This window comes from Phaseolus vulgaris, chromosome 7 (genome assembly GCF_000499845.2).
Source record: "Phaseolus vulgaris cultivar G19833 chromosome 7, P. vulgaris v2.0, whole genome shotgun sequence".
NCBI lineage: Eukaryota > Viridiplantae > Streptophyta > Magnoliopsida > Fabales > Fabaceae > Phaseolus > Phaseolus vulgaris.
In genome coordinates this window covers 8,770,457-8,842,545 of record NC_023753.2, presented here as the reverse complement: position 1 = coordinate 8,842,545, position 72,089 = coordinate 8,770,457, and the positions used below count along the sequence as shown (strand labels likewise).

The following is a 72,089-nucleotide window of genomic DNA, read 5'->3' as shown; positions in this document are numbered from 1 at the left end:
TTCCACCACAGAGCAACTGACTATATTTATACCAAAGCTTTAAGTCCTCAATATTTTAAGAATATTTGTTCCAAGCTGGATACCAGAGTTATAGAAGAATCCTAATATTAATTGGGTGTCTTTGTGTTTCTCTTTACAAAGGAGAATAATTGGGTATCTTTTCTAATTATCAGTTGTTTCTCTTTATAGAGGTGAATAACCTTTATTTTGTTTGCGTGTTATGATTCTAGTATTTAATTATTGATATTATTGTTGGGTTTAATAGTGTCAAAGTTCAAGTTTCTCGCGGAATCAGTATTTATCACAGTACACAGAAAATAAATCGATTTATTTGGTAATGATCAGATTTATTTTGACATTGTTTATATTTGAAACTCGTTTATATCAGCCAAGTTATTCTCAAGATTATTCAGATTGATTTGCAAGCCACACACACTGATATTTAAGTGAAAATCAGTGAATCACAAAAACAACAACCTTCAATTTTAAGCAAGTGATTAAGATTCAATTATTAGCTTGACAATCAATTGGGTAACCTATCACAATCAACCTGTTCCAGTGGTATTTAACAGATCATATATCTTCTTTTCATAATCAAACTGTTTTTCCAGAAAATAAGAACGGTATGAACAAGCCCAGAAAAAACAGATTTATTTTTAATTGAAAAGATTCAATTTCTGACATATAAGAAAGAATTAGAGTGCAGAGATTAAGGGAGAATGAACACAAAACAATTATACTGGTTCACTCCAATGAGCTACCTCCAGTCTTCACCTAACCCAAGGTGAAATTCACTAAATCACAATTCAAACAACCACAAACACCATTGTTCTTAAATGGTTCTTAAACCCTACAAGAACTTTGATACACTTGACGAAAAACACTATTTCAGCACACACACTCTTCAAGAAAATCTATCAAGAAGAGATTACAACCACACTTTTACAAGAGATGAAATGTGAGACGAATACACCTGATGGAGGATGCAGAAATTTGCCTTAAATCAGTAGAACAGATCGCTTAAACAGTAGCAACACATCTCACCAAGCTTTGGAACCAAACAAGAACAGCACACTTTTGATTTTGGAAATCTTTAAAGAACAAAGGCTAATTCTTTGTAAATCCTTAATTCTCTGATGCAAAACTTGTTTTCTCAAATGTATGATCTCATTTTAAAAGCAGGAACAAGTTTTCTTTTTATAGAAAAACAACTTATAACAGATTTTAAAAAAATAGTTAAAGTTGTTATAAAAAGAACAAATTGAAAATAAAAAGAACAGATTTATTTTCAAAAGCAGTTAGAGAATTTGTTATGTGAAGGAGACTTAGTCAACCATTCTAATGCAGGGACAAAACTAAAAACTTTTTAAGATAAGCATTGCACCAGACTAAAAAAGAATCCATTCATTTAAAGATGAACAGATTTATTTTTCAAAACAATAACATAAAAAGCTTAACTATTAAAACACAGACGTTTTGAAAGGTAGAAGACTTAGTCAAAATACTTGATGCACAAAATCTAATTTTCACAAGACTTAGCCAAAGCATCAGTTTAAAAAAGAATCTGTTTATTTAGAAAAGAACAGATTTATTTTTATGCAGTAAACGTGTTTTTGTAAAACATGTGAAAAACAGTTTAAGAAATTTTGTGCTTGCTCTTATCACATGGCCAGAGGTTAAGATGTGAGTTACTCAGCAAAAAGCCTACTCTTAAACAACCTCTAAACAATACCTAAGACATACTTAAAGCAAAAAGAAAATATACATGAATTGTACATAAATGTCTTCATCAAACACATATCTTGAAGGGGCAGCAACCATCTTCAACAATTATTTCCCTCTTTAATTAAACCTAGAATGAGTGTATTACGTGACTTTACTCCTTTATATCAATTTATATTTTATGAAAAATCAGAACCTAAATATTACTTTAACGATATAATTAAGTAATAAGTGATCGTTTGAGAGAAATGCATATATTAATAAATCACAAATTCTAAATTTAGGATTTGATATATATAAACTTTTCTCATTCTCAACTTTTTTCACCTACAATTACTTAACTCAAATATACATTTTTCTCACCTTTAAAAAAAATCCTATCCTAAAACAATAGCATTTCATCTAAAAATTATAAGAGCTTTATTTTATCTACATTAAATTATAAGAGTATAAGATGTCACTTTTAAAAGTTAAAAGACTCACCCATTTTTTAACATTATTAACAATTCAAGCCAAAACTAGGTTATTATTTAATATATATATATATATAAAAGTACAAACTTTTAATTAAAAACTTACTTTCAACTCTAAAGTCTATTAACACAACAACAATTCAACATCTTACCTTAAACACTAAATTTTATAAAGCCATTATTTCACGTTCCAAATATGTAACTATGTTCAAAATAAAAACCCACTCAAAAGTTATGAAGTAAAATCCAAGTGCATATAAACAACCATAATATTTGAAAACCAAATAATTAAACAATTACCAACTCATCATCAAATCATTACTCACGTGTAAGAGTTTTCACTAAAAGTGTGTAAGTTAAAATAATACTAGTTTTTCTTATCTTAATTTTTATGTATATACAAACGAAACAAATGAGTAAAACAAACAAACGAATAAAAAAATCCAATATAAAGTTGTCTGTGTTCATTATTTCTACCTAACTTAAAAGTTAAATTTTACAAACAAAGGGAGAAAGCGTAAAAAGGAAAAGAGAGTTTTTATTAAATATGGAGATAAATGTTTTTCTATTGAAAGAGAAATAGATAAATAACCTATTAAATAACACATTTTTAACTCATATTTTAATGCTGTTTTTCAATTATAAAATCTCATGGAAACTTCCTTAAATAAAAAGTGAGGCATATAATGAATACTTTATATTTTCAATAATTGGTAACAAGCAATAAAGAGTTTGTAAAAAGAAATATTAAAGAGAGCGAAAGCATCAAAATTCTCTTACTAATATATCTATTTTCTTCATATAATAAATATTAGTGCATTTTATATTTTTAAAATGTTAAATACATTTATTTTTTATATAATATTTTTATAAAATAAAAGAGAATTTGTGGAATGCTAAATTACACTCACAACTTTACTATCATTTCACTGTGTAAAGTGCATTATTTAGCATTTGGAAACAGAGATTTGAGAAAGTTTGGTAGGTGTTTTGTTAATGAGAAACTAATTTAATGAAACAATTGATTATATGATTTACATAATTGGTTAATCTATTTTTGTCCATATAATTGGTCAACGTTTAAAAAAGTTTGTAACATATTAACCACTGATTAAGTTTGGTATGTAAGGTAACATGAATGAGAATATAAATGAAAATGTGTTACTTGTTACATTTTCCCTTGAAGCATGTTGGACACAATTTAGATGATTAAGTCACATCTCATCATGTGATCATCTCATCATTCCTTTCTTTTAATGGAACAAATTTATTTTGTTTACACTTTTTTATTCCTCTTTATCAGACCTAGGGTAAGAGATAATTCATTATTTTTGCAAAATTTTAAATTATAATCAATACTTATATACAGAATATTTGTATATTTGAAGATATTTTTAAAACAACAAACATATTTTAATATATAATTTAAATAAAAAGTTAAATGTTTACTGTAAAGGGCACTTTCAGTTTTCAAATTAGTATCACGGCTTTAATGATATATGTAAAAAATATTTGCAAATAAATAGAATAAATATATATTTATCTGGAACATTATACTTACTATAAAATTTAATGGATATATGGATACTATAGTAATTAACTCGCCTCTCTCACACACAACATATATGTGATTCAATAATTTACTTATATAATTTAAATTTATTTTAAATTATTATATTAAAATATCGCGTTTTTAATATGTTTTTAGTTGGTACTTATATTTGAATGACTTAAGATTGTGCTTTCAATATTATATTTGAAAACTTTAACGTTATATTTGAGTGCTTAAATTTTAAAAGGGATGGTTATAAATTATGTTATATCTAGGTGGTAGAATGAAAAAAATGACAAGAAAATGTTGTGAGAAAAATGGTAAAAGATTAATGATATGTGGGTGTATATATATATAATATTCAGAATTAAAATTTAAATATAAATAAATAAATTATGGTCTCCGATAAAGATTTACATAATTTGCTTTTTTTATAACTAATAAATGTATGTTAAAGTCGCAATTTCAAAATATGATAACATGTTTATATATCTTATGGGCAATAAATAATCATATTATATAATTTAAATTAAAAAAATAAGTTTACTATATTACTTAGTTATGATTTATGTTTAAACATTTTTTATATAATGTTTAAATACTTCTAATGTTATTTTATTTAAAAATAAGAAATTTCAATTTATTAAAAGATTTTTTTTATTTTTAATGATATATTATGTCTAAATGCAAAACATAATTAAATATTAAAAATTATTGTATAATTGAACATTTGCAAGTGATCAAACAACAAATAAAAGAATTATGCGTATTCTTTTGAAATACGCGTACTGTGTTACTATACTACTATACCCGAACCCTAGTAATTGAAATCCGTATTCGGACGTTGGCATTGATAGAAAATTTAGGTAAATACGTTGAGGTGGAGGTGTCAAACTTGAATTAAAGATTATTGGGTGGTCTGAAAAAGAAATGGATTCTGGTTGTGGAAAGACGGCGTTGTCTTTTGCGTGCATTTATTAATGAGGTTTCATGTCTCTTTCTTTTTAAACCTTTTTCAATATTTAATTCTCTTTCACACCTTTTTTCTTTGCATCCAACACCTTATTCATTTCACCATAAATCGTTTGTTGGGTGGAATTAATGACTCAAAAATTAAGGCAAATCGACAGCCGTTTTGGCCAACTTTGAAGGAACATGTACACTATCTTCTCCATACATGATTAACGGGTAGGTTTTTACTTGAGAAAAACCTCAAATTTACTATAATATTTATATTTTATTTTCATCAACCTATTTATTTATAATCTAATGTAAGTTCTTTCATTTTAGGGAAAAATTTGTGCTAGACGTTGTCGTTGCAAAAAATTCAAAGATTGTGGAAGAGATTGTAAAAATGAAACAATTTTTCAAAAAAAACCAATGAATGTTTCACTGTTAGGATTTCTCTTTGACTCTTATCTTCAGGAATAGGTTTTCCATCCATGCAAACTTTCCTCCTTCTCCTACGATCCTCGCACGATCTCCTCCGATTTTCTCTAGAGTTTTGGATTAAGATGCTGAAACGGAAGCACGTGGGTGGGGAAGTTGCAACAAATTTGTTGGTTTCTCTGCCTATATAAAAAGAGTTTCATCTGCTTCAGAAACACGTCTCTCACTCACGTTTCTTCACCTTCCTCAACCCACCCACTATGCACCTTTCTTCTTCCTCTCACCTTTTTCTCATTCTCTCTCTTTATTTATTCTTTTATTTTATTATAAATATTTTTCTGAGTTTTATTGGAGTCTTACTCTTTTAAGAATAACTTGCTAATTCTGATTCTAAAAAATTGATAGGGAATTCTTGTTGCATATTGGGAGACTTGCGCAATACATCGGATAAGTCCTTACGGATAGTGATCACTCACGTTTCAAAAAATCAATTTTCTTTATGTTTTAAAGCCTTACTTACTAAAAAACATCACTTAGTTTTATCATATCCCAAGTGATATCTTACATCGACAAGTGATAAAAATATTTTATAATATATAAATGAGTGCAAAACTCATTTTATGAATTGATTTTATAATATTGAATTATACTTAAAGTTTACTTTTAATCTAGTGTATAATCATTTATCGTCCTAAAAATACAAGCAATTAAAAAAAATTGAAATCTCATTAAATAAAGATATAGACATTTTATAATATAAAATAAATACAAATCTCACTTTTTCAAGGTATAATTAGGTTTAAAAATAACTTTTTAATATCACTTCTATTTTCTTTTTACATATTTTCTTTCAATTTTTATAATGATGGGCTAAATAAATAGTAAATAAAAGCGATTCAGTTAAGATTAATTTTTTTGAGATAAATAAATAAACGATAACTTTTATTTATTTATTACTACTAATTAACCTGGACGTCTACATGAGTCTTTATGGATTATACATATTTATTGTATTTATTAATTATTAAATGATATATAATTTAATTAAAAATATTTATAATTTGGAAAGGTAGAATGACGATGCTAATTAAATATTAAAAAAATTTATGTTTATTGTCTAACTAATTAAGAATCAACAACGTATTTTCCATATTATTAATAATATAAATATATTATTCTTTATTTTTTTTCATATCAGAAATTGAATATATATTAGAATATACAAGAATAATTTTTTTGTTGTCAAATTTCGTACAATTATTTGTTTATAATATGTCATCGTATAAAAGGAGTGTTGTATTATTCAGTTAGTTATTTTAATAATTAAATATATAAAAAATAAGCAAATTTGGATATTACAAAGATGTAAGATGTGTGAGGATTTGAGGAAATAGATGTGTGAGGATTTAAGGAAATAAATGTATGAGGATGTGAAGAAAGTGAGATTGTTTGGATTGGGGTATGTTAGAGTGAATGTTGTTTGAGAAAAATTTATGAGAGTTTGTGAATGATGTGATAACTGTGAGAGAATAATTTTTTTTAAGGTGTAAAATGTTATTTTATAAATTTACTCTTATATATTAAAAAAAAATTAATAATGAAACGAGTTATTTGTCTTTAAAAATAAACAAGTATATTTAAAAATTACAATTAAAAAATAAATATATATTAAATGTAAATAGGTATAATTTAAAAATTATAATTAGAAAAAAAATATTCAATAAATGAAATAAAAACAGAACTTCAAGTAATTTATTAAAATATTAAACATATATTGTAAAATTGAAAAATAAATCAGATTTTATATAAATAAATAAAAATATTATTTTTTAATATTAAAAACAATGTAGTAATGAAAAATAAAAAATATTACAACTACAAAAGTATAATGTAATTAATAATATAAAATAATTTCATAACAAATTATTATCAAATAAATTATAAATCATAAACATAATAATTATACAAAAAAAATATATTAATATAAACACAACAACAAATTAAATAAAAATAGAACATCAAGTAATTTTTAAAAAATATTAAACATACATTATAAAATTAGAATATAAATCACATCTTATATAAATAAAATATTATTTTTTAATATTAAAAAACCTTACAGTAATGAAAAATAAAAAATACTACAAATAGTAGAATAAAATAAATGAAGGTAAATTTGAAAACAACACATGCTGATTTGATTTTTCTTCTACATATCTTCATTTTGTAGGGAAAAGATATTTATTGTTCACATGTATATAATTTCCTTCTCTTCTCTACAAAATTATAGATCCAAATGACAGATATCTTTTCATTTCTTTACTTGTGAACAGTACATTCACAAAGACAAACAAGATCTTAAGCATCAAGTAATTTTTTGTGTGAGAAAACACAAGAGAAAATGATATAATCTTTCTGCCTCATTTTTCGTTTCAACAAAAATATTTAAAAAATAACATCATGCAAAAACTCAACCAACTAGGGATCATTTGAGTAAAAAAAAAAATTCCTAGAGAGTAAAATCAAACCTCCCAATGTGTGGAGATGAACAAAACTTTATCTTTTATGTTAATAAGAAAAAATATCCCATGTTCATTCAATAATGTGTCAATCCTAAAATATGTATAAGAAAATATTATTGTTGAACTGCATGCAAGGATAAACAATAATTAGATAATAGGATATTTGATTAAGTATGTTGATAGGTCCTTTTATTTTATATGTATGAATTTTAGCCGAAGATGTGTTCGAATATGTAAAGAAAAGCCTAAGTTGGAGTAATTTTTGTTATGAAGAATTTTGTTTATAAAGTAACATAATAATAATAGTAATATAATGTTTATGAAAAAATAACTTAAAATTTGTGTTATTTTATAATTTTTTATTTGTATCTGTATGAAATGATAATAAATAAACATAGAAAACAAAAATTAGAAAGTATTTGTTTATTTGAAAATAATAAAAATCCATAAGTTGAAATTTTTTGATTGAAGGTAATGTGGTAATTAGCAGTTGATAACATGGGTGGGAATGACGTACGTGGCTGAAGTGCGTGGAGTGATATGATTGGGCCACTTGTTGGGGTGTGATTAGAAGGTGGTTAGGATATGTAAGAGACGCTGATTTGTTATGTTGGTTCAATGATTGGGATCATAGGTGGCTCACAACGTGACATCATGGATTAATGTATGATGAATTATTGCAAATAGAGTTTGTGAAGATGATGAAAATACGTTATGAGTCGGAAGAAGGTAATTGGATGTGTTGCGTTTCGTGTGTTGAATGGAAGCACGTAATTGCATCCATAATTCATATTTCTCACTCTCTTCTCTTCTCTGCCACTACAAATTTCTAACCAAAATTTTAAATTAAAATTCAAATAATACACGTTCCTCTTAAAAAATTAAAATGTCCCTATTTCAAAATAATTGAATCCAATAATCTCTATAACCTACTAAATAAATAGAAAATTTTAAATAAATAAGATGATTTCTGTAAGGAAATTTTAACTCAAAATTCGTTATCGTATTTTTCTTTCATATCCAATTTTGACAAATTTAACCATTTTTAATCGAGTTTGGAGTTTTTACTCATTTTTTATTGCTTTTTCTATTATATTTATATATTATATATTAATTTTAAAATTTTAGAATTTGTTAAAAATATTTTTAATATAACTTAAAAATAAAGTAGAGACATGCAAAAACTAATACAACTAATTTTTAATCTGTAACGGATCGCAGTCTCCAAACTTCAAAATTTTATCAAGGGAAGAGATAAAAAGTTTTATATATAAATTAGGAATAGAGGTCAAGTTGTCTATTTTGATTGATGTGTGAAGAAAAAAAGTTTGAGTTTTATCGTTCTTTTCCATTCATTGCTAATCAATAAGGAATGTGGGGAAAAAAAGAGTTGATTTAATATATTTGCCATTATTTTTATATGACTATTTACTTGATAATATTATTTGTGGAGTGCACATTAGATTTGACCATGTAATGAGAACTTTACAAAGATTATGAAATTTAAGTATAATGTACAAAAGTTTGAACCACGTTTTTGAAGAGAGTGTGAACACTTGATCAAAGAGTTAAAGAGTCCTTGCAAGACCATAATAAAAATTTGTCAACATGAACTATTCTTCACACCCTTGCTTCTCTTGAGAAAGTTTGGTTATGGTGTTGGGTGATCAAGTTATTTTATTTCTTCTGATAAGAAAATTATTAAATTACAATTTTTTCTAATAAAAAATTATTAAATAAAAATTAATTTTAAAGATTAAAATAATTAATTATTATATTAATTAAAATATATATTGTTTAAAAAACTAAAAATTATTAATATTTAAAATAATTTCTATTATTAATAAAATTTTATAAAATAATTTTTAAATTGTTATTTAATCATTAATTATAAAGAATTTAGTTATTAATATTTTAGATTATAAATTAATCTATAAAAATTTAATTTATCAATACTTTTTAGTTTATAAGATGATATCAAATTAAATCAATATAATGATTAATTAATTTTTTCGATTACTGTTTATTTTTTTTTATAGTATATGATAATCATAATTTGAGTTAAACATTATTGTACCTCTACACGTTACACGTGCTGTTGGAAGCATTATTTGTTAGCATTATAGGGTTCGAAAAGCACATAAATAATTGGTGTTGACTATGTTACTTCTATTATGTAATTAATGACATACATTGACGAGTTTTTTCATGTGTAGTTTGGTATGTTGTTACTTGGATGAGTTTTGTTGTTGTCGATGGTGGAGGGATAAAAAAAAACATAACTAATTGTGTGTAGAGTGCATGAATTATGCTCCAAAACTTCCATAATCAATTATAATTAATTATGTGAACATTTAGTATGATCATGTATAATTAGTTATGTTTATTTTTAAGTATAATTGATTATATAAATATTCAAACATGATGCATAAATTTGAATAAAGTGATATTTTGAGATTAAAGTATGTATAATAAAGCATAATATTTCACAATTTGGGATTGGCAATTTGAAAGTATTTTATTATATTTTAAGATAAGAAATTAAGTTATTTTATAAAATAGAATAACTTTTTAAGATGGAGAATAAATAATGTTTTGGATTTTTTAAGATAGATACTAAAATTGTAAATTTTGGTTTAACTTGTATGTATAATTTAATTTGAAAATATATTACAAGTATTTAAAGCAGGGATTAAAATTTAAAATTATTTGTTAATATTCTCAAGTAAGGATTAAAAAATTAAAATAGAGTTTAATATTTTAAATTATAATTTAATATTTTTGAAATAGGGTTAGATAGGTTAGGTAGTGTTTTTGAAATAGATTTTTTTCTTGTATTAAGATTTTATAATTTTTTCCATTTTAATTTGAAATGTATTTAAACTTTAATTTACACTTTTATAAATTATTATTTTTACATCAAGTTTTCTTTACATAATTACGAACATTGATAAATATGAAATAATTAATTATTATCTTATAATAGACGATTGAACAACTTTTTAAGTTAATATATGAGTATTTAAACATTTCTTAATATTTAAATATATTTTTATTCTATTACATTAATCAGATAATCCAAGATTTTTTTTATTTATTTCTCTCCAATTTTCTTTCTATTCCTTAACAAACAAATATTTTTTCTTCCCTTCGTTTTATGCTTCCCATTTTTATTCTTTAAATAAAATAAAAGGCTATTGAATTCAAATAAGGCTAAATAAAGAGGTTAAAAATCCAACCTAAATTAAGGCACACAAATTCATGAAATTCATTTCACTACAAATATTTTTTAGTATTTCAGACCGACGATGGAACTAATATTAGTCGATTTTTCATAATTGAATAGATTTTGTCGACTACCCGTGCAATAATATAATACAAATAATATTTATTCTTTTATTAATGCTAAAGTGAAAATGATTTTTGGTTAGATATATCTTGGAATTGGAATTGATGAACAATTTTCCAAGGATACGTAATTTGAAAAGGACACGAAACGAAGTAAGCATAAATGATGGTTCATATATAGTACAAAATTGGGTTATCCCTATTGTGTAGAATGTGGATAATTAGGTTACCCATGATCACCCCTAATTAGATACTTAACCCAGACAAACAACATTTACCCAAATCACAACATACTCTAATATGTACCATAAAAATTAAAGAGACACCACATCCTAATAATTAATAATCTTCAACTCTTACTCAATAATTACTTTTTAAATAATGATTACTTTAATTTTTTAAACGTTATTTTAATATAAAAATTATCATCAGTTAACCTGTTTTTTTTTAATAATCCGTATCGAGATACTTGTTGTAAAAACTATCAAAATTATTAAATATTTATTATTCAGATTGAATTTTGTTAATTAGTTTAATCATTTTTGGGTGATTGGAAGTGGTGCATTGCCTAAAATTTGGTTACTTACTAGCTAGGTTAGCTAGAAAGTTACAGAAATTTAAAAAATATTGAATTCAATTATTTGGTGACAATGGTCTCTCCAAAGGGTCACAGTGTCGCATGATTCTGCTAAGATAAGATCTCAGACAGTTTTTGTCCTCCTAAATTCTACACATTGCCATGTTCAATGTTTTTGGTGATGTGGTGGTTAATCTTTATTAATCTATACTTTCACTCGTTGCTATCATATGCATTATTAAAGAATTAGAAAGTTAAGTAGATATCAAGGCATAAAAGATTCCATGAGAAAATTACTATAGTTTGGAAAAATAAAATTTGCCTTTTAATACTAATCCCAGAACACTAGAACATTTTTTTTTTAAATGTAGTTTTCACACACTGCTGTGGAAATTCATATCAAGATAAGAATATTTCATATCAACTTATATAACTAATATAACCTTACTTAATAAATTAATATTATAAAATTGAATTAAAGTTAAATCAACTTCATAATATGATTTATATAACACCCCATAAAATAACATATAACTATTACAATACAAACTCTACGTATTTTTAGACAAGCTTAGAGTTTTTTAAAACATTCCTAATACATGATTAGGACATATAGAAATACAAATATTTACAATATAAGTTTTAAAATCAGCACCCTAAAGCTCTTTAGACCCTCCGACACTTGTAAGATCATCTGCTCGTGTACGTAGTACAATCATCGTAGTTCAAACACAACAAGAAAAAACAAGGGTAAGCTAGTGAAAATAGAATTTTATAATATACACAATTAAATCAAAAGAGAAAACCAAATTACATGATCAATTTCTCAATTATTCAATCTTCTTCAAATCTCAACAATAAAACAATCACATATATCTCACATGGATCTACGCATCCAGAATATTCAACAACCAACGTCTTCCGGAAGACCATTAAGTGAGTCCTACCAAAGACTAACACCTGATCCAAAGATTACCAGCGAATCCAACAGAAAGGATCAGGGTAAGTTCAATACAACCCAAATCGTGCATGAACTCCCCATCAACTTCTCACCACCTGATATCTCAGTCTATGTGACTTAGATCATCAGTGAAACTCGAAGATCTCTGTTACCACATAGGAATCAATACTTAATACACATCAAACACCAGTCCATACATTATCCCAAATGTATGAATTCAATTCCATACCATTTTTATCATTCAAAATATGATCAACAACATTCAAAAGTCTATTTGACATAAAAAAAAACAACACTTTAATACTAAATCATCAATGTTGAACCAAGTGGTGTTCAAGCTTTGAAGAATCCAAACCCTTTGAAGGATGTTGAAGCCTTGGATGTGCTTGTTGTTGCTGTGTTGGTTTAGTTTAGTTTTGGGGTAGTTTGAGTGTTGTAATCCACCCCTTGATCGAATCTAAAGCATAAGCATTCTCAATCTTTGTGAAAGTAAAATGTTTTTCAAACTAAGTTAAAACAACCAATTGTTTATACTAAGATGTTTTGAGAAAAGATTGAAAACTATTTTTCAAATGGTTGAACTGTTAGAACCAAAACAACTGATTGATTCGAGGAAACAACTGATTGTTTGTTTTGGAACCATAATAGAAAAACTATTTTATCTTTGACTGAGCTTTAAATGATTTAACTGCTTACGCTCCAGTCATTAAATTCTTTGACCAATCTTTTAATGCAATTTAAGAGTTTGTTAAGATTTGATAACAAACAACATCTTTGAATAAATTCAGAAAAACAGATTTGAGTAATAATCTTTTACAAGATTTTGACAAGAGTTTTTGAGTTTTTAAAAATGCTGAGATTGCTTAGAGTTTGTGATTGATCAAAGTGTGTGGAATAGGATTATGCTTGTATTGATTTCAGATTATCTTCTGTTACAAGTGTAATCCTTGTACTCTATGAAATAAGTTTTCGTTTCTGTGTTTGCTGAGTTTGGCTGTGTGTTTTTGAGGGGATCAAGATCAGCAATCTTAGTGTTGGTGTGTTGGCCAAGAAGAGTGTGTGTCTTGAGGTGTTCAAGGTCACTTTCTTAGTTGTGGTGTAAGTGATCAAGTTGTGATTGCTTAGTGGATTTCCTCAGGGTTTCTGAGAAGACTGGATGTAGCTCTGGATTTGGAGTGAACCAGTATAAACATCTGTGTGCAATCTCCTATCCCTAACTCTTTAAATTCAGTTTTGTTTGTTGTTTGCTGGTATAAACAACCGATTGTTTCTGTGAAACAACCGATTGTTTTTCTGGTACTGCTGTTTTTGATTGCTATTTTGGCAAACTGAATTTCTTATCAATAATTGTTTCTTGAGATAATTTCATTCTTGTTTTAAAAGTTTGCGAAAACCCTATTTAAACAATTCACCCCCTCTAGTTTTAAGCCATCCATTCTAACAATTGACATCAAGAGCTTGATTCTTGAAAGTTATTCAAGTTGATCCTAAAACCGTTTTTAAAATGGCTGATAGACTACCTTTTGGGGAAGGTGCTTCAATTAACAGACCACCTCTGTTTTGTGGTTTGAACTACCAATTTTGGAAAGTGAGAATGAAAATATTTATGGAATCACTTGACAAAGGAATTTGGGATGCAATTGAAAATGGTCCTTTTGTCCCAAAGTTTGAAAAAGATGGATCTTTCATTGAGAAGCCATGGTCTCAATGGACTGATGCAGAAAGCAAAAAGGCCAAATTCGATTGCATTGCCAAAAATATTATAACCTCTGCTTTAAATTCTGATGAGTTTTTCAGGGTCTCTCAATGCAAATCATCAAAAAGAAACGTGGGACATCTTGGAAGTGACTCATGAAGGAACAAATGAGGTGAAGAGAGTTAGGAAGCATGCTCTAATCCAAGAGTATGAGATGTTCAGAATGCTTAAAGGAGAAACAATTGCTGAGGTGCAGAAAAGATTCACACACATCATCAATCATCTCATGAGTCTTGACAAGACCTTTGATAAAGAAGAGCTGAACATCAAGATCTTGAAATGTCTTGATAGAGCATGGCAACCCAAGGTAACTGCTATTTCCGAATCTAAAGATCTAACATCATTAAGTGTTGCTTCTTTGTTTGGAAAACTTAGGGAACATGAGTTAGAGATGAATAGACTCAATGTTCAAGAGAGTGAAGACAAGCACACAAGGAGCATATCCTTAAAAGCTTCCAAGAACAAAGGAAAACAAGAATCCAGTGATGACAGTGATGACAGTGATGAGGAAAACCTTAGCTTGCTGTCAAGAAAGTTCAGCAAATTCTTAAAGAGAAACCCCAACAAAGACAACAACAAAGATAGGTATGGAAACAAGAGATAGGTATGATTTTAATTCCAATAACTATACTTGTTTTGGATGTGGTGAGCAAGGTCATATAAAGGTAGATTGTCCAAACAAGAGCAAGGAGAAAAAGCCTAGCTACAAGGAAAAGAAAGGCAAGACAAAAAGAGCCTACATAACTTGGGATGAAAATGAGGTGTCATCATCAAGTTCTTCAACAAGTGAAGATGAGAAAGAAAACATTTGCTTGGTTGCTGAAGATGATGATGAATCTTGCAACTCAAGTGAGGTAAATTCATGTGCTTCCTTGAATGAACAAAATTACAGTGAATTACTTCAAGCTTTTCAAGAAACTCATGATGAAGCTAATCGATTGGTTCTTTCAAACAACCGATTGAAAGAACTTAACAACTGGCTAGAAAAGAGAGTGAAATCACTTGAAGATGATATTGAAAAATCTAAAAATGATTTCAAAAATATGGAAAACCATTTCAAAAATGCTTCTTGCAAGTGTGACACTCTCATTTGCAAAAATCTTGAGAAAAAGGTTCACTATCTTGTTGAAACTGTGGACAAGCTTTCAAAGGGGAAATCTAACTTTGAGAATGTATTGGCATCTCAAAGTTGTGTTTTTGGAAAGGCTGGTTTGGGTTTCAATCCACAGAACCAACAAGATAAGTTTTCAATTTTTTTTAAAGAAAGCTAGTGAAACAACCGATTGTTAAATCGAAACAACCGATTGTTACATGCTTTTATTGCATGAAAAAGGGCCATTCGGTTAGATTCTGCAAAATAAGAAAATTCTCTGTTCCTAGAGGCTACATGAAATGGATTCCGAAAGGATGTGAGGTTCCAAATGAGAAAAAGAAATCTATTGGACCCACATTTGTGAAGGGACCAAATCTTGTTGCTTGAACTCATGTTTGTGCAGGAATTCTAAAGAAGTGTGAAAGACTAAGTCATGTGATCAAGTTCTTAGAAGAAAAAGACAATCATTGAAGCTGAATCAATGTTATGCATCCATCCAAAGGACCTCAACAGTGAAAAGAGGCTTCTTGATCATAAAGCACATGGCTCATTGAAGAATTAACATAAGGATAAGACTTTCCTTTATTTGTTCTTAATTTGTGTTTTACATTTCTTTCTCATGGTTAAAAATCTTTTTAATATGCTTAACGTCATCTGCTTTGAACTCTTTCTGCTCATGGTTAAAATTCAAAATCAGTTTTAATTGCTGCAGAAAAACAACCGATTGTTTCTTCGAAACAACCGATTGTTCTGGGTCTGACAGCACTGTGAAGAAATATTTTTAAATGCTATTTTGAATTTCTATCCGTTGCAGGTCAATTCAAAGAGAGAATCTTGGTCAAAGAATCTGTGTTGAAAGATGATCATGTTCAGAGAGAAGTTACAACAGTCATAAAGGAATATATTCCAAAATCTTGGAAATTCAAGAGCCTTAATGACTAGTCAAAGATCACATGTGAAGACCATGTGATTTTCAGCTTTTTCTCACGTTTTCTGTGTAGGGCAGAGTCAAGTCCTCTCTCTCTAAAAATCAGGTACCCACTCATAACATTGAATGCTAATTGATTATTTTTCTGCTATAAAATCTGGTGCAACTAATCTCTTCCAAAAGGACAACCAATTGCAACATCTCTTGCAAAAATCTGTGAAGTGAGCTCTTCTCTGTTTTCTTCTCTGCCATCATGGAATCAACTCCTCCCACGTCAAAGAGAGTCAAATACAGGGTTGTAAGGTGGTCTGGAGGAAGGCTAGAAGGCTGGTTTTCTAGAGACAATGATCTTATTGAGAGGTATAGGTATGAAACAAGTATCAAAAAGATAAACAACCCCAAGGTTGTATGCTTTGATTGGCTGAAAAGTCAAAAGCTTGATATTGTAAGGAGGCTGCTCAAAGATCAATCTCTCAGAAAGTTCCTGGAGATGAAGGGAAACATTTACCCATATTTGGTAAGGGTGTTCTACACAAACCTAAAGTTTGAGGGAAACAATCTAGTTTCTCATGTGAAAGGTGTAGAAATGGAGATAACTCATGAAGTATGGACTGCTGTTGCTGGTCTCAAGTTCTCTAGGCTTAGAATCAACAAGGGAAATCTTGGTGTAGTGGAGGATTTTAACAGAATCCAATACTACAAGAGTTGCTTGAAGAATAACATGCTCAAGTGAGAACATGCTCGGTTGGAGGTTGAAAGCTTGATGAAAGATTGTTTGCTCTCATTGTGACTTGGATTTTAATTCCAAGGGGGAGTAATCATTCTGTTCTTACTTGGTATATATTTTCTGCATCATGAAGAAGATTAAAATCAATTGGATCCACATCATCAAAGAGCACATGAAAAAGGCTATGAGGTTATGTGACTATCACTATCCATATGCTGTTTTGGTATCTAAATTTGTACTCTATTTTGAAGTGAACCTTGAAGATGAAACATTTGAGTTGGTCAAGTCAACTCAAGAGTTGAACAATGGATCACTCAGCAAAATGGGTTTTACCAAAGTAGGTGGCAAATGGATTAGCAAGGATGATGACCTTGGTGCCTCATCTAGTGGTGCTGCTGATCTTGAACAAGATGAGCCTGCTGATATGGATGTTCAACATGAAGATCCACCTGAAGATTATCAAGATGCTGGACCTAGTGCTGGTGCTGGAAATCAAGAAGAAAGGATGCAACCATGTCTCCTTTTGAAAGACTCATGATAAATAGGCTTGATAGCTTTGCGGAGAATCAAAGAAATCTTCATGATCTCTGTGTAAGCAATTTCCAGAGGATTGACAACAGGTTTGACAACATGGATGCACGCTTCATGACTCTAGATGAACAGATCAAAGCTGTCCAGAACCAAATCTTTGATCTTCAGTTTGCTGATGATGATGAATGAAGAAAAACAACCGGTTGATGTATCAAAACAACCGATTGTTTTTTGTGGTTATATTTGGTTTTTAAATTCTCTTTCCTTCTACTGTTACTGCTTTAATTCTGATGTAATCAAAACAATATCTTGTTTTATCTCTTCTCTTTGTTTATTTGTGAAGACAAATAGGGGGAGATATATATGCTGTGTTTAAATTTCTGTTTTTTAGTTGTTAAAACAGTTTGGATGAGTAATATTTGTTTCTAATATTTAACTCTGAACTTTAATTCTTATATCTGTGCTAACCAAATATCAGAAGTTTTATGCTTTGTTCAAAACTGTATCTTGCAGGAACTGCTTCAGATTCAATCAGGTACAACACAAGCATCAGGGATTTGTCTTCATCAAATAGGGGGAGATTGTTGAACCAAGTGGTGTTCAAGCTTTGAAGAATCCAAACCCTTTGAAGGATGTTGAAGCCTTGGCTGTGCTTGCTGTTGCTGTGCTGATTTAGTTTAGTTCTGGGGTAGTTTGAGTGTTATAATCCACCCCTTGATCGAATCTAAAACATAAGCATTCTCAATCTTTGTGAAAGTAAAATGTTTTTCAAACTAAGTTAAAACAACCGATTGTTTTGTCGAAACAACCGATTGTTTATACTTAGATGTTTTGAGAAAAGATTGAAAACTGTTTTTCAAATGGTTGAACTGTTAGAACCAAAACAACCGATTGATTCGAGGAAACAACCGATTGTTTGTTTTGGGACCATAATAGAAAAACTATTTTATCTTTGACTGAGCTTTAAATGATTTAACTGCTTACGCTCCAGTCATTAAATGCTTTGACCAATCTTTTAATGCAATTTAAGAGTTTGTTAAGATTTGATAACAAACAACATCTTTGAATAAATTCAGAAAAACAGATTTGAGTAATAATCTTTTACAAGATTTTGACAAGAGTTTTTGAGTTTTTAAAAGAGCTGAGATTGCTTAGAGTTTGTGATTGATCAAAGTGTGTGGAATAGGATTCTGCTTGTATTGATTTCAGATTATCTTCTGTAACAAGTGTAATCCTTGTACTCTGTGAAACAAGTTTTCGTTTCTGTGTTTGCTGAGTTTGGCTGTGTGTTCTTGAGGGGATCAAGATCAGCAATCTTAGTGTTGGTGTGTTGGCCAAGAAAAGTGTGTGTCTTGAGGTGTTCAAGGTCACTTTCTTTGTTGTGGTGTAAGTGATCAAGTTGTGATTACTTAGTGAATTTCCTCGGGGTTTCTGAGAAGACTGGATGTAGCTCTGGATTTGGAGTGAACCAGTATAAACATCTGTGTGCAATCTCCTATCCCTAACTCTTTAAATTCAATTTTGTTTGTTGTTTGCTGGTATAAACAACCGATTGTTTCTGTGAAACAACCGATTGTTTTTCTGGTACTGCTGTTTTTGATTGCTATTTTGGCAAACTGAATTTCTTATCAATTGTTTCTTGTGATAATTTCATTCTTGTTTTAAAAGTTTGCGAAAATCCTCTTTAAACAATTCACCCCCCTCTAGTTTAAAGCCATCAATTCTAACAATCAAAACCTAATATTTCCACAAATTTAAATAATATATGAACAAACAATCCAATATATAAATACACAACATATCTGCAAGAGAAATTGAATATTGGGACCACGTCCCCTCTACATTTAGATTTTCTAGCCTAGGGTGCTACTATTAAAAAAATTAAATTTAGCTTCCCTTACTAATGGTCAATGCCATAATAGCCAACTGTAAAGTTAAAAGGATCCTTATCCATCAGAAAAGCCTAATTAACATTTTATACTAGTCGACTTTCAAAAATCTAGGTCTGAGTCTTATCCCTTCCCTTGTCATGCCCTATCCAAATGGTTTGGTTTGGTTCAAAGGAGAGCAACTGCGAACTATGAGATGTGTTAATTTACTAACAACATTCGGTAGAAGGACCGATCCTGAAAAAGCGTATCGAAATTTGACAATCCAGTATATTTTAGTCGAAAGCAACACATCATACAATGTCGTTATCGATAGTCAAACTCTCAATCAACTTGGTGCTACTATTTCAATGACAGATGTGGTTATCTTCTTACCTCTCGGAGATGGCACAATGGTAACAGGAGAGGGCGCGATTACAACAGTAAAGATCAATTCAACCTATTGATGAGGGTTATAAGTTGTAGTATGAGAATCTTTATGCTTTAAGAATGATCTAATTTGTCCTTTCGGTAGATTCATGACTTACATGATTTTGTTGTTAGGTAAGGATGGAGATCAAAATCTTTAATGTTTTTTTATGTTGTTAATGACTTTTTTTTTCTTAAATAATAATATTTTTATTTTTATTTTCTTGCATCAGTTTGTTTTTATTTTTCTATTTACCATAATTTTGTTTTTATTTTTTTTTATTTAGTACCACTTTTTTCATGATTTCATTTTGTATTTTTGAAAAAAAAAACACTCTTAGAATTTGGTTTTTGGGAATGGTGTTTTTAGAAATTTTTATTTTTTTTCTAGAATGAATGAAAATAAAAAAATAAAATGAAATAAAAATAAATTTAAGAACCAATAAAATAAAATAAAAAGTAAAAAGGAATTAATAAATTAAAAATAATTTATAATTTTAATTTTGGATGCATAAAAAAATAATGTAACCCCCCCCCATAAATAAAAAAAAAACAGCAGCCCCTATGCCCCACACTTTCGTCTTTCCTTTTTTCATGCTTTCTCTTTCTATCAACTTCTCTCCTCTCCCTTCTCTCTTCATTTTCTCTCCCATACATCATCTATTCCAAAATTTGATCATGCCATATTGTAGATGAGGAGTTAGACTACATTTCTACCCGATCAGATTTTTCAAACAGAGTAAGTTCATTTTTACTCTAAATATCCTTTGTTCTCTGTTTTTCCTTACGATTTAGTCATCAATATTGGTAGGGTCAGTTGAGAAGTTTAATCCTCTCAACTTATTCTATTATATACTGAATTTTTGTTCTGTTAGTATAACTTGCATTAGGCCCGTAAATCTTGAAGTTTATCGAGACTGTGGGAAATAAAATTCTAGAAGTTGCTTGAAAAGCAAGCAATTAAGGTAAGGGAAGCTAAATTTAATTTTTAATAGCACCCTAGGATAGAAGATCTGAATGCGGAAGGGACGTGGTCCCAATATTCAATTTCTCTTGCAGGGATGTTGTTTGTTTATATATTATTTAAATTTGTAAAAATATTAGATTTTGATGGTTTAATATTTAAGGTGTTGTTTTTTTTATGTTAATTACGCTTTTGAATGTTGTGGATTGTGTTTGGAATGATATTGTATGATGAAATGGTGTGGAATTGAATTCATACATTTGGGATAATGTATGAACTGATGTTCGTTGTGTATTACGTATTGACGTCGGGATAATGTATGGACTGATGTTTGCTGTGTATTAAGTATTATTGCCTATGTGGTAACAGAGATCTCCGAGCTTCACTGATGATCTAAGTCACATAGACTAAGATATCAGGTGGTGAGAAGCTGATGGGGGAGTTCATGCATACCGTGACATATGAGATGCACGGCTTGGGTTGTATTGAACTTACCCTGATCCTTTCTGTTGGATCGCTGGTAATCTTTGGATCAGGTGTTAGTCTCTGGTAGGACTTACTTAATACGGGTCTTCCGGAAGACGTTGTTTGTTGAATATTTTGGATGTGTAGATCCATGTGAGATCTATGTGATTGTTTTATTGTTTAAATTGAAGAAAATTGAATAATTTGGGAAATTGGTCATGTAATTTGGTTTTCTTATTGGATTTAAGTGTGTATATTATAAAATTCTATTTTCACTAGCTTACCCTTGCTTTTCTTGCTATGTTTGAACTGCGATGACTGTACTATGTACACGAGCAGATGACCATACAGGTGCAGGAGAGCCTTAGAGGTTTCAGAGTTTTATTTTGAGCTAGGGATATGTAAATATTTGTATTTCTATAAATCTTAATCATGTATTAGGAATGTTTTGAAAAACTCCAAGTTTGTATAGAAATTGGTAGAACTTTTATTGTAATAGTTATATGTAAATTATGGGGTGTTACATTTAATGGTATCAGAGCGGTTCATCCTTAGGATGACTTGAGGGTAGTGGGTTTATTGTGTTTCTCCTGCGTGTAGATTTTTGTTTATGTCTAACTTTAAGACTTAGTTAAAAGTTTCTAATAGGATTTTTAACAAAGTTGTTGTTTGAAATCTTTTTATGTTTGAGTCAAAACTGGTTGTTATGAACAAAGATGAAAGTATTAAGAATGAAAAGAATCTTGATAAAGTGGTGAGGGTGCACACTCATAACTAAATCAAGATGATTTTCTATCTTAATTCTAAAAGTAGAGTATATATATATATATATATTTTTTTTTTGTATATGTTTTGGGATGGTTATTTTTATATTATGTGAAGTTGATATTGAATACACGTTAGGAAAATAAATTTAATCAGTTTAAGTGTTTGGTTGCAAGTTTTAAAGCAAACTTTTCAGGTAATAGTTTTACACCAACATTTGTTTTAGTGTAGTAGTTTTTATGTATATATACACGGTAGGTGGTTGTTATTACCAATGGACTCAAATTCTAAGTGAGTTTAAAACATTTGTCTTTGAATGATCTAGATATAATCTTTGGGGATGAATTGACTTTGTGTCAATCACTTTCTTTTTAATTGTGATAAATACAAATGTGACATCTTCAAGTTGGAATAATATGGAATGAGCAATTATAACGAGTATGGAACGGGTCACAGATTAGAGTAACTTGTTTCATAATCCGACTTCAAAAAAAGATAAATAATATAGGTTAGACAAGTAGTACTTCAACAAAGTGGAGTTTTATACACAGTTTTCCAGAGTAAGTGTTAAGGTTGTCTTCAAAGATTAAAGTGGAATTTTCTTTGGTCTAGCGCTTGAGCGGGGTTGACGTTAATGACACGTTATAAAATGACTTCAACTGAGTAATAAAGATGAAAAATTAAATTGGAGAAAATAGATTGTTGGGTCGAGTATGCTACCTTGAGGAATATCAATATTGTTGGTGAGGAAGAAGGATGAATAATGTAGATTATGTGTGGATTTTTGAAAAATAAACGAGATTGTTGAGGGATAATAGTATGATGGATCAAGTTGCACGAAGCGTCAATGTTTTCCATGTAGACATGAGATTCATGTATCTAAATTTTTAAGTAAAAAGTGAAGATGCGTATAAGACAACCTATAGATCTAAATATGACCGGTAAGAGCGAGTACTGATGTCGTTACATGGCCAACATGGAAACAAAAAGTTATGTGGATTTAATTGATTGTTACAGGAGGTTGATTAGTTACATTCAAAGTTGTAAGAATATTAAGTACTTGTTTGGTCATAAGAGACTAGACTTGAACCAAAAGAGGTTGGTGAAGTTATTAAGGGAGTAAGATTTCAAGTTTGTGTATCATCTGGGGAAGGAAAGTTTGGTTGAAACCATCATGAGCAAGGAGATATTTCATGTGTCAGATGTAATGGTTAAAGAATCAAATTAATGGAGTGTTAAGAACTAAGTGAACTAAGAATTTCATTATGGAAATAAAAGGGGAATTATGAGGTTTAGGATAACTTGTTTGTATTTGCAAACAAGAAGTTAGATAACATAGTTTAGTATAAAAGTTATAAACATGATTTAGTGTGCATCACGCATAACTAAGATAATAATTGAAGTTTTCTTGATGGTTCAACATAAAGAGGAAGTGGCTCCACAGGTCCTTGTTTGTCATACCCATAAAAGATTGAAGTGGAGTATCAAAGACTTGGGAAAATGTTACAAATATTGGAAGTGACTAAGTAGATATAAAGTTGTTTTTGTTATACGTGTGGTTCCTTTTCCACGAACAATAAGAGTACATAATGGAATCTGGATTGTGGTAGACCGAGTAATGAACGATGCATAATTTCTATTGGAGAAGATGGACGAAGTTTAGAAAAATTATTAATTTTAATGGAAGTACTATCCTAGGAAAGAAAATGTTGTTGCAGATGGTTAAAGTCATAAGGAGACATAAGTATCAACACTTGAGATTATATGGTTGGATTTGAGTGGAAGTTTCAACAATTTAAATTTGGAAGTTGTAGTACATTTGTTATAACTAACATGTTTCTAGAAAAAGTGAGAGTAAGGAAATTGGTGAAATTGAATTTAAAAAAATATTATGAGATTATTATGTACTGATGAAACTAAAGAGTTCTCGGTGGGAAACGAATGGTATATTAAGATTTAAAAACAAAATATGTGTGTTATAGGATGATAAATTAAATCAGATAGGTTATCTAAGAGTCATGAAAGCAAACTCATTTTACATCTAAGTATGACCCAAGGGTATTGAGATTTAAGGACGTTTATTTGGTGACATGGTATCAAGGAAGATATAGTCAAGTATGTAGTTACTTGTTTATTTTGTCAAAAATCAAGGACCGAACAAATAATGACTAAGAAGTATGTTAACATAGGTTTGACATTCACGGAATGAGAGTGGAATAATATTTCCATGGGTTTTATCACCTACAGTGAAGAAAAATGAATAAGTATGAGTAATATGGGATGGATTAATGAAGATTATACACGTTCTACCTATGGGAGGGAATTATATGCTTGAAGTTATGCAAATAATTGGGTGAGCTAAGAGGTCTCAGTTTGAAAAAAATGGTGAAGAGATGACATTGGGTACTAGAATTAATGTTAAGGAAGTTTGTTTTGGCTGGGTTATTCTTATATTTTCATAAGGTTGGGAATGAATATTTTAGCACATGGTATTGGATGGAGTGAGATGGTGGTAGATCTTACTCTTAGTTCTAAGCAGAGGTCTCTAGTAATTGATGTTGCACGTCCTTCTGAATATGAGAATATTATCGCTCGAAATTGAAGAACAAAATGAGCTAGTGATGTTGACACCCACATATGACCATTAGAAAGTAAAAGAGGTTCTCCCAATAAATATGGGAAGAATCCATGTTGATTTAGTTATACCTATCTCAAAGTTCTATGGATTTCATTTCTTTGGAATTTGGTGGTTCTTGTATTAGTATAAGCTTGGATTGGATAACATGAGTTTTATTAGAGCTTTGCTTGTAGAGAGATTGGTGTGAGGTGTCTCTATTCATGTTAGAATACAACAAAGTCATGAATCATTGAGTTAGGTCACATGAAAGTCTCTTAGACAATTTGACAAGAACCTTTTAGCAGAAATATTGCAAAATACTCAAAGGTTAGGGGGTTGACCTAGATAGTCTGTTTAAGATGGAGGAAAAAGACATTGAAGCATTCATTGATATACACAAGAAGGAAGTTAATCAAGTATAAAAAAAAAAAACTCAACGTATTTTTTTCATCACCTCAGTTATCAACAATTGTGAGCCAAATTTTGAGAACTATGATGATTGAAGACATCTTCGATCAGGCAAACATCTGAAACAGATAAATGAAGAAGACCTTTAAGTTTCTCTATGGATAATCATGTTTTATTTAGATTTACGTCATTCCTTGGTGTAAGGAGAGCGAGCAATCATATACAAGAATGACTCTAAAGTTCATAGGTCCTTATTAGATTCTCAAGAAAATAGGTTTTACTACTTATAAACTTATTTTGTCTCTTTCGTTAACCAACATTCATGATGTATTTCGTGCATCGTAACTAAGGAAATATATATAATTGGCCATAATCATCTCCTGCTATCTGATTTAGTTCAATAAAAGATCTCTCTTTTAAAGTGGAGTCAGTTAAAATTTTGGATTCTCAAGTAAGGTAACTTCATGGTAAAAAAATCGACATAGTCAAAGTTTTATGAACTTTCACATGTTGTGATTCCACTTGAAGAATAAATAAGATAATCATATCCTAATTTTACTTGGTAAGCTAATTTTCGAGGACGAAATTTTTTGTTGTTGGGGATAATTGTAACCCCCCGTAAATAAAAAAAAAAAAAGCAGCCCCTCTGCCCCATCACTTTCCTCTTTCCTTTTTTTTCATGCTTTCTCTCTCTATCAACTTCTCTCCTCTCCCTTCTCTCTTCATTTTCTCTCTCAAACATCATCTATTCCAAAATTTGATCATGCCATATTGTAGATGAGGAGTTAGACTACATTTCTACCCGATCAGATTTTCAAACAGAGTAAGTTCATTTTTACTCTAAATATCATTTGTTCTCTGTTTTTCCTTAGGATTTAGTCATCAATATTGGTAGGGTCAGTTGAGAAGTTTAATCCTCTCAACTTATTCTATTATATACTGAATTTTTGTTCTGTTTGGATAACTTGCATTAAGCCCGTAAATCTTGAAGTTTATCGAGACTGTGGGAAATAAAATTCTAGAAGTTGCTGGAAAAGCAAGCAATTAAGGTAAGGTAAGCTAAATTTAATTTTTAATAGCACCCTAGGATAGAAGATCTGAATGCGGAAGGGACGTGGTCCCAATATTCAATTTCTCTTGCAGGGATATTGTTTGTTTATATATTATTTAAATTTGTAAAAATATTAGATTTTGATGGTTTAATATTTAAGGTGTTGTTTTTTTAATGTTAATTACGCTTTTGAATGTTGTGGATTGTGTTTGCAATGATATTGTATTATGAAATGGTGTGGAATTGAATTCATACATTTGGGATAATGTATGGACTGATGTTCGTTGTGTATTACGTATTGACGTCAGGATAATGTATGGACTGATGTTTGCTGTGTATTAAGTATTGATGCCTATGTGGTAACAGAGATCTCCGAGCTTCACTGATGATCTAAGTCACATAGACTAAGATATCAGGTGGTGAGAAGCTGATGGGGGAGTTCATGCACACCGTGACATATGAGATGCACGACTTGGGTTGTATTGAACTTACCCTGATCCTTTCTGTTGGATTCGCTGATAATCTTTGGATCAGGTGTTAGTCTCTGGTAGGACTTACTTAATACGGGTCTTCCGGAAGACGTTGTTTGTTGAATATTTTGGATGTGTAGATCCATGTGAGATCTATGTGATTGTTTTATTGTTTAAATTGAAGAAAATTGAATAATTTGAGAAATTAGTCATGTAATTTGGTTTTCTTTTTGGATTTAAGTGTTTATATTATAAAATTCTATTTTCACTAGCTTACGCTTCCTTTTCTTGCTATGTTTGAACTGCGATGACTGTACTATGTACACGAGCAGATGACCATACAGGTGGTGCATGAGAGCCTTAGAGGTTTCAGAGTTTTCTTTTGAGCTATGGATATGTAAATATTTGTATTTCTATAAATCCTTATCATGTATTAGGAATGTTTTGAAAAACTCCAAGTTTGTATAGAAATTGGTAGAACTTTTATTGTAATAGTTATATGTAAATTATGGGGTGTTACAAATAATGTATTGGCTGTTGTTTAAAATGGTGGTTGTTGTTTACATATAACTATTACAATAAAAGTTCTACCAATTTCTATACAAACTTGGAGTTTTTCAAAACATTCCTAATACATGATAATGATTTATAGAAATACAAATATTTACATATCCATAGCTCAAAATAAAACTCTGAAACCTCTAAGGCTCTCCTGCACCACCTGTATGGTCATCTGCTCGTGTACATAGTACAATCATCACAGTTCAAACACAGCAAGAAAAGCAAGGGTAAGCTAGTGAAAATAGAATTTTATAATATACACACTTAAATCCAAAAAGAAAAACAAATTACATGACCAATTTCTCAAATTATTCAATTTTCTTCAAATATCAACCATAAAACAATCACATAGATCTCTCATTAAAACTACACATCCAAAATATTCAACAAACAACGTCTTTCGGAAGACCCGTATTAAGTAAGTCCTACCAGAGACTAACACCTGATCCAAAGATTACCAGCGCATCCAACAGAAAGGATCAGGGTAAGTTCAATACAACCCAAGCCGTGCATCTCATATGTCCAAAGCCGTGCATCTCATATGTCACGGTGTGCTTGAACTCTCCCACCAGCTTCTCACCACCTGATATCTTAACCTATGTGACTTAGATCATCAGTGAAGCTCGGAGATCTCTGTTACCACATAGGCATCAATACTTAATATACAACAAACATCAGTCCATACATTATCCCGACATCAATACTTAATACACAACGAACATCAGTCCATACATTATCCCAAATATATGAATTCAATTCCACACCACTTCATCATACAATATCATTCCAAACACGATCCACAACATTCAAAAGCGTAATTAACATAAAAAAAACAACACCTTAAATATTAAACCATCAAAATCTAATATTTTTACAAATTTAAATAATATATAAACAAACAACATCTCTGCAAGAGAAATTGAATATTGGGATCACGTCCCTTCCGCATTCAGATCTTCTATCCTAGGGTGCTATTAAAAATGAAATTTAGCTTCCCTTACCTTAATTGCTTGCTTTCCAAGGAACTTCTAGAATTTTATTTCCCATAGTCAGGATAAACTTCAAGATTTACGGGCTCTGTTTGAAAATCTGATCGGGTAGAAATGTAGTCTGACTCCTCATCTACAATATGGCATGATCAGATTTTGGAATAGATGATGTATGGGAGAGAAAATGAAGAGAGAAGGGAGAGGAGAAAAGTTGATAGAGAGAGAAAACATGAAAAAAGGAAAGAGGAAAATGATGGGGCACAAGGGCTGCTGCTTTTTTATTTACGGGGGGTTACAACTATCCCCAACAACAAAAATTTTCGTCCTCGAAAATTAGCTTACCAAGTAAAATTAGGATATGATTATTTTATCTTCTTTTTTATTCTTCAAGTGGAATCACAACATGTGAAAGTTCTTAAAACTTTGACTATGCCGATTTTTCTACCATGAAGTTACCTTAGAGAATCCAAAATTTTAACTGACTCCACTTTAAAAGAGAGATCTTTTATTTAACTAAATCACACAGTAGAAGATGATTATGGCCAATTATATGTATTTCCTTAGTAATGATGCACGAAATACATCATGAATGTTGGTTAACGAAAGAGACAAAACAAGTTTATAAGTAGTAAAACCTATTTTCTTGAGAATCTAGTAAGGACCTATGAACTTTGGAGTCATTCTTGGATATGATTGCTCGCTCTCCTTACACCAAGGAATGACGTAAATCTTAAAAAAAAACATGATTATCCATAGAGAAACTTAAATGTCTTCTTCATTTATCTGTTTCAGATGTTTGCCTGATCAAAGATGTCTTCAATCATCATAGTTCTCAAAATTTGGCTCACAATTGTTGATAACTGAGGTGATGAAAAAAAAATACGTTGAGTTTTTTTTATACTTGATTAACTTCCTCCTAGTGTATATCAATGAATGCTTCAATGTCTTTTTCCTCCATCTTAAACAGACTATCTAGGTCAACCCCCTGACCTTTGAATATTTTGCAATATTTCTGCTAAAAGGTTCTTGTCAAATTGTCTAAGAGATTTTCATGTGACCTAACTCAATGATCCATGACTTTGTTGTATTCTAACATGAATAGAGACACCTCACACCAATCTCTCTACAAGCAAAGTTCTAATAAAACTCATGTTATCCAATCCAAGCTTATACTAATACAAGCAACACCAAATTCCAAAGAAATGGAATCCATAGAACCTTGAGATAGGTATAACTAAATCAACATGGATTCTTCCCATATTTATTGGGAGAACCTCTTTTACTTTCTAATGGTCATATGTGGGTGTCAACATCACTAGCTCATTTTGTTCTTCAATTTCGAGCGATAATATTCTCATATTCAGAAGGACGTGCAACATCAATTACTAGAGACCTCTGCTTAGAACTAAGAGTAAGATCTATCCCCATCTCACTCCATCCAATACCATGTGCTAAAAGATTCATTCCCAACCTTATGAAAATATAAGAATAACCCAGCCAAAACAAACTTCCTTAACATTAATTCTAGTACCCAATGTCACCTCTTCACCATTTTTTTCAAACTGAGACCTCTTAGCTCACCCAATTATTTGCACAACTTCAAGCAAATAATTCCCTCCCACAGGTAGAACGTGCATAGTCTTCATTAATCCATCTCATATTACTCATACTTAGTCATTTTTCTTCACTGTATGTGACAAGTAGGTGATAAAATCCATGGAAATATTATTTCACTCTCATCCCGTGAATGTCAAAACTATGTTAACATACTTCTTAGTCATTATTTGTTCGGTCCTTGATTTTGACAAAATAAACAAGTAACTACATATTTGACTATATCTTCCTTGATACCATGTCACCAAATAAACTTCCTTAAATCTCAATACCCTTGGGTCATACTTAGATGTAAAATGAGTTTGCTTTCATGACTCTTAGATAACCTATCTGATTTAATTTATCATCCTATGACACACATATTTTGTTTTTAAATCTTAATATACCATTCGTTTCCCACCGAGAACTCTTTAGTTTCATCAGTACATAATAATCTTATAAAAATTTTCAAATTCAATTTCACCAATTTCCTTACTCTCACTTTTTCTAGAAACATATTAGTTATAACAAATGTACTACAGCTTCCAAATTTAAATTGTTGAAACTTCCACTCATCTCCAACCATATAATCTTAAGTGTTGATACTTATGTCTCCTTGCGACTTTAACCATCTGCAACAACATTTTCTTTCCTAGGATAGTACTTCCATTAAAATTAATAATATTTCTAAACTTCGTCCATCTTCTCCAAAAGAAATTATGCATCGTTCATTACTCGGTCTACCACAATCTAGATTCCATTATGTACTCTTATTGTTCGTGGAAAAGGAACCACACGTATAACAAAAACAACTTTATATCTACTTAGTCACTTCCAATATTTGTAACATTTTCCCAAGTCTTTGATACTCCATTTCAGTCTTTTATAGGTATGACAAACAAGGACCTGTGGAGCCACTTCCTCTTTATGTTGAACCATCAAGAAAACTTCAATTATTATCTTAGTTATGCATGATGCACACTAAATCATGTTTATAACTTTTATACTAGACTATGTTATCTAACTTCTTGTTTGCAAATACAAACAAGTTATCCTAAACCTTATAATTCCCCTTTTATTTCCATAATGAAAATCTCAGTTCACTTAGTTCTTAACACTCCATTAATTTGATTCTTTAACCATTACATTTGACACATGAAATATCTCCTTGCTCATGATGGTTTCAATCAAACTTTCCTTCCCAGATGATACACAAACTTGAAATCTTACTCCCTTAATAACTTCACCAACCTCTTTTGGTTCAAGTCTAGTCTCTTATGACCAAACAAGTACTTAATATTCTTACAACTTTGAATGTAACTAATCAACCTCCTGTAACAATCAATTAAATCCACATAACTTTTTGTTTCCATGTTGGCCATGTAACGACATCATTACTCGCTCTTACCGGTCATATTTAGATCTATAGGTTGTCTTATACGCATCTTCACTTTTTACTTAAAAATTTAGATACATGAATCTCATGTCTACATGGAAAACATTGACGCTTCGTGCAACTTGATCCATCATACTATTATCCCTCAACAATCTCGTTTATCTTTCAAAAATCCACACATAATCTAGATTCCTCATCCTTCTTCTTCACCAACAATATTGATATTCCACATGGTAGCATACTCGACCCAACAATCCATTTTCTCCAATTTAATTTTTCATCTTTACTACTCAGATGGAGTCATTTTATTACGTGTCATTAACGTCAATCCTGCTCAAGCGCTAGACCAAAGAAAATTCCACTTTAATCTTTGAAGACAACCTTAACACTTACTCTGGAAAACTGTGTATAAAACTCCACTTTGTTGAAGTACTACTTGTCTAACCTATATTATTTATCCTTATTTAAAGTCGGATTATGAAACAAGTTACTCTAATCTGTGACCCGTTCCATACTCGTTATAATTGCTCATTCCATATTATTCCAACTTGAAGATGTCGCATTTTTATTCATCACAATTAAAAAGAAAGTGATTGACATAAAATCAATTCATCCCCAAAGATTATATATAGATCATTCAAAGACAAATGTCTTAAACTCACTTAGAATTTGAGTCCATCGGTAATAACAATCACCTATCGTGTGTGTGTATATATATATATAAACTACTACATTAAAACAAATGTTGGTGTAAAACTATTACCTGAAAAGTTTGCTTTAAAACTTGCAACCAAACACTTAAATTGATTAAATTTATTTTCCTAACATGTATTCAATATCAACTTCACATAATATAGAAATAACCATCCCAAAACATATACAAAAACAAAAATATACTCTACTTTTAGAATTAAGATAGAAAATCATCTTGATTTAGTTATGAGTGTGCACCCTCACCACTTTATCAAGATTCTTTTCATTCTTAATACTTTCATCTTTGTTCATAACAACCAGTTTTGACTCAAACATAAAAAGATTTCAAACAACAACTTTGTTAAACATCCTATTAGAAACTTTTAACTAAGTCGTAAAGTTAGACATAAACAAAAATCTACACGCAGGAGAAACACAATAAACCCACTACCCTCAAGTCATCCTAAGGATGAATCGCTCTGATACCATTAAATGTAACACCCCATAATTTACATATAACTATTACAATAAAAGTTCTACCAATTTCTATACAAACTTGGAGTTTTTCAAAACATTCCTAATACATGATAAGGATTTATAGAAATACAAATATTTACATATCCATAGCTCAAAAGAAAACTCTGAAACCTCTAAGGCTCTCATGCACCACCTGTATGGTCATCTGCTCGTGTACATAGTACAGTCATCACAGTTCAAACAAGGCAAGAAAAGCAAGGGTAAGCTAGTGAAAATAGAATTTTATAATATACACACTTAAATCCAAAAAGAAAAACAAATTACATGACCAATTTCTCAAATTATTCAATTTTCTTCAAATCTCAAGCATAAAACAATCACATAGATCTCTCATGAATCTACACATCCAAAATATTCAACAAACAATGTCTTCCGGAAGACCCGTATTAAGTAAGTCCTACCAGAGACTAACACCTGATCCAAAGATTACCAACGAATCCAACAGAAAGGATCAGGGTAAGTTCAATACAACCCAAGCCGTGCATCTCATATGTCCCAAGCCGTGCATCTCATATGTCACGGTGTGCATGAACTCTCCCATCAGCTTCTCACCACCTGATATCTTAGTCTATGTGACTTAGATCATCAGTGAAGCTCAGAGATCTCTGTTACCACATAGACATCAATACTTAATATACAACAAACATCAGTCCATACATTATCCCGACATCAATACTTAATACACAACGAACATCAGTCCATACATTATCCCAAATATATGAATTCAATTCCACACCACTTCATCATACAATATCATTCCAAACACGATCCACAACATTCAAAAGCGTAATTAACATAAAAAAACAACACCTTAAATATTAAACCATCAAAATATAATATTTTTTTACAAATTTAAATAATATATAAACAAACAACATCTCTGCAAGAGAAATTGAATATTGGGACCACGTCCCTTCCGCATTCAGATCTTCTATCCTAGGGTGCTATTAAAAATTAAATTTAGTTTCCCTTACCTTAATTGTTTGCTTTCCAAGCAACTTCTAGAATTTTATTTCCCACAGTCAGGATAAACTTCAAGATTTACGGGCTCTGTTTGAAAATCTGATCGGGTAGAAATGTAGTCTGACTCCTCATCTACAATATGACATGATCAGATTTTGGAATAGATGATGTATGAGAGAGAAAATGAAGGGAGAAGGAAGATGAGAGAAGATGATAAAAAGAAAAAACATGAAAAAAAGGAAAGAGGAAAATTATGGGGCACACGGGCTGCTGCTGCTTTTTTATTTAAGGGGGGTTACAGTTAGATAGGTTAAAGTAGTGTTATTGAAATATAATTTTTTCTTGTATTAAGATTTTACAAAAGAAAATTCCATTTTAATTTGAAATTTATTTAAACTTTAATTTACACTTTTATAAATTATTATTTTTTACATCAAATTTTCTTTACATAATTACGAACATTGGTAAATATGAAATAATTAATTATTATTTTATAATATACTATTGGAGAACTTTTTAAGTTAATATACGAGTATTTAAACATTTCTTAATATTTACATATATTTGTATTCTATTCATTAATCAGATAATCCAAGAAAGTTGCAGGAATTTTAAAAATATTGAATTCAATTATTTGGTGACAATGGTCTCTCGAAATGGTCACGGTGTCGCATGATTCTGTTAAGATAAGATCTGAGACAGTTTTTGTCCTCCTAACTTCTGCACATTGCCACGTTCAATGTATTTTTTTTCTTCTTTTTCTTGTAAAAGATATTTGTTTTTACAAACAGATTTCTAATTGCTGTAAGCTATTTAAAAGTCAGTCCTTTCATTCAATAAAATACACACTCCCTACTTTACACATCTTTTTTCACTGTTTTAAAACTTTTATAACTTTCAGAGTTTTAAAAAAATTAAAATAATAATGTCTTCAACATTTTTCTACATCACTGTCACACACTCATACCATCGTTTAAAGATTAAACCAAGTGTCAATTCGGTGATATGATGGTTAATTTTTATTAATCTATAATTTCACTCGTTGCTATCATATGCATTATTAAAGAATTAGAAAGTTAAGTAGATATCAAGGCATAAAAGATTTCATGAAAAAATTACTATAGTTTGAAAAAATAAAATTGTTTGCCTTTTAATACTAACCCCAAAACACTAGAACATTTTTTGTTTTAAGCAAAACAAAATTTGCAACCCATATAAAACTGAGATCTAAAATGTAGTTTTTACACATTGCTGTTGGAATTTCATATAAAGATACGAATATTATATTACCTTAGTTAATAAATTAGTATTATAAAATTGAATTAGAGATAAATCAACTTATTAATATTATATCATAATTATTTAAAATTTATTTTAACTAAAATTTACCGAACTTAAATCAAATTTAAAGTTATTTTTTAATAGTTTCATTTGTTAATAATTTTTATTTTATTTCGTAAAACATAAAAAACAACATTAAAAAACCATATAATTTAAAAACGGTATATCTTATAGAATAGTTACATACCTTGAATGGAGAAGATGTTTGAACATAAAATTCAAAATATTCAGAAATTTGTTACAAAATAGCTAAACTCTTCCCGCTCTGAACCCGTTGGATATACTTTCTTTTTCATTCTTCAGTCTCCATTCCTCCGAAAAGACATCAACATTTCCTCGAAACAGGTAACCTATTTTTTTGTTTCTATTTCTTTTCCTTTTTTTATCCTTCAGTGTTCAAGGGTTTCAATGTTCGGAGATTTTTTTATTTTGCTCGCTGTTGTGTTAGTTTAACATTTTAATTTTTACGGCTTCGATTTCAGTCTCATTGACATTGTCTCCTTTTATGTTTAGGGTTTCCATCTTCCGCCATTTTCAGTTTCCATCTTCTACGATTTCAACATTACAGGTATGTTGTCAGCTGTAATTTTTAGGGTTTGCATAATAGTATAATATGGTTTCTGTTGATAAAAGTTTATGCATTACTTGTAGACATGTATGCTACTATTATTGCCCTCTGTCTTGGTCTTAAAATTTAGAAGCATGAAATATTCAGAATGTTTGCCGTCTTCCCTAACTCTGTGCAGTGTAATACCATAAATGATTCGAATTTTTAAACTATTATTGGATATGCAAATGTAGTAAGCAATGCCTTATGATTGTGATATTTGCTTCTGTTTTGCTGTCTACTGTCTTTATTTGCTTTTTATATTAAATGCGCAAAAGAATAATGCAATAAGTAACAACAAGAATATGATCTATAAAGAAACAAGAATTGTACAAGACGTCACAGTTTTTCTGATTGATAATGCTAATGCATAATAATGACCCAAGCTATTAGGAGGTAACACCTAATTGTGTTTTGTTTTCTGATTGCTTGCTTAATTTCCTTTTTCCCTAGTCTACTTATTCTTATAAGTTACTTTACTCCTTACTTTTTGCACAGAAGAGCTTAATTTAATTTAGTATTTGATAGCTGTGTGGGGGAAAGGAAAATGTTGATCATAGGTAGGACTATTTGGGTCATTAGAACATTTTGAAAGAGTCTTGAATTTAAGTGATAGAGTCTTGATAGTACATATATGATACCAAATATGTTTTCAAAAAAGAAAAGTTGTTTCAAATGGTAGAATCTCATCAGCAAACATATAACAGGGAAATGAAAAGAGTTGTCTGCTGATTATATGCAAGGCTTATATAGGTCTAACTAGGAACAATTGTCTTAAATTTGGTCATCCCGTTTGAAACTCAGCCAGATAAGAATATGCACATATATGAACAAATAATCTAAATTGAAAAAGTAGTATAAGCACTGGTGTAGATAATGGAAGCATACTAACCAGTTCTTTTGATTCTGCCCTCATCATCCACTTCTGCACTCCTACAAACACTCTTACCAGCTTCAACTTCCATCAAAAGCTCCTTCCTTGCAATTGCAACTCACAACTCTCAATCTTATAAGGGAATCTGATTTGAAAACACAGCACCCAAACATCAACAAGTTAAAAAAAGAAGATAATTCAAATCAAAAAATGTTCTCAGTTTATACATAGATACCTGTTTGTTTCAAATCCGTTTTTTTAAAGTCTTTATATCTTCATAAAGACTAGTGATGCATTTTTCAACTCCACCAGCCTCTCCCACAATGTCTATATCTAAAACCCTGCCTGTGAAAAGGCATCATTGATAATTTCTACCTCCAGTTCAGAACAACAAGAAGGTGAAATGTTGAGAAAAAAAAACTTTTTTTTTTATAAATCATTGATATTTTTAAAAATCAATATTAATCGGATAAAGTAAACCATTAAATAATTGAGAAGTATAAGACGGAGGATTTGATAATATACTAATTTACTTTTTCTCTTTTGAATCATATTTATTGCACACGAAAATAACATTAAACCGTATTAATGAAAAATAAAATAAATCAATAAATAAAATATTGCAGTAAAAACTTACAATTTAAATTAATAACAAAAACAAGAAGATATAAAGATCTAGAAAATATTCAACAAATAATTCTGCAGTAACAAAAACACAGACGTAGGAAGATTTAAATGGTTCAACAGATATAAGTAAAGATAACAACAATTTAGCAATAAAATATTCAAAACATAAACCATTGATTCAAAAAATATAATTGTTTGTTTATTTTGTTACATCTAAAAATACAACACCAAGTCTCTACTTATTGATTTGTAAGATTATTTTGTACATAATACTTAAACTATATTTTTGAAAGTTCATTTACTTGGAATAACTTATTTTTTAGAATTTGTATTTGGATTCTTATAACTTCTTTTAAATCGTAAAAAAAAAGTCAACTTCTTCCTTATTTTACACAATCAGGAGCTTCTTCTTTCATATTTCTATCATTTTTATCAAAATCTAACGAAAATATATGTGTATTTGCATTTAAATAATATAGTTTAAACAATTATTTAAAATTTTAATAAATATATTATATTTGAGAAGAATAATTATACATTTACGTTTTTTATTGAATAAAATATTTTTTTGTCATTAAATATAAAGTTGTTTAATTAATATTACAATAAAATAGTTACAAAGATAAATGATTAATTTTGTGAAAATAAAATTTAGGAAACTTTACTATTATTTTAAGTTGAGAAGATAGGCGTTACTTTTGAAATTTTTGTATTATAATTAAATAAAAAATAATCAAGGATATAAAATAAGAACTTAGGATGGTATATCAATTGGGCAAAATTTCAAAATATATTCTTATTGACGAAGATCTCATCATTTTTAGTGGTGATATTTTTGTTTTATAATAATTTATTTAATTTAATATATTTCTTGAAGTTAAAACATATCATATTAAAAAATTGAATTTCATTATTACCTAAGTAATAAAAAGTAACAGATATTGTTTTATTAAATATGATAATTATAATATCCTATACCTAGAATCATTAGCACTTAACATCCTCCCCTCATAACATAATACTCAATCACATCCTTGCAAATCCACCGAACCAAAACGGTTATTTTAGCATAAAATTCATAAGGTTTAACATTCATAAACTATAAACTATGAAACTCGTACACTCCTCTTAAATAACGTGTGTTGACACCTGTAGGACACTATTCGTGAAGTGTCCAATTTCAAAAGTATTTGTTAGATTTTTGACAATTCTAGTATGGTGGTTATAACACAATTTTAAAAAGAAAAAATATATTAATTTTTTAAAAATTCTAACTTTATTGTATAAATTGTTATTATGATTATAAAAATAAGAAACAAATCCTTGTGAACGAGTCATGAAAAATATCTTTCTGTCCCAAAAAATAATCTGGAACATTCTTGTAAACATAATTCTTTATTGTCAAATTATATAATTCATAATTATATAATATATAGATTCGTGTCCTCATATCCTATCTTTTATTTCTCTTTTCTTTTCTCATAAGTCTCTAAATTCTTATTCACTTATGATTTGCTCAACCCAAATTCATCATAGCAGAGGTAAGAATAATAACTATATTTCTCCAGAAAAATATGATCTATTTAGATATAAACAAATGTCTTTGTATAAATTACTTCAGAAAAATATTATCTATTTAGATATAAATAAATATATTTGTATATTGCAGTATTTCTTGAATTGAATAATAAGTAAAAAATTGAATTGTTATTGCAAGCATGATCATTATTACTTTGTCTAGGAGAGTGGAAGTTGTAAGTTAAATTTTTTTTGTAGTTGTGTTGAGTTGGACACACAAATACAAAATTAAGCATGTTTAAATTATCTATTGCTATATCTACCCCATCCTCTTTTGCATTGTGACTATCAATTTGTTGTGACAATCTACAAACAATTAGGTTGAAATTGTTGTGCATGTTTGTTATTTTATTTTACCCTAAAATTACAATCAAGAGAGACTTTTTTAGAGCTTGTGAAGAGTAGAAAACCAGAATATTTAGTTAAAATTACTTTATAATTGTATGATTTCAAACCTGAAATTAGGTTTAACATAAAAACTTAGGTATAATTTTGGATTTAGAATAAAGAGAAAGAAAATAACAAAACAATTTTCTAAAAATTAGTTTTATCTACTGTAATTTAATTTAATTGGCTACAGAGTAAATTTGTGAGAGAAAATATAAATTTGATTCTCAAAATGCTTTGTTAGATAGAGACTAGAAACTTTTCAGTTTGATTAGATCTGAATCAAAATTAGTCTCATAAATATTTTAAAATATGAAGCTTCAACCGATACTATGACATTCTATCGAAAACTGAAGTCAAATTTAAACAGTGGTTAAAAAATCTCCACATGAAATAATCTAAATTAATTAATAACGTCATAAATCTTCACACACGGTCTAAGAAAGAAGTTACATAAGTGAACAAACTTCATTTACAAGATAGAAATAAATCATTTTCTTTGGATACAACATAAACATTAATATTTAAATTTGTCATTTTCAAACAAAATGTAATTACAAAACATTATTTGGGTGAAATTGATTGCATGGTATCGAAAGATATTAAAATTATAATATCCACTTGATAAAAAATATTAAAAGTTTGAGAAATCACTCCCAATATACTGTTTAAAATCTTCATTAATATTATATTATATTATCCCAGTCTTTTTTCGTAACTAACTATCTTATTGAATATTTTTCTAGTACCATGAGCTCTCTTCCTACCATCACATTCACAAAAGCAGATTTGACCACAAACCACAACGAGAACGATCCAATGATGGTCACGGTCACAATAGCCAACTATCAAGTTGAGAGGATACTTATCAGTCAGGGAAACTTAACTAACATCTTATATTGGTCGACTTTTCAAAAACTGAATCTTCCCGATTCTCTTGTGATGTCCAACTCAGAATCTTTGGTGGAATTCACAGGAAAACAAGTGCAAACGAGAGGATGTGTTGATTTGCTAACTACATTCGGTACTGGTCCAGCGTATCGAACTTTGACGGTTCGATATATTTTAGTTGAAGCAGACCTACCATACAATGCTATTATCGGTCGTCGAACACTCAATGAACTTGGTGCTGTTGTCTCTGTGTACCATATGGCTATGAAGTTTCCTGCTGAGGATGACACGATCATAACTCTGAAGGCTGATTCCAGCACCGCAAATATTAAGCGTGAAGTTTGAAGTTTAATTTATAAAGGTTTGATTTTATTAAGAAATAGAAATTTTATGTTTGATTTTGTTAGGAATGTTGTGACTGTTATGTTTTGTTAAGAAGGTTATCTTTATGTCTTGTTAAGAACGTTATGCAGGTTTGTTTTTGTTAACAATGTTATGCCCAATCCCATGTTTGAAGTTTAATTTACACTTTTGATATTTTTTATTTGATCGAAACTTTAACTAAAAACTTTTCTTAATTAACTCTAACCTATCCTTTCATTCTCAGTCTATGTTTATATTAAAAACAGGTATGTTTAAGTAATTAAGTCAACCACTTAAAATGAAAAATAAAAAAGTTAATTGAAACTTAATTAGTTATAACTATTAATCAGAATCTTTAATTTTTTTAAACAAATTCTTTTGTAATAGACAAAAAAATAAAACGTACTATCAAACAAATGAGAAGAGTTATAAACATTTTTTGAAAAAATACCCACTATTAATCATTGATTATATAACCTATACCATTCATATCCTAAAAACAAAATAAATAAAATAGTGATTCTTTTTCCAACTCAACCAACCTCTTCCACAATGTCTATATCTAAAATCCTGCCTGTGAAGTGGCATCATTGATATTTTCTACCTCCAGTTCAGAACAACAAGAAGGTAAAATGTTGAGAAAAAAACTTTTTTTTTCTGTAAATCATAAATATTTTTAAAAATCAATATTAATCGGATAAACTAAATCATTAAATAATTAAGAAGTATGAGACGGATGATTTGATAATATACGAATTTACTTTTTTTCTTTTGGAATCATATTTATTGCACACGAAAATAACAGTATTCATGAAAAATAAAATAAATCAATAATTAAATTTTGCGTTAAAACTTACAACTTAAATTAACAACAAACCAAAACAAGAAGATACAAAGATCTAGAAAATATTCAACAAATAATACTGGAGCAACAAAAACAGACACGGAAGATTTAAATGGTTCAACAGATATAAGTAAAGATAACAACAATTTAGCAATAAAATATTTAAAACATGAACAATTGATTCATAAAATATAATTGTTTGTTTATTTTGTTACCTCTAAAAAATATACTAAATCTCTATTTATTGATTTTTAAGGTTATAATACATAATACTTAAACTATATTTTTCGAAAGTTCTTTTACTTAGAGTAACTTATTGTTTACAATTTGTATTTGGATTCTTATAACTTTTTTTAGCTTATAAAAAAAATTCACTTCTTCCTTTTTTTTAGCCATATTTCTATTCTGTCATTTTTATCAAAATCTAACGAAAATATGTGTATTTGCATTAAATAATATTTTTTTTAAAACTTTAATATATATATATATATATATATATTTGAGAAGAATAATTATACATTTAGCGTTTTATTGAATAAAATATTTTTTGTCATTAAATATAAATTTGTTTAAATAAATATTATAATAAAAGCAGTCACAAAAACAAATGATTAATTTTGTGAAAATAAAATTTAGAAAGCTTTATTGTTATTTTAAGTTGAGGAGAGTAGGGACTCAATTCCTCATATAGCACTATTTATACTTTTATTTTCTCATCTAATATTCTTTTGTTTTTATTTCTCTATTTAGCACCTTTATGTTTTTATTTCTCTATCTTGCATCATTTCAAAAGTAAAAAATAAAAAAATAAAAAAATTGATAATTTTAATTTTGAATGCATTAAAAAAATAAATATTTTTAATGTTTAAAATAGTTAGAAATATAATTAATGAATAAAGAAATAAGTTTTTACAAAATAAAAATAAAAAAATAATAAATTAAAAATGTTTAGTTTAAATATTTTTTAAGAATGAAGAAAATAAAAAATTAAACTCTACAACAACATAAAAGTTGAATCTATAAACAAAAATTAATATTTACTTTTATTATTGTTCTTGTTGGCTGACTTGCTCGCCTGTTGATTCTGGTGACAAACTCTAGTTTTGTCTGTCTCTTCGAGAATCTGTTAAGAAGTATTCAGTTTCAGTCTTAGAAAACAACCTACTTATACTTGGGGTTTGAAACCCCTTTTATAACTTAACTCTCATAACAACTTTCTCTCATGAGAATCTAATCTCAACCAAAAGCATTCTCAACCGGAGAAACACATTTTGTTCATGGGCGCCTTCTCTCAAGTTGCTAAAATAGAACGAAATATCGTCTCCAAGGAGTACATAAAATAATAACAGAATAATCACCTGCCAACAACGCACCAACTCATGCGTCAACATCAGGGGAACATTCTGTTTACATGGGCACCCTACTCATGCAACCTAACCACTACGTGCCCTAGAATACATAGACTTAGGTTAAAAGAAAACATTTACTTGACCTAGACTCCACATGCACTAAACGTACCCCTAGGTCCACAAATACTCTTTATTAATACCCTTATATTTACGTATAAAAGGTTACTTCAATTATACCAAAACGAGTTTGTTGACCAAACTGGGCCCAATGACATGACCCATTTTACGGATCCAACAACTGAGCTGACCTGCCTACTCCACGCACCGAGATCCGACCTCCAAGCACTGAGCCCTGAGCGCTTTGTCCAATACAATTATTATTGATGATGTAATCATATTAATTTCAAGTAAAAAATACAGGACATAATTATAAAAAAACCAAAGTCAGTTAGTATTAATTAGTAGTGGACACAGATAATATTGAAGTGTCTACCCTAAATGCAAATTCCTAAAAAAAAAACTAATGCAAATACTACACTTAATGCTTAAAAATGAGAAGAAAAAATGCAAAAATAAATAAATGTAGAAAATAAAAACTACAACAATAAAAAAAAGAAATAAATAAAGAATGACAGAAAAAAAATAATAATTAAAAACATAAAACATATAAAATAAAGGCAAAACAAAATAAGATAAAGATAAAAGATATAAAAAAATAAAAACAAGATAAAGATAAGAGATATAAGGTAAATAAGTATATGTTGAACATAAAAATGAAAATAAATGAGAGATGATCATTCATTTAATATTTTCTTCAATAGTACATTAAATAGTTTGTGCAAAATGAAACATAATTAATAACAAGAAGTGAACGATCTAGTAATGTTGGAACACGTTCTTTTTATGTTTCCCTGTGTTTGACGGTATAAACATTTTGTTTGTTCAATCATGTTGTTCTCTGATGTCCATATAAATCCTTATTCGACTTAACTTAGACCTTCCTTTGGGGTTCTTTTATCTTTATCTTATTTATTGTATATCTTTTTTATTTTTAGTTATTATTATTTTTTCTGCCATTCTTTATTTATTTTTGTTTCTGTTTTTATTTTTATTGTTGTTCTTTTTATTTTCTATATTTATTTATTTTTACATGTTTTTTTAAAATATTAAATTTTACTTTAGATTATACAATTCAAAATACAACTTTCCGAAGAATAAAATTAGAATTTTGAATTTTACATGGGTAAAGCTTGAAAATATAGAGTCCAAATGCAACTGTCCTAATTGAAAAATATCCTTTTGAATTTGGCCATTTTTTTATTAGACCTGCATCCAGAGTAGTTATAAATTTGTTACTTTTTGGACAACAACGAGATTTGATAAGATGCTTCATGATAACTTGTAAATGTGAAAATCCATAAAAAAAAAATGTAAATATAATAATACGCAATTGATGAATGAACATAAAAACCAATAATATTACAACAATTCAACCTTTTGTTCTAAAATTGTGAGGGTCCAGGAACAGTTTTTGCTTTCAGCATAAAAATAACAATCTGGCTTGTATAGTAGCACCACACCTCCAAGCCAAGGACATAAACCTAAAGGTTTTGCTTTGATGATTGACAACCTCAATCCTACGCAATGATACAGCAGGGATTGCTTACCGAAAATTTTCAACCTCAAAAGCAGAAGCTGTTCCATCAAGGGAAGTCGAAACAAGGTAATCTCGATTAGCAGACACTGAAAGAGACTGAATGGCATCAGAATGCCCCTTTAATGTTTTTACACATTCACCAGACCTGCTATCCCACAATCTCACCTTACCATCCACACAACCGTAGCTAGATGCACCAAGCCATGCCAAACATGTCACTCCATCCTGTCCACAAGGCAAAATTCCTTTAAAGCACCATATATAAGGCAGTGTCTTGTGCAAACAGACAATTTAGACTCCAGGAAAGCATAGTTCAAAACTAAAATGTGACAAGAAAAACATTAACCACTAGACCAGACAAGTTCTTTAATCATATTATCATTTTTATTATACTTATTATTATTAATATAAATATAATTTATACATATTAATATAATTATTAATATTATTAATATAATTATTAATATTATTAATATAATTATTAATATAATTATTAATATTTATTAATAATTATTAATATTATTAATATTATTAGTATTTATTAATATTATTAGTATTATTATTAATATTATTAGTATTATTATTAATATTATTAGTATTATTATTAATATTATTAGTATTATTATTAATATTATTAGTATTATTATTAATATTATTATAAATATTATTAATATTATTAGTATTAATATTCATATTATCAATATTATATTTGATATAAATATACATTTAGATATTTATTGTGTGTGTATAGTAGTTTTATTTGACTTGAGTAATATTACTTTTATCCGGATATAGATAGATGGAGAGAAAAAGGAAAAAATTATATAATATTAATATAACTTTAATACTGTAAATACATATATATTGATTAATATATTTTTTTATTTAATCATTAATTTTTCAAAAAAACTCATGGTTAAATTTAAATTTACTTTCATATTATATATATATATATATATATATATATATATAAAATTATTTGATATCTTATTTTCAAATATAGGTTTTTATAGGTGGTTGTGAAGTTTTTGTTAGATGGCTATATAGGTGTTTGTATCTTACACTTCTTTTCTGATTTGAGATTCTTGTATAAGGATTGAAATATCCTTAAAATGTTTCCTTTAATTTTTTTTATTCTTTGTCGATAAAAAAAATCTTATTTTCAAATATTTACTTACATAGATTAAAATTGATATAATGTATAATTTTTAAAATATTTTAAAATATAAATTATTTAATCACTTTGTCATTATGATTTATATATTAGTAGAAAAGGTTATTTAGTAACAACTTTTTACATAGATTTATGGAATAATTAATATAGTTTAAACTATAATGATAAGCTAACTAGTAATTTGTATTAGAGATTTAATTAATAGTTAATGTAAAAGTCATCATTCTAAGTTAAAAGATAATATTGTTTGTTGACAATATTCTTTACTATAACACACAAGTAAAACCAACTACCTATAATGAACTTAATTAAGTCAATATGATCGTAAAAAAATAATTAATATGATAGTTGAATTTAATGTAATAGGTAATATGATGACTATGAGTATGACATATATTAAATGTGATTCATACTAATATATAATATAATAAATTATGTTTATATTCAAGTAGATTATAGATAAATTAAATGTGATTCATATGTTAATATTGTTAGTATTGTTAATATTGTTAGTATTGTTAATATTATTAATATTGTTAATATTATTAATAATAATAAGTATAATAAAAATCATAATAATACTAAAGAATTTGCTTGGTGTAGTGGTTAAATTTTCTTTGATTGCTGAAAGAACCTGACTTTGAATCCTTTTCACTGCTAATTTTATTTTATGGTGCCAAAATTTACATACGGAAAAAATTCGTATGTAATGTTGATTTTACATACGGATTTTGATCTGTATGTAATTCGCGTTTGCGTTTTTCTTGTAATGTATCTAACGATCTGTTCGATGTTTATGCTTCTTATAAGAATGCAAAGACATCAAAATCCAGATAAATGAATATCACAAGCTGATTGAAGATATCAAAACTGAAAGCATAACCTTGCCGGAAGAATTTGTGTCCGAACTCTTGATCGAAAAGCTTCCGCAATCTTGGACGGATTACAAACAACAACTGAAGCACAGACACAAACAAATGTCACTGTCAAACCTGATCACCCACATTATCATCGAAGACACAAACAGAAAGGAGTGCGCTGCTGCAAAGGCCAAAACTCTGTCTGCCAAAGCAAACGTGGTAGAAGACAAACCAGTTCCAAAAAGGTACGAGAAAAATTTTGATCATAAAAATAAATACAATAAATTCTCTCGTCCCATTGGAACTAACCCCACTTTCAAGAAAAAGGGTAATTGCTTTGTCTGTGGAAAGCCAGGTCATCATGCACCTCAGTGCAGACATAGGGTTAAAAACGACTATCCTCCTAAGGCAAATCTAGCTGAAGGGAAATATACAATTGTGGCAGTCGTTTCACAAGTAAATCTTGTGACAAATGTGAGTAAATGGGTGGTAGACTCTGGGGCTACCAGACACATCTGTGCAAACAGAAATGTGTTTACCTCCTACACAAGTGTGGGGGGTGGAGAAGAACAAGTATATCTCGGTGACTCTATGACAACTCTTGTCCTAGGAAAAGGATAAGTTCTTTTGAAGCTCACATCTGGTAAAACTCTGGCTTTGAATGATGTGCTACATGTGCCATCAATTAGAGTTAATTTGGTCTTTGTGGCATTGCTAAGCAAAGTTGGGGTTAAAGTGTCATTTGAATCTGACAAGATTGTTATGACAAAAAACAATGTTTTTGTGGGAAAGAGATATTGTGATCAAGGCCTTTCTATATTAAACATTTATGAAATTATGAATGAATCTGAATCTTCTACTTATATTGTTGACTCATGATATATGGCATTCTAGATTAGGACATGTGAATTCTTCGTATGTTATGAAATTGCAACGACTAGGATTAATCAACATGCATGACAAACAAAATAGTAAATGTGATGTATGCGTAGAATCTAAAATAACGAAGAAAACATGTTACTCTGTAAAACGTCAAACTGAAATTCTTGGTTTAATTCATACCGATCTTGCTGATTTAAAACAAACCATGTCTAGAGGTGGTAAAAATTATTTTGTAACTTTTATTGATGATTTTTCTAGATACACCAAAGTGTATTTAATTAAACATAAGGATGAAGCTTTTGACATGTTTTTAACTTATAAAGCGGAAGTAGAAAATCAACTAAATAAGAAAATTAAGAGAATTAAATCAAATAGAGGTGGTGAATATGTTTTATTTAATGATTATTGTGTGAAAGAAGGTATTATTCATGAAGTAACCCCACCGTATTCACCCGAGTCTAATGGAGTAGCTGAAAGGAAAAATAGGACTCTTAAAGAAATGATGAATGACATGCTTATTAGTTTTAATACTCCTGATAATTTATGGGGAGAATCTTTGTTTACTGCGTGTTTTTTTGCAAAATAGGATACCACATAGAAAAACTGGTAAAACACCCTATGAGTTGTGTGGAAAGGTTATCAACCTAATCTGAAATACCTAAGAGTGTGAGGATGTTTAGCTAAAGTGATGTTACCTGATCCTAAGAAAAGGAAAATAGACTCTAAAACATCTGATTGTATGTTCTTAGGATATGTGTTGCCTATAGGTTTTTAGTTCTTAATAGTGACATAATTGAACGTAACACTATAGTAGAGACGAAAAACGCTCAGTTCTTTGAACACATATTTCCTCTAAAGAGTAGTGGTACATCTGAACAACCTATAGATAGTGTTAGTGATGCCTTGAGTGAGGATGTTAGGAGAAGTAAAAGACAGAGAAAGGAAACATCTTTTGGAGATGACTTTTACACTTATCTAGTTGAAAATGATCCAATTAGTTTTTTAGAAGCTACTAGTGCTCCTGATGCTAAACATTGGGATAAGGCCATTAAAACTGAGCTTGATTCAATTAAGAAAAATAATACGTGGACCTTAGTAGATCTGCCTAAAGGAGAAAAACCCATTGGTTGTAAGTGGATCTTTAAGAAGAAGTACCATCCTGATGGATCCATAGAGAAATATAAGGCAAGATTAGTTTCTAAAGGTTTTACTCAAAAACATAACATAGATTACTTTGATACTTTTGCACCTGTTACTAGGATTTCCTCTATCCGTGTGTTGCTAGCCTTAACATCTATCTAAAAGTTAGTAATTCACCAAATGGATGTTAAAACAACTTTTCTGAATGGTGAATTAGAAGAGGAAATTTATATGTCTCAACCTGAAGGTTGTGTAAATCCAGGTCAAAAGGAAAAAGTATGCAAACTTTTAAAATCCTTGTATGGTTTGAAACAAGCACCAAAACAATGGCATGAAAAACTTGATAATGTTTTACTTTGTGAAGGTTTTTCTACCAATGATGCTGATAAATGTGTGTATTCTAGATCTGAAAATGATGAATATGTCATTATATGTTTGTATGTAGATGACATGTTAATTTTTGGTACATGCAATGATATAGTTTTTCAAACAAATTTTTTTCTTGGATCTAAGTTTGAGATGAAAGACATGGGTGAAGCAAGTGTGATTCTAGGAGTTAAAATCATAAGGAAGGGAGATAGTATATTACTATCCCAAGAAAAGTACACTGAGAAACTTCTTAAGAAGTTTGGTTACTATGACTTTAAGTCAGTGAGTACCCCTTATGATGCTAACTCTAAATTAAAGAAGAACAGAGGAGAATCTATTTCTCAAACTCAGTATGCCCAGATAATTGGGAGCTTATTGCATTTAATGAGCTTTTCTAGACCAGATATTGCTTATGCAGTAGGTAGATTTAGTAGATACATTCAATGTCCTAGTCAGGATCATTGGGATGCACTTGCGAGAGTCATGAAATATTTGAGAGGTTCAATGGATTATGTCATTGAATATAGTGGATTTCCTGCTGTGCTAGAAGGGTACAATGATGCTAACTGGATCTCTGATTCAGATGAGACAAAATCCACTAGTGGTTATGTATTTACACTTGGGGGTGGTGCAATTACATGAAGATCAGTCAGGCAAACTATTATTGCAAGATCAACAATGGAATCTGAGTTTGTTGCTCTAGAAATGACTGGTAGTGAAGCTGAGTGGTTGAAAAACTTCTTCGCAAACATTCCTTTAGGAATGAAACCAACCCCATTTGTATCAATGCATTGTGATTGCCAATCGGCAATAGCTATAGCTAAAATAAAATCTACAATGGAAAGAATAGACATATACAATTGAGACATAATTTGGTGAAACAACTATTAAAGAGTGGAACGATTTCTATTGACTATGTCAAGTCAGAACGGAATTTGGCAAATCCTCTGACAAAACCCCTAGGGAGAAAAATGATTTTAGAAACATCGAGGGGAATGAGACTTAAGCCACTTGCAAACAAACAAGTGATGGAAACCCAACCTTTGTGATTGGAGATCCCATGAATAAGGTTCATATGGGTAAAAACAAGTCACTTGTTAGTTCTGCTAGCACTAATATTGATTCAAAATCAATTTTGTCCATTCCTATGGTGTGTGTGAAAGCGCTAGATACTACATTATCGATAGAATAAACTTTGTGGTTAAAATTCAGAGGTAAAAGAGTTTTAATGATTTTCATATCCCTTATGGGTGGTGTATGATTTGCAGCATACACTTGATGAAATCACCTATATGAGTGTCAAGTGGGGCCGCTTGCATGAGATCTTGGCAAGATCTCTATAGCACTCATGAATACCGGGCACACGCATGGCCTAATAGCGCAACACAACGATAACAGCTAGTAATGTGGGGGTGTATCGTAATTGATAAACCTCTAACACATACTAAGTGTATTAGTTCATATAGCTTGCTATACCAACTACACTATGTGTTAAGTTCATCAATCTAAGACTGGTTCATATAGCTTGCTATACTAGCTCTGATGATTACATCTTAGAAGAACTCATAATTTTTCTTTCTTTATCTTTATGCTTTATCTTTTGCAATATGTGGGGGATTGTTGTAAAACTGAATCAGGTATTGCAAATAAAAACAGGGCATGCGATAAAACCCTAAAATCAAACGCATTTAGATCTAATGCGTAGAGATATTTTGCAAAATCCAATACTGAAATGTTACCGTTGCAGTTTCTAACTTCTTTTCAAAAAACAGTTGAAAAGCAGTTATGAAAACAACAGATTCATTTTTGAACTTAACAGATTTATTTTGTGAAAACCGCCAACTCAGCTAACTAAAATAACTGTCTGAGTTGTACCTTTGGTGCCCTAATAACTTGTGAAAAACCTTTCAACTTATCAAAGGGCAAACCGATTCTTTCACAGTGAAACAGATTAAATGAAGGCAAATAGGCCAGCTCAGTTTTAACTGAAATAACGAACTAAGCTTTGCCTGTGGTCTCTAACAGAACTGTTAGAAAAGCCTTTTAACAGAGAAGAAATAAACAGATTCTTTCTCCATAAAACAGATTTATTTTTGTACTGTTTTAAAACTTTTAAGAGCACTTTCAAAAACTTCACTGAGCAGACGGCGATCGTAGATGGCAATGCTCCACATGATCGTCGGTCGGTGGTCAGCATAGCTACTTGAAAAAGCGGTGCATGATCGCCGGTCGGTGGTCAGCATAGCTACTTGAAAAAGCGGTGCATGATCGCCGGTCGGTGGTCAGCATAGCTACTTGAAAAGGCGGTGCATGATCGCCGGTCGGTTTGATGCAGAACACTTTCAAAAGCTTTTCAAAAACCATTTAACCATATCATGTGCTTGATCTAGACTTGGTTAGGCATCTAGGATAGGTTATACAGCAAAAGGCACTCATACACACTTACAAGCCTAATTACAAATGAATCTAAAAAACCTATTACAATCTTCAAAGCACTCAAGCCATTTTCTTCATCAAACACATAACTAGCCTTGGTAGGGAAGAAGCTTCCTCCAGCTTCAACAATCTCCCCCTGTTTGATGGAGACAAATTCCCTTTGCTTTGCACAGCTTTGAAGAAAAATCATGACCAAACCTGTACAGAACTATATACCAGAGAAAAATACACAGGTGTCAAGGCAGAACAAACAGATTTAGAATTGATGTACCTGCAGATTTAACATCTGAATCATATCAGCAACCTCTGTGAATATCATCTGCAGAACCTGTACCAGGCTATTCTTCTCCCCCTTTGGATTCATCAAACAGAATGGGAGCATAGGATACCAAAGAACAATAATATCCATACATAGCAGTTCAAATAAAACCAACATAGAGGTTCATTACAAACCACAAAACAACTAAAGACCAGTGCAGAATAAAAACAATACAGATTACTCCCAAATTGTTCAACAACATATAAAAGATAAAGACTTAAAAATAGGATCACTTGTTGTTGTAATAGAGCTCAGCTAGCTGCACTTGAACTCCTTCAAGTTGGTCATCCAAGTGTTGAAACCTGGCGTAAGTCATCTCATAGTGTGCCTTCTGCTCATCTGTGAGTATGTCCAGCCTGCTTAGCACTTGTCATTCAAACATAGACAGAGGTTCACCTCTGTACTCAGGTGCCTCATATGCAACCATTGCATTTTGACTTGTAGCAGCAATATCCTCATGTCCAGCAGAGTGTACTGGTGATTCATCCATGTGTTGCACACCATCATCATTTGCTTCTTCTTCATTTCCTTGAGGAGCAGCTTCTTGCTCAGCCCTCTGTCCAGCATTTCTTCTAAAAACCCAGCCATTTTCATCCTTATAGAATCCCATTTTCATGAGTGTGGAGTTATCTATTTCACTTGCAGCTTTAATAGAGTCATTCCTTTCATTGGTAGTGTCCACTTTAAAATGATCAATTAGTTTTGACACAAATATTGCATAGGGAAGACGATAATCAGGTAGTCTTGCAGATTTCAGCATATGTTCAACCATAGTACTTACCCAATTTACCTTAAGTTGGTTCATGATGCAATACAATAGTATCAAATCTTCCTCATGAAGTACAACATGATTACTTCCTCTAGGGGTAAGCTGCCAAGCAATTATATGAGCTAAGAGTCTAGGAATTAGAGTTAGGCTACCTGCGTGATACCTAGCTACTGGTTCAGTAGGATTCCTCACACAGCTTCTATAGAATTGCAATTTGTTGAACCCTTGAATTCCAGCAGTGTTTCCTTTGCTCACTTTCAGTCCTGAATATTTTATTCCACCCACACTGCTCCAGATTTCCCTAGTGATCTTCAGCTTTACTCCTTTCACATGGGAAACCAGATTTTTACCATCTTGTTCAAGGTTGCAGTAAAACACCTTCACAAGATCTGGATAAACATTTCCATTCATTTCCAGAAATCCTTTCAGCTTTTGATGCTTGAGCAAATCTTTGGCTTCTATCAGATTCTCCTCTCTCAGCCATGAGAACTCAAGCAGCTTGGGTACATTGATTTGCTTCCTGCCAGTCTCATGTATGAACCTTGTCATTGCCTCTGAATCTCCAGCAAACCAGTTTTCCAGGATGCCTTGGCTACTTTGAGATTGCTCCTTGGATTTCTTCTTTCTATGTGAAGAGGATGCCATGCTTAATCTGTTTTTCCCTGCACCAATATATTAACATACAATTCTAGAAGAAAAACATTACAGATTATTACTCAAAAACAGAAACAAAACCTGTGGTGAAGCAATGTGCACCTGGACAGCTTATAGTACAAGTGAGAGGGTGTGAGAGACGAGCTAAATTGTGCTAGGTTTATATAGGATTATTAAACCAAAATTGAAAAACACAAATTTTAATTCAGGGCAATGTGATCAGATTTTGGAAATAATGAATTTTGAAGAAAAATCAAATCCCACAGATATGCTACAGATTTTATTCCAATGGTGCAGCAGGTTCAGGTGTGGATTCACGTAAGAATATCTTGGAACCTGATTTTGGTACATCAAATTTGTTGCATCTACACAAAATCCAATTAGTTAGGATACCCACACATTAATTTGCATGGATCTGCTGGTCAATAACCGTAAAAGCAGTCAACAATAAAGTGAGAGAGAGAAAAAATAAATCTTTCTCTTTCCTAGTCACATCTGTGATTTCTGAAACAGGAAACGAAACATGTTAAAACATAAAACAACATATTGAAATTTTCACTGCAGAGGACAATTCAAGCTAATAATACCCAATTCATTTAAAAGAAAGTAAAACCTGTCTTTAGCAAGTGGTTTAGTGAATAGATCAGCTAGTTGAAATTCAGTACCAATGAATTGTATATCACATGTTCCATTAGCTATATGTTCTCTTAAAATGTGATGTCTAATTTCAATGTGTTTAGTCCTTGAGTGCATGACAGGATTCTTAGATAGATTTATGACACTAGTATTATCACAATTTATAGGTATGTTATTTAGCAGAATTCCAAAATCACTTAGCTGTTGTCTTAGCCATAAGGTTTGAGCACAACAACTTCCAGCAGCTATGTATTCTGCTTCTGCTGTGGAGAGAGCAACACAAGCTTGCTTTTTGCAATGCCAAGAGATTAGACTTGATCCAAGCATGTGACAAGTCCCACTTGTGCTCTTCCTATCAACTTTGCAGCCTGCAAAATCAGAATCTGAAAAACCAATCAAATTTAAAGACACCTTGTTAGGATACCACAATCCAACATCCTTAGATCCTTGCAAATATTTCAGAATTCTCTTTGCTGCATTGTAGTGTGATTCCTTTGGATCAGATTGATATCTAGCACATAAACATACAACAAACATAATGTCAGGCCTGCTGGCAGTTAGGTATAATAAGGAACCAATTAATCCTCTATACTTCGTTTGATCTACTGATTTTCCTGCAGCATCTTGATCCAGCTGACAACTTGTTGAAATAGGAGTGCTGATTGCTTTGCATTGATTCATATCAAACTTCTTGAGCAGCTCCTTGCAGTATTTTTCTTGGCTTATGAAAATTCCATCCTTGAGTTGCTTAACTTGTAGTCCAAGGAAGAAACTCATTTCTCCTAACATTGACATCTCAAACTCACTTTTCATGGTTTTCACAAAGTCTTCACACATCTCTTCATTTGTGGATCCAAAAATAATATCATCTACATAGACTTGCACAAGTATGATATCTTCACTTTTCTTCTTTAGAAAGAGAGTTTTATCTGAATTGCCACGGCTATAACCTTGAGAAAGCAGAAATTCACTTAGCCTTTCATACCATTGCCTAGGTGCTTGCTTCAATCCATATAAGGCTTTCTTAAGCATATACACATGTTCTGAATTTTTGTGATCTTCAAACCCTGGAGGCTGAGATACAAACACCTCTTCATTGTTGTAGCCATTTAGAAATGCACTCTTGACATCCATTTGAAACAGCTTGAAACCTTGTATGCTGGAAAATGCTAGAAGTAGTCTGACAGCTTCAAGACGTGCTACTGGAGCATAGGTTTCACCAAAATCAATACCTTCTTCTTGGTTATACCCTTTAGCAACCAGTCTTGCTTTATTTCTAGTGATAGCTCCATGTTCATCCATCTTGTTCCTGTACACCCACTTGGTTCCTATGATGTTCATCTCATGCTTTCTTGGAACCAAAGTCCATACTTCATTGTATTCAAACTGGTTCAGCTCTTCTTGCATTGCTGTTATCCAATTGTTGTCTTGCAGTGCTTCTTCCAGGCTTTTAGGCTCAATCTTTGACACAAAAGCTACTGTTCTGCAGAAATTATTGAGTGAATTCCTTGTTGAGACTCCTTTCTCAATTTTACCAATTACATTGTCAAGAGTGAGATCCCTTGGTGTCTTCCATTCTTTAGGCAGTCCTGCATTCACAGTAGATTCTTTGACAGAATTTGGATTAGTAGCATCAAGCTCACTAGATTGATTATGTTGCATAATTGTTCTTAAATCATCCATACCAGGTTCATCCATAACAGATTTGGGCACAGAAAAATCTGTTTCATCAAACACAACATGTATAGATTCTTCAACAGCAAGCAATCTTTTGTTATACACTTTATAAGCATGACCATTTATAGCATAACCAATATGTATTCCTTCATCTGATTTAGGATCAAACTTCCCCAGATTATCTTTACCATTATTTAAAACAAAGCATTTGCAGCCAAACACTCTAAGATGACTAATGCTAGGCTTCCTACCCTTTTACAATTCATAGGGAGTTTTCTTAAGAATTGGTCTAATTAATTTTCTGTTAAGCACATAAGAAGCAGTGTATACAGCATCAGCCCAAAAATATTTAGGTAAACCAGATTCATTTAGCATAGTCCTGGCTAACTCTTCTAATGATCTATTCTTTCTTTCAACAACACCATTTTGTTGGGGTGTCCTAGGAGCAGAATAACTATGTATGATCCCATGTTTTTCACAATATTTATAAAACTTTGCATTTTGAAATTCTCCCCCATGATCACTACGAATCTGTTTTATCCTATTTTCATTTTCATTATGCAGAACCTTAGCAAGTTTCTTAAAGGCTTTGTATGCATCATTTTTAGAAGCAAGAAACAAAGTCCATGTATATCTTGAAAAGTCATCAACAATCACCAAAGCATAGTAATTTCCAGTTAAGCTAGCAGTCCTAGATGGTCCAAACAAGTCCATATGCAAAACATCTAAAGCTTTATTTGAAGAAACCATATCTTTTGATTTAAAAGAAGTTCTAATATGTTTTCCCTTTACACAGGCATCACTTTGAAACTTTATGTTTGGTAAACCAAAAACAAGTTCCTTAGATTTTAGCTTATTCAAGTGATTTGTGTGAATGTGAGCTAGTCTCCTATGCCACAGCCATGACTCATCATTTTTAGATAGCAAACACTCATTTTCAGAACAACTCTTTATAATGTCTAGGAGATAAATGTTGTTTACCCTTTTTCCAGTGAACAACACCTTACCAGAATTTTCATTTGAAATTGTACAAGTATTGGCTTCGAAATTGACCTTGTATCCCTTGTCACACAGCTAGCTAATGCTTAGAAGACTATGTTTTAGTCCTTCAACATATAGGACATTCTCAATAGTAGTTGAGTCTTTAGTACCAACATCTCTTCTTCCAAGAATTTTTCCTCTATTGTTATCTCCATATGTGACATGCCCTTCAGCTTTGAGTTTCAAATTTATGAACTGAGTCACATCACCAATCATGTGTTTTGAGCAGCCACTGTCAAGATATCACTGGTTTCTCCTGCTGTTTTTCTGCAACAAAACAGTTTTAGCATTTATGGTACCCCTTTAGTCTAGGGTCCAGCATGATTAATACCTTTCCTTAGGAAGCCATTTGGCCAATCCTTTAGGAACAAGGTACCTCCTAGCTTTACAATTTTTAGATACATGACCATACTTCATACAATAAAAACATGTTGCAATATGCATTGTTTTTGAATAACTAAAAGAGGAAAAACCTGTTTTGGAAGGAACAAAGAAACTGGACAGCTTTTTCACATTACCTTTCATTCCAGGATTATATCCTAAACCATTTTTATTGAAAACAGCATTCTGTGAACCTAATAAGGTTTCAAGATTTTCTCTTCCTTTAGTGAAATTTGAAAGTGTTTTTAACAAATACTCAACCTGTTTTTCCAGCTTTTTACAATTATCACAAGTTTTAATTGATGCATGCAAACATGTCAATTCAAGACTAATCAATTCAGTTTTAGCTTTGTGCATTTCTTCTTCAAGAGCTTTGACCTTAGGTTCAAGTACCCTATTTACTCTATTCAATCTATTGCACATTATAGCCAACCTGTTTGCTTCATCATGTGTTTCCTTAAAGGCTATTAGCAGCTGATCATAGTTTTCAGAATCAGTGGAGAAATTACTTACTGAGTCAGAGTTGGATCCCTCATCATTCACCATGAAGCAAAGATTTGCTTCTTCACTTTCAGTTGAGGAATTACTAGATGAGGATACATCATTTTCTTCCCATGAGATATATGCTCTTCTACCTTTGCCTTTGTCACTCCTCTTGCTTGCTGATTTTTCTTTACTTTGATTGTTTGGACAATCAGCTTTTATATGACCTGGTTTACCACATCCAAAGCACGTGTAATTGGAAGAATTTGAATCATTAGGTTGTTTGGAATACCTCTTTCTTTGCTGAGTTCTGTCACGGTTTTTCTTTCTAAGAAACCTGCTGAATTTTCTGGTGAGCAGACTCACGTTCTCATCATGTTCAGAATCACCTTCTTCCTCACTTGTATCATGTTCCATGGTAGTTTTCAGAGCAATTCCTTTCGCCTTCTTCTCCACTGTTTCTTGTTCTTTCAATCTTTTCAGCTCAATTTCATGCTCTATCAGCTTTCCAAAAAGTGCAGCAGTGGACATCTTGGATAAATCTCTGGATTCTGAGATTGTTGTTACCTTAGGCTGCCAGCTCCTATCAAGACATTTTAATACCTTAATGTTAAGCTCTTCCTTGTCAAAGACTTTACCAAGGCCAGTGAGGTGATTTACAATGTGTGTAAATCGTTTCTGCACATCTGCAATACTTTCTTCAGATTGCATTCTGAACAGCTCGTACTCCTGAATGAGTGAATGCTTCCTTGCCCGTTTCACATCATCAGTCCCTTCATGAGTCACCTCTAGTACATCCCACATCTCCTTTGCTGAGTTACATTGAGAAACTCTAAAGAACTCATCCATATTCAGTGCAAAGGTGATGATATTCTTGGCTAAGGAGTCATATTGGACCTTCTTCTTCTCGGTTTTACTCCATTCAGACCAGGGCTTCTTTATTGTTTCATCTTTGACAACCTGCATAGGTATGAAAGGTCCACTGACCACTGCATCCCAAATTCCCATGTCAATAGACTCCATAAAGATCTTCATCCTGATTTTCCAGAAAGCATAGTTAACACCACCAAACATAGGAGGTCTATTAATAGACGCACCTTCAGCAAAAGGCATTTTAAACTCAGACATCATGCACACACTTGAGCAAAATACAAGCCCTAGCTCTTGATACCAATTGTTGGGTCTATTAGTGTCTAAGTTCAAGAGGGGAGGGGTGAATTGAGCTTATAAAATTTTCGCAAGAACACACAATTTTTCAGTATTCCAGAGGCAAAAAAGAACAGATTGTTTTTACATGAAACAGATTGATTCTTCAGAGCAGTCTTGACACAATTTGAATTTGTTCAATGTAAAATTGTGATCAACAGAGAATTATAACAAAATCAGATCAGCTTAATATTGTGAGGATGAAGGATACAACCATGCTTAGAAATCAAACAAAATTACTCAACACAAGGTTTTAAGAGGAATGATCCTTTCTTAGGTTTTAATGAATGGACGGTTTGTTCACAAATCACTTAAACCATTATATACAACAACCTTGTTTATGATCAGAGAACTTTAACAAATCAGGAAGAACAGTTTTCACTTAAACCTAGAATTAACATATTCAATTTCAAAAGAACAGATTTAGTTCTTGACAGAATTAAGCAAAAACCAGAAATGAGTGCAGGGATGGGAAGACAAGGCACACAAGTTTTTATACTGGTTCACTCATACAGAGCTACATCCAGTCTCACCTTACCCCAAGGTGGAATTCACTAAAAACAGTACCAATCACTTACAAACACAGCAGTTCTTGAACACTACAAGAACAACACACACAATGCTGAAAAACCCTATTTCAGCACACCTTGCACTCCAAGAAACCCTATCAAGGAGTGACTAACACTTACACCTTTACAAAGAATAAAGGAAAGATTACACCTGAAAAGAAGATGCAAGAACTCAAAACCAGTAGTTCAATTTGCTGCAGCACTGCACCAGCACCTTCACCAAGATCAAAGGTTTCCTAGAACAAGCACACTTGAAAAACTCTTTGGAAAACCTTTCAATCCTTCTTCTCACATGGAAAGTGTTTGATCTGTCAAAAACGTAATTGCTCAGCACACTCTCATGTGAGATAGACTTTTCTTTATATAGAAAACAGTTTCTAACTTCTTTTCAAAAAACAGTTGAAAAGCAGTTATGAAAACAACAGATTCATTTTTGAACTTAACAGATTTATTTTGTGAAAACCGTCAACTCAGCTAACTAAAATAACTGTCTGAGTTGTACCTTTGGTGCCCTAACTAACTTGTGAAAAACCTTTCAACTGATCAAAGGGCAAACCGATTCTTTCACAGTGAAACAGATTAAATGAAGGCAAATAGGCCAGTTCATCTTTAACTGAAATAACGAACTAAGCTTTGCCTGTGGTCTCTAACAGAACTGTTAGAAAAGCCTTTTAACAGAGAAGAAATAAACAGATTCTTTCTCCATAAAACAGATTTATTTTTGTACTGTTTTAAAACTTTTAAGAGCACTTTCAAAAACTTCACTGAGCAGACGGCGATCGTAGATGGCAATGCTCCACATGATCGCCGGTCGGTGGTCAGCATAGCTACTTGAAAAAGCGGTGCATGATCGCCGGTCAGTGGTCAGCATAGCTACTTGAAAAGGCGGTGCATGATCGCCGGTCGGTTTGATGCAGAACACTTTCAAAAGCTTTTCAAAAACCATTTAACCATATCATGTGCTTGATCTAGACTTGGTTAGGCATCTAGGATAGGTTATACAGCAAAAGGCACTCATACACACTTACAAGCCTAATTACAAATGAATCTAAAAAACCTATTACAATCTTCAAAGCACTCAAGCCATTTTCTTCATCAAACACATAACTAGCCTTGGTAGGGAAGAAGCTTCCTCCAGCTTCAACATCAACCCCAACAAAGCATTTGGATAGGACATCACAAGGGAAGCGGGGAGACCCCTGTTTTGGAAGGTCCACCAGTATAAAATGTTAATTAAGTTTCACTAATGGACAAGGATCCTTCTAAATGGATAGTTGGCTATTGTGGCAGTGACCACCATTAAGTACTTCTCATTGTGCTCATTTTGTGCTAAAATTTGCATATGTGATTGTGATGGTAGGAGGGAACGCAGAGGAAAAAACTTATATTAAGAAAATAATGATACTCGTGGGTTCACCCTTGAACCTCGTTCGAGTTTACGAGTCGGAAATGTGGCGAGTCAACTCGCCAGTAAACTCGTTTCCTTCGACTAAAATATACTGGACTGTCAAAGGTCGATATACGTTGGACTAGTACCGAATGTCGTTAGAAAATTAACACATTCTCTCGTTTGCAATTGCTCTCATCTCAACCCCACCAAAACATTTGGATAGGACATCATAAGAGAAGCGTAGAGACCCATCTTTTAAAAGATCGACTATCATACAATGTTAATTGACTTTAACATTATAAAATTTATTTTAAAATTCATTTCAAAATTGAATACCCACAACTAATAATTTATTTTCAAAAGGATAAAATTAGAATTTTTAATTTTATGGGGTCTAGAATCCAATACCTTCAATTAGTAGTCCTAATCGTGCTTAAGCCCAACTAATGTTGTTAGATGTCCATTGACATTGAGGTGACTGTGCATGAGTTCAATTTTCATTTTTATTCTCAGTTCTAAATTAAAGATTTTCATTTAGTTTAATTTGACGGTCATATATACGGAAACAATTTTAAAAAGTCTTTGATATGAATTTTAAGTTTCAAACAAACGACTTTATATCATATATGAAATTTCATATATGATTACATGAAATCGATTTATATTGATATTACATAATTTATTTTCTTTTCAGAAAAAGTTATGTATTAACTATGTAAAGTAATTTTATATTGTTATTAAATTATAAATTACCTATCTATCATAACTTTTCACGGTGATAACCTTATAAAACTGTACTAACACTGTATTTTTAGTAGTTAATGATATAAAAGTTTTGGCATTAACTGTGCCCAATCATTAAGTTTTATTTTTTATTGTGTTTTTAAGTTTACTTTTTAAAAAATGATTTCACAAAAGAAATTTAAACATTACTCAGGCCTCCTCAAACTCGCTCCAATCTCATCCCTTATCCATGGCAACCATCTTGAGCGTCAAGGCCCGTCAGATCTTCGACAGTCGTGGCAATCCAACCGTCGAGGTTCACTTCCTCCTCCTCCTCTTCCGTTTCGCTACTTCCAATGTTTCTGTACCATTTTCACTTTTCCGATTAATTTTTCCGTTATTACTCTTTCAATCCTTCTCGGTATTTTATTTATGTATTTATTTTCGGATGGTTTTATTTTACAATCCACTCAGTTTGTTTGTTTACCTTTTCTATTATTTCATGACTGAATTTGAATCTGATGAGATAGAGCGTTGGTTTGTTATCAGAAACTTTTCTGATGTGTTGGATGGTTGCTATGTTAGGTTGATTTGGCATGCTCCGATGGTACTTTTGCTAGAGCTGCTGTTCCAAGTGGTGTATCCACTGGTATAGTTCACTCATTTCTTTCAACTACGATTTGTCACTGCAAAGTTGTTGGTTTCATTTTCTCACACAGTTCGCCTGATAAAAAGAACGTTTATGATTTCATTTCATAGTGTTTTTTGTAGCACGGTACAACGTTCTTTTTGGGGCAGCTTCTATTTTTTACTTTTTTTCAGACACAATTTAGATAGTTTTTCACTTATCTACGGCCCATGTATTGTGGGTAGCTTGCATGTTCGAATTAATCGGTGAGACCTCCTTTTTTTTTAGAAGTTTAAAGGGATTTACGAGGCTCTTGAATTGAGAGACGGCGGATCCGATTACCTCGGAAAGGGTGTCTGAAGGTAAGTCTTGTGTTAGTATGCTAAATAGTGTGAAGGGGTTGTCTTGTTAGATTGATCCATTCGTGTGTTTTTTTAACTGGTCTTTTCTTGCACATGCAGGCTGTTGACAATGTGAACAGCATTATTGCCCCTGCATTGATTGGCAAGGTTGGTTCAATTTACTTTACAATTTACAATAATGTTGTTGCTAAGGAAACTTATTGCATAAGTTAGGACTTGCTCATTTTTCGGCTAATTATAGTTCAGTTCATAAGAACCTGTAACATGGAAGTTCAGTTCTATTGCTAAAGGTTATTTAGCTTGATTTAATTTTTATTTTGCTCGTTTGTGATGACGAGCAGGATCTAACTCAGCAGACAGCTATTCACAACTTAATGGTTCAACAGGTTGATGGAATGGAACTGTTAACCAATGGGGTTGGTGCAAGGAAAAGGTGCTTAGCTGAGTATATTTGGATTTTTTTTTTTGTGATTCATATAATTCTAATGCCATTTTTGTTGCTGTATTAGCTTGGAGCAAGTGCCATATCGGCAGTGTCTCTTGCAGTCTGCAAAGCCGGTGCCAGCATTCTGAAAATTCCTCTTTACAAGGTAATTATTCGTAAACTGTGGCATTTGATTATCTTTGATGTAACTGGTTCTTCAGATCCGTTGTGTAACTGAAGCTGTCCTGAAAGTTTGTATAAATACGTGATATGTCTAAAGACAATAAAAATATTTGATCCATCTAAATTTTATGAAACCCGGTCTTAAAAGATTAACAAGATAGCTAGGTGTTATTTTACCACCACATTGTGTACAATTATTCTCTTACAAAGATAGAATATTTATTTGATTGTGGTCTTCTGTTGTTTTCATATATCTGACATGGCATTCCATTCTTTTGGTGCAGCACATTGCAAATCTTCTTGGTAACAAAAAGTTGGTTTTGCATGTTCCTGCTTTCAATGTCATTAATGGTGGATCACATGCTGGAAACAAACTTGCTATGCAGGCATGATTTTAAACACCTTTTTCTGTCTGTGAAGGTGAAGCAAAACATGTGTTTCTGATATTATGTAATACTATGAATATGCAGCAGTTTATGGTTCTTCCCGTGGGAGCCTCCTCTTTCAAGGAAGCCGTGAAGATGGGCATAGAAGTATATCACAATTTGAAGGTTAGTTTGCATGTTACATCCATTTAGTTTTTCCCACGTGTATTTTTAAAATTTTGCCAAATTAGGATATCATTTAATGTAATAGATAACGTTTGCTTCTTAGGCCTGGTGCTTATCTATGAAAGCTTTCATGCTGTGATGGTTTGTCAACTTGATTGTAGATATGTACTTCTGTGCCTTAGTTATTAACGAAGGGCTATGCTCATTTTATTTCAGTCTCTGATTAAGAAGAAATATGGCCAAGATGCAGTAAATGTTGGTGAATAAGGTGGCTTTGCTCCTAACATTCAGGTCAATGATGATTTTCAACTCGTTTCTTTTTATGCATGGAACTCTGGTACCTGCTCATCCTTTGGCCAGTAACTGATAAGCTCTTTTGAGTGTTCAGGAAAACAAGGAAGGTTTGGAATTGCTCAAAACTGCCATTGCCAGAGCTGGCTACACAGGCAAAGTTTGTATTTTCTCTCATCAAAGTTCTGTTTATGGTGCTTTGGCTTTTCAGGTGTTTTCCTCTACACAACTTTGAAAATTGCTATTATGTTCTTAGGTTGTCATTGGAATGGATGTTGCTGCTTCTGAATTCTACAAGGAAGACAAAGCATACGATTTGAACTTCAAGGAAGAGGTGAGCTCTTTATTATTTAGCTTATTATTGCAAACTGTTGTTCGATTTGGAAAGTGATAGAAACCAGATATCTAATTACAAGCGAATGTGAATAATTCCCAATTGTGGAAGCATGCATAACATTTGTTGTTGGATAGCTCTAAGTCGACAAGAAAGAGGCTTTCTGACGTTTAAACTTGATAAGCTCGCTTCCTCCTCGTTCCCTTCATACCATCACATTCACAAATGCAGATTTTAGCTTAAATGACCATACCCAAAACGACTCATTGCTAATCACTGCCATAATATCTAGCTGTCAAGTTAAAAGGATCTTTATCCGTCAGGGAATCTTAATTAACATTTTATACTCATTGTCAGGTCTTTCGAGATTCTCAAGGAAATGGAGAAGGCGGGGATAAAGCCTAATGTGGAGAAGGCGGAGATAAAGCCTAATGTCATCAACTATGGTTCTCTGATAAATTGTCTTTGCAAAGATAGTAAGCTTCTTGATGCTAAGATCGTGCTTGTGGATATGATAGGTCGCAGGGTTTCTCCGAATGCAGAAATATATAATATGCTCATTGAAACTAGTTTTTCACTAAGTAAATTGGAAGATGCTTTCAGATTTTTTATGAAATGATGCAAGGTGGAATAGATGCAACTCTTGTGACATACAATACGATGTAAATGGACTCGGGAGAAATGGAAGGGTGAAGGAAGCTGAGGATTTGGTTCTCCAAATGGTAGGCAAGGGCTGTAATCCAGATGTAGTAACATACCATTCTCTGATCTCAGGATATGCCATGTCAGGAAACACTCAGAAATGTATTGAATTGTATGATAAGATGAAGATGGTAGGCATAAAGCCTACAATTGGGACTTTTCATCCTTTAATGTATGCATGCAGGTACGTAGGCATGGCGGAAGTGAAGAGAATGTTTCAGGAAATGCTACAAATGGATTTGATTCCCGTTGAGTCCCAGAAAGAGAAAGAAAGGGTGAAGAAGGAAAAAGGCAGTGTCTTTGCACCAACAGATGCTTGATCAGGGAGTTGATTCGGACAAGGTGACTTACAATTGCTTGATTCTAGCATATCTTAGAGATAGAAGGGTTTCAGAAATAAAGGATATTGTTGATGATATGAAGGCGAAAGGACTGGTTCCAAAAACTGATACATATAACATTCTGGTTAAGGGACATTGTGACTTAAAAGATTTCAATGGTGCATACTTTTGGTATAGGGAAATGATTGACGGGGGATTTCCGGTCTAAGAGAGGAGGGAATGCTGTCGGAGGCCCAAATTGTATCCTCAGAACTGAGTAGTAGGACTAAATAACTAGAAGACTGAAAAGGAAAATCCTTGCCCCATTGTTCAATGCATACGATTGGAAAAAGGACAGGTGCCTAATATCAGAGTATGTGGTATATGTATATTCTACATTATAAAACATCACTTTTACTGATATTACATCTAAAAGGGGGTTGTTAACCCCTTGGCGAGGAGACAACCCAAGGAAGAAGTTAAATACAATCTCAAAATGGTACACAACTATTCCCAATCCTAATTGTTTATCCATAATTCTCCATGGATTTTAGTTATTGATAATTGAACGTTTGGAAATGTTTGCTCGAAACTTTGAACATATTATAATGAATCATGCCTCTTTTTAGTTTTTCTGTAACTTGCTTAAATAATATCAGTTTAGTGAGTGTGTGTAAGAGAGCGAGAAGAAATTATTGAATAAATACTTAATCAACACATTACAATCAGGTTCTTCAAAGACACAAAATTGTTTTGTTTATACAAGTCAGATACATTCACTCTTACAAACATAGCCGATGCCTGATATTTCTTTATTTTTTGGAACATATAGTGTTTGTTAATTGTATGGGCAATCTTTTAGTAAAAAATTATAAAAAGTTATATGGAGATTATAGTGCTGGCTCAAACAAATACATGCATGCTAAGGTGCATTGTAACTTCAGATTTCAGTGGAGCTTATTTTTTTAGTGCAGGGACATATTTGAGGGAGGTTTTCACCCATATCTACTTCAAAGAAATGTCGTGGGTCTTCATCACTTGGTAAAGGATCCTGCAGCTCCTAGCTGGATGTCTTTGTTGGTGATTGTTTGTGAGGCTGAAATTCCACCAGTATTTGCCACAAAGAAACAAACGGTGATAAATTATTGGCGCAAACGACCGGGGCATGGTGTCGCACTCTTTCCCGAATATGTCAGACCAAACGGAGATACCAGAAGTTTCAGCATGAAAGAATAATTCTTTTTAAGGATATTACTCCATCTGCACAACAAATTTAACGAGGTTGTTAGTCCTGACTGAATTCATTGTGATAGAATGAGTTTATCAAAGTGGAGTTCAACCTACAAAAGGCTTTTGGTTGGTCTTGTAAACATTTTTTAGAACCATATCAGAGTGATTTGTGGGTAAATTGCACTGCATAAACTGTGATTTAAGTCAATTTATGTATCTCCAACTATGAAAATAATCTGATCTAAAATTATTTTGAGAACTATTAAGATGTCAATTTTATGTTATCTTGTACACAATGAAACGGAACAAAACTTTGGTTCCGCTTTTACATTTGTTCTACCTTTTTTCCTCCATCCATTTTACATCCTTTCAAAAACAGAAGTTCTTTTACCTGATGACATTAATAACTTGAAACCTGGGCGAAACTCAGATTGGAAACAATAATGGTACCTGAACTACTTTTATTCAAACTTTGTTTTATTTGTTCTTGTTTTTAATTGGTTAAGGGCTCTTTTATCTTAGAAAATCATACACTTTTTTATAAGAGACTTAGGTGGACTAGCAAAAGATATAAATTGTACCAGGTTTATTTATTTTAGTTGATGCAAGTTTTGGAAAGAAATACTAGCTTATTTTAGTAAATATTAAAAGATAAGTTGATGAGTAACTACGATTCAATGGTAACTTAACACTAGGATGCGGATACCTTTTTTCCACAGTATATGGCTGCAAGGGCATACTCAAGTAGGGTTGGTGTTCCCTTTTTTATCACCACAAAGACAGCTATTCTCAAGTATAGTGGGAGCTATGTTCCTCATTACACCCCTTCATTACATTTTTCTTTCTTTCCACAGTGACCCATATGAAACACAAGGACCCCATAAAATACCATTCCATTGACCCTCCACTTTCAAATACAATACGAGTGCCTAAAATTGGCTGGGCAGCTATTAGATTCAAGGGTACCAATATGAAACACCTTCTCGATATCTCAAGTTTTCTTTGCTGTAAATCTCAAAACAACTAAAGATAAAAATATTTTATAGTATATAAGTGAGTACAAACTTCATCTTACAAACCCGTTTTATAAAATAAAATTACACTGAAAGTGAACTTCTTAATGATGTATCAGAATCCTTTAGAGTCTATCATAACGAGAGTTTGTTGGACTTATCAGACCACCAGCTATCGGACCATCATCGACCACTTATAATGTATAGTTTAACGAGAGTTAACAAATTTCAGCATGATGAGGTTTGTTAGAGATCATACTTCAACTAAAAATAAAAACATTTTATAATATATAAATAAATAAAAAATTTATTTATAAACTTATAAAGTTGAGTCACACTTAAATTAAGTTAATATCTTTTTGAGATTTGATTCTCTATTTATGCTAAGTTTGGTTCGGTTCATGCACTGCCTCATTACCGTTTCTATTGTGAAGAACAGTAAGGATTTGGATGAAAATTTGGTATCCACCACATAAAAAGTTGGCTTGGAGTTTTGAACGAAACTAAATCTAGTTTTGTGATTTTTGTCTTTGAATTGAACTTCATTACAGTCATCCATGTGGTCTCTTTTCTACGTAATTATTAATCTTAACACACGTGCATGATGAATGGACACGATTGGATCTCACACGCTGTACACATATATGTTGTCGTCTGCATGCCTGTTCTTCAATTGACTTTAGCATGTCATACATGCACCTATGGATATCACCCCATTTTTTTTAATAGAAACAAATCTCAGCATGATATTCAACATGCATTAGAGTTTTATATTTCTCTTACTAGGTTTTTATTGACTCTGAAATTATTTTTGTAATTAAAATTCCAAATATTATTCTCGTGACCGTTAAATTATAATTTTATAACATTACAGATTAAAATTAAATAAAAATCATGAAATAATTTATATTACATTTAAAAAAATATACATTGTGATAATTAAGATGTTAAATAATTTTATATTGATATAAAATTGTGTATATAATTTGGATGAAAAAATAATAATCTAATTGTGAACTTTGAAAAAAAAACAGAAATTAAACTCTAATTCATTACCGTTTTGTTTTATCTAATGACAATAGTTTTACAAGGAGGTTTTGGGAAATTCAATGTTAGAAGAATAAAGACTTTGTAATTTAGGAAAAAACAAAGAAAATAAGGTATTGGAATAAAAAAACATTTAACTTTATTTCTGTTATTTTGATATGGTGTGTCAATTTAAATTAAATTATTTATCAAACATAGATTAAATTGACTAGACTTAAGAAATATTATTTGAAATAAATTACATATATAACAATAAAATGCAATATATACTTAAGGAGGGGAAACTGTGAGACTGTGTGGATGTCACTGTAAGGCTGTGTGGATGTCACTTGTAGGAAGATTTTAATTTCCTTTTTTCAACATTTAAAAGATAAGGGAAATGAAACATAAATGTGTCTGAAGATATTAAGTTATTTAAAAAAGGCAACATGTTAATCTTTAAATTGAAACCTTCATTTCAATTGGGAAAAGTTACATTTCTAACTTTCCATGAAAATAATTTTGTAAAAAAAGCTAGTTAAAATGTTTTTGAAATAGATTTAGTTAAAAATCATTCCCAAAAAAATTAGTTTCCTAAGAGTGTTAGAAGGTGGACTTGATGTGAAACACACTTTTTCAATGAGATTCTTACAAGAAATAAAAATTTCTTGTCAGAAGAAAATTTCCTTTGTATTACAGACCAGTTCCCAATATCATGGCTTCAAATTTTTGTCAATGTTACTATTTCCATAATTGGTTAAATCCAGAAGCATGGGCCATTATTTGGAAAAAAACCTCAATAAAATCCACATTTTATATAGGTTTTCAGCAACAACCGATCTGAATAAAATGCAACTCATACAAAACTAGTATAAGATGAGATAGGGTATAAACTTTAGATTGAAGGAGTATGAAAGAAGGGTGTACAAAAAGATTAAGCTGTCATTGTTTCATCTAAGTAAACATCACTTCATCAAATGCAGCAGATGATACAAATTGCAACTTGACAAAGCGATCCCTATGCACAAAAGTAAATGAATATAATGCAGCGGACTTACAAGAGATGTAATCAGGAGGATATGGCACTTGAAGGAACCAAAAAGGAAAAAGGTAAGAAAACTTTTATAGTTAAAAAATAAGTCATAAATAAATCCATTCTTTTCTTTTCTTTTTTTCTTCTTAATTTACTACTGTGCCAAGGTCACCTTGGACCAGATAACTCAACTGCATGCAGATTTTCGGTCGAGTCCACAATCCAGTCAGAATTGGGATGAGGGGCCAGCTCCACCTCCTGCCGGAGAACTTCCACCTTTTGCCACTCATCCCATCTTTCTGCCAAGCCATCACCTTCCAGCATTCTCACCACTTCTGACATCTTAGGTCGGTCCATAGGGGAACCTTGTGTGCAGAGCAGTGCAACCTGGATTAATTGTTCTACCTCGGCTTCTATGTAATTCTTTTGTAGATCAGGATCAACCAACATTTCAAGCTTTTTCTCCTTCAGGAGTCCTTTTACCTGAAAATATTCAGCTGTATTAGATTTACATACATTACAATAAGAAAAGGGAACTTTAAACATAGAAGAAAGCTTGGTTTGGAAAAATACATCAGCAGATAATTCTCAACTACTCAAACAAGTAACAGAAATCAAAATATAATTGAATACTTGTGATTCTTCTTTTGGCATAGCTCAAATGCATACTTTACCGAATAAAGAAATGTCAATATTCTGAATCGTGTTTAGAAGAACAGTGCTCTTAGTTTGGATTCGCAGTATTATATATTCATTGTTTACAAGTTTTAAATACTACAGTGCATCCTGAACATGTACTGTATTAAGAAATAACCATATTTGCATATCAGATATATATCATATGCATTACACATCTAATGCGCATCATAGATGGACACAATTCCTAACAATAAATATAACAAAAAACAGGTACTCCGGCTATTCAGGAATTGCATGAAATTAACTGCATGATAAATAATAACAAAAACACAAGATATACTTTTACGCTGAACATACCCAATCAAGCAGCATAACATCGTCGTCATTTGCAAGCCGAGCAAGGTCAAAAGCTCTCTGTCCAGTGATCAACTCCAGAAGCATGATACCATAACCAAAAACATCAGTTTTCTCTGAAGATTTACCAGTGGATAGGTATTCAGGAGCTATGTGCCCAATTGTGCCCCTTACAGCAGTTGTCACATGGGTGTCCTTGTAATCCATGAGTTTGGCCAATCCAAAGTCCCCAACAACAGCCTCAAACTCTTCATCCAGCAATATGTTTGCAGCTTTCACATCACGATGAATAATCTTTGGATCACAGTGATCATGCAAATATGACAGACCCCTTGCAGATCCCAAAGCTATTCTTTTCCTAGTTTGCCAATCCAGGGGTTCTTGATGTGGAGGACGCTCTAAAATAAAGAATGATAGAATGAATGAGAATACAACCAGTATGCGCGGCTGGGCCAATGATATTTTACTTCAAGCACAGAATGTGTGCCACTACGCACACCTTGGGATTTCTTCCAGTTTGGCAATCAAGCTAAAAATACAATTTCCATAAAACAGCCTAGTTTCTTATATCTTTACTCTATCTCGTCTCTTTTCACTTTGAGCATGGGAATTATGGAATATACTTTCCCAATAAATGGCCTATTAAAATAATAAAGAATCTTTTTCCCAAGCTGAAGGATGATAAATTTAATAATTAAGTTAATGATAATTAACACCTGGTTAAACAATATAAAATAAAGATGTCCAAAATCCCAGGCTCTAAATGGGTAGGTGACATTAAGAAGTTAAGAGAAGAGCTAAGACCAGTTAAGATTTTAGACTTGAGGAAGTCTTCTTGGGCTTTTAGAGCTACAGGTTCCTTCTTAAACCACAGGTGGTAAATGTATACTTTTGACCTAATTAAAGGTGAAAACTGCATAACTTGTTCCATTTTCTTTCATCATTCTCAATAGAACATGCCACAGCTTGAGCACCCAACAACTATACTACTTTCATAAGCTTATGCTAAAGTAGAACTCTGGGTGAAATGGTATGACAACGAGAACCCTGTTCCATGCAGGTTGGGGAGGGGCAGAGGGCAAAGAAAGGAATGAAAAAAAATAAGAGAATCAAGGACTTGAACAACCGCAAAAAAGAATGAAACCGAAGATCTACCTCTTAAGCATGAGGCAACACTTCCGTTAGCCATGTATGGATAAACAAGTAGCCTTTCTGTTGGTGTCATACAAAACCCACGTAGTCTGAGGAGGTTTCTATGCACAGCCATGCTAATCATCTCTACTTCAGTCTGAAACTGAAGCTCCCCACCAGGTGTGCGTTCCTCTTTCAACCGTTTAACAGCCACCAGTGAACCATCTGCCAACCGTCCTTTGTACACCTTACCAAATCCTCCCCTCCCAAGAATGTTCTTATTGCTGAAAGTATCTGTTGCAACTTGCAGTTCTCGTAGAGAGAACCTTTTAAGCTGTCCTAGATGAACTTCAGGATCCTCTTCAGCTGCAAACATATGCAATCAAGTCAAATTATATTCTTTAAACAAGTTCAAAAACTGTTATATCCACTGCTCAAGGATTGCTCACCAGGCACATCAAAGAAAAATTCTTGTGGTTTCCTTCTACGCCACCAGGCAAATGCAATTGCAGGTGCAGCAAATAATAGAGCAGCACCAGCCGCAACTCCTCCAGCTATTGCTCCAGTGGCACTGTTACCTCCTGAAATAGAGGAATGTTGGATCATCATTGTTTCTTTCATCTCTATGTTTAATATAACAAACATTAGTGCACAAATATAAACCATGTAGGTGCAGCAATACACCCAAATCTTGAAGATATTAGAAGGTATGACTGACCAATGATTCTCAATTCCAAATGGGCCAATAAAGAATTTTAATCTTCAGAACTTAACATGCCTATATAAAATACTTGAATCTTAAACACCATAAGTAAAAAACACAAATTCAGTCCCATAGAATGACTAAAAATATTCATCCACACACACACGTTTGAATGATGGTCACTGGTCAGCAACTATAAGCCACCTCTATAGTAAAAAATTGAAATAGCCCTCACCATGAGCTTGATAAAATCACCAGCTTTATAACTAAAAGATCAATTCCAACAGAAGGAAGATTACCTGGGGCAGAAATTGGAGGAGGAGGGACAAAAGGAGGAGGAGGAGAAAATGGAGGAGAGCCAGGACACGGGTGCCCCGTAACGGGTCCACATAGATCCAAGTTATTTGCAAAACTGAAATAGGAAGCACGTTCAGAAAACACATGCATATCAGAACCAACATGACAATAAAACAAACTTCAGTACGAAACCTGATAGGAGTAAATAACGAGAAGGAGCCATTATCAGGAACCACTCCTGATAGATGATTATTAGACAAATCCCTACATTTGACATAAATTGAGGGAAAATA

At 31.4% G+C, this 72,089-nt stretch overlaps 1 protein-coding gene, 2 long non-coding RNA genes and 1 pseudogene across 3 annotated transcripts in view; 2 read left to right on the top strand and 2 right to left on the bottom strand.

Moving 5' to 3' along the window:
• Nucleotides 1–33,335: 33,335 nt before the first annotated feature.
• Nucleotides 33,336–36,542, bottom strand: LOC137828224 (uncharacterized). The gene is made up of 3 exons (XR_011083841.1): nt 36,406–36,542; nt 36,189–36,315; nt 33,336–33,480 (listed from the first exon to the last, which is right to left on the bottom strand). It is a non-coding gene; the product is annotated as an uncharacterized lncRNA (long non-coding RNA).
• LOC137828223 (uncharacterized) lies at nt 34,900–40,179 on the top strand. The gene is made up of 3 exons (XR_011083840.1): nt 34,900–35,034; nt 35,203–35,257; nt 39,509–40,179. It is a non-coding gene; the product is annotated as an uncharacterized lncRNA (long non-coding RNA).
• Nucleotides 40,180–60,825: 20,646 nt separating this feature from the next.
• Nucleotides 60,826–65,862, top strand: LOC137829000 (enolase-like; annotated as a pseudogene).
• Nucleotides 65,863–68,511: 2,649 nt separating this feature from the next.
• Nucleotides 68,512–72,089, bottom strand: part of LOC137827749 (somatic embryogenesis receptor kinase 2) — a 7,050-nt gene continuing 3,472 nt past the window's right edge. Inside the window, exons 6-11 of the mRNA XM_068634040.1 lie at nt 71,989–72,060; nt 71,799–71,911; nt 71,246–71,377; nt 70,821–71,162; nt 69,669–70,063; nt 68,512–69,155 (exon numbers count right to left, since the gene is read on the bottom strand). Coding sequence (XP_068490141.1) covers nt 68,841–69,155; nt 69,669–70,063; nt 70,821–71,162; nt 71,246–71,377; nt 71,799–71,911; nt 71,989–72,060 — 1,369 coding nt within the window. The 3' untranslated portion in view covers nt 68,512–68,840. The remainder of the gene's footprint in view (nt 69,156–69,668; nt 70,064–70,820; nt 71,163–71,245; nt 71,378–71,798; nt 71,912–71,988; nt 72,061–72,089) is intronic.